Genomic DNA, 57,038 nt, shown 5'->3' with positions numbered 1-57,038 from the left:
TCCCATTTTTATTTCATTTAATATCCAAATGACCAAAATGCCCTTACTACTAAACTTTCCAAAAATTCCATCCATGTCCAATTTTTGTCCGTAGACTTAGAAATTGGTAAAATTTCTATTTAATACCTCCTCATTAATATTCTAAAGCAATTTCATACTAAAAACTTCTAGAATGCAAGTTTTGAGAATTATTCGATTTAGTCCCTAATCTCAACTTAAGCACTTTATGCATAGAATTTCATCACGAAATTTTCACACAATCATGCAATCATATCATAAACCTTAAAATAATTATAAAATAATTATTTCTATCTCGAATTTGTGGTTTCGCAACCACTGTTCCGTTTAGGTCCTATTTCGGGATGTTACAATGTTAAAATGTGTGTTAGTGGATGGTGTGATTGTATAGCCATTAGCTTAAGTAAATTAAGCTTTTTTTAATTAAATTAAGTTTAATTAACTTATTTAACAAATTAATCTCACAATATAAATCAAATTTTTGTGGAAAGAGACGGGGATTCATCTTCTCCAACTAAATTGAAGAAAATAAGAAAGGCTTAATGTTTTAAGGGTTTTTAAGCTTTTAGCTTCAATTTCAAGTAAGTCCTTAACCAGTTTTTTTTATAGATTTATGATCTTGAATGCTTGGTTAAGCTAACCCAAGGATTAATTTGATCAATTAGTGAAGTTCTGATGAGATTCCATTGTGAGATTTGAATGCTCTAGGTGTTAAATTGATAGAAATTAAGCTCAAATAAAGAAAAATACTAAATTGTAAAGCTTAATTTTTAGTTTTGTACATTAGTGACCAAATTGAATAAAATGTAAAATTGACATGAATAAGATGTCCTTAATGAATAATTGTGAAATCGAATTTCAATATGAAGCTTTGGACTGAACTATGCTTGGTTTTGTAATTGGTTCTGATTTGAATGAAATTTGATAATATTATATATTTTATGATTTTATTTATCTAACGTTGACACGGAACTGTTGAGAGGGAAACGGAAATTGAAAATTGCCGAGGAGTAGCTTAAAATTTTAGTTTGTATTTCTATAATTCAAGAACCATTTATTTTCTGCATGTTCATGTCATTTTGCATTATATGGCGTTGAGGTTAGATAATGATGGTTATTTGAGTTGAATTGATATGCTTAAGATTGAATATCTAGATTAATGATTGAATTGAATAGAATGGAAAATAGCATGATTTAATTGATATGTGTTTATTGGTATGAAATTGAGTTGAAGCATGTTGTGTTATATAATAAAATGATAATATGATGATAAATTGAGAATAGAAGAATGTGAATTGAACTATATTCAATGAATCAAAAATTGGTTACCCTATTAGTTGTTCGAACTGAGTCAGATATAGTTGACATTGTAACACCCCTTACCCGTATCTGACGCCGGAACAGGGTACGAGGTATTACCGGACTTAAGTACTTGTAATCATTTAAAACTAAGACATAAAATTTCATCAAATTTTAAACTTTTCAAACATATATAATTTGTCCCTTAAAAGGGCCTACGAGGCCCAAAACAATCATTGAAATTGGTTTGGAAACAAACCGAAATCTTTCAGACACTTAGTAACTTTTTTTTTACCAAAGCAGGGTCACACGCCGGTGTCTAGACCCCGTGTAAAAATTAGCTAGCTACTGACTTGTTCACACGGCTAGACCACACACCCGTGTGGTGGCCGTGTTCTTCACACGGCTGAGACACACGGCCGTGTCTCAAGCCCATGTGTATCATATGCTATTTTCCAAGCCCTTTTTCTGTTCTTAACTTAGCCACACCAAGATATTTATCTATGCATACATAAAATAGGTTTACATAACTTTAACCATTATGAGCCAAATCTTATGGCTATATACAATGAAGCAAAAATGAGCCTATACATTTGGCTAAATCATAATATTACCTAATATCAATAACTTATTATCTATACATGCCACTTATTTGACAATAAATAAGAATTACCATTATTCTAATTTGATAAACTAATAGTGTGATGATACTTCCGACGATCTCCAACCTCGAGCCAACCTGACAACACTAAGAGAAATGGGAAAATGGTGTAAGCTTAAAAGCTTAGTAAGTTGGAATATTAATAATAATAAGCAATTTAATTAACAATATTATCCCATTTCTCAATAAATATGCTCAATAAAATAGAATCATTAATCACATGATTTCATCTTTTTACACAAGATCAGCTAAGGCTGTTTTCCTGAATCATAGTTACTAAATTATTTATATCTGGAGCTACGAAACTCCGAATTAAGTTCCGTTAATTTTCCATGAAACTAGACTTATTTTTCTTTCTTCCATAAAATTTCCAGAATTTTTGGTTAATCCAAATAGTACAGTTTATTCCTCAAAGTTACCCCTGATTCATTGTTTGACAGTTCCGACCCTTCTGTACTAAAGTTCAATTATCTCATAGTACAAGACTCGAATAATGTTCTAGTCTATTTCTATTGAAACTAGACTCATATGTATACTTACTAATTTTTTTCTAGAATTTTTGGTTGGGCCAATTAGTACAGTTTATTAGTTAAAGTCTCCCCTGTTTCAGGGTATGACCACTCTGACCCTTGTGCACTACAAACCGAATTTCTTCCTGTACAGAATTCCAACGACCATGCCGTTTATTTCCCATAAAAATAGAGTCAATAAGGAATCCATGAATGTAAGGTATGACTCTTAATAATTTTTGTAAAATATTTGGTGAATTTCTAAAGTCAGAACAAGGGATCTCGAATTCATTCAGACCCTGTTTCACAAGAATTCAAATATCACACAATATGGAATTCTTTTTCTTCTTATGTTTCTTTCATGTGAATATAGACTAATTAAGCTTTAATCCGATATTTTATTCTGCCTCTAACTCATTTTCCACTATTTTTAGTGTATTTTCAAATTTACACTACTGTAGTAACTCAAATCTGTCAAGGCTAAATTACTCATTCATATTTTCGATATACCTGTTGAACTATTTGGAATAAAAATTGGATACTCGGGAATCTCGCACACTAAGTGCCAATATCATGGCCCGAAGCCAAATCAATGTAACTTTAATGACATGCCCTTTGTATCCTAATTTATTCCTAAGGTTCAATAGGAATTTCCAATGCCAAATTTTCATAAAATACTTCCGTACAATCATAATCATCAACAATTCAATTATACAACATTAAATCTCAATTATAATAATGCTTATTAACAAGCTCATACATACATGTACATACCTGTACCGATCCATAACAAAATCATACTTACACGAAATGTCGCTGCACAATCGATGTCTTGCACGCTAAGTGCTATACCTGATGTTTCGCACACTAAGTGCCATCCTCGATACTTCGCACACTAAGTGCCATTTTGGATGTTTCGCATACTAAGTGTCATCATCAATACTTCATACACTGTGTCATTTCGGATGTCTTGCACACTAAGTGCCATCCTCAATACTTCGCACACTAAGTGCCGTTCGTTTGGTCGATAAATCATTAATCATTAAAATACTCATAAATATTCCATTTATATGATTCCAACGCATTAAATGCTCAATATAATAATACTTAATACGTACAAACTTACTTGTTTATAACCTTGCCACATCCCAGTCACTTAATGAACACATCATTCACATAACCAAGTTCCTGCACTTATTCCTCACAAAACTCACAAAGTAGTACATAGTAAGTTTCCTGTTGAACACTTCGGATCAATACTCGATACTTGGTGGTTTCAGCACATAGCTCCACCCATCATATAGTTCGGCTCTCTTGTACACATGGTGAACACTTAGTACCACCCATGTGACCTAGCCAGTTTATCTCGTAGCTCTCTTGTCTACATGGTGTCCTTCACCTGGAACCACGCATGCGACCTAGCTACATATATCCCGTAGCTCTCTTGTCTACATGGTGTACACATAGTATCACCCATGCGACCTAGCTACATTATAATGTCTCGTAGCTTTCTTGTACACATGATGTGCACTCAGCACCATACATGTGACCTAGCTACGTACCATCTGTATCATTCAATCTTTCCGAAGGTTCAACCGGGATTTCTCTCTCTTTTCCAACAATTTCACCAATCAAGTAATTATCAACAAACATATTTCCAATATTATTATAAAATATCATAATACAAGTAAAATTGATGTATTACTTACATATAAACTTACATCTCATTTAATATCAAGGCAATAACATTATTGCAATATTATTATCATATCAACTTACCTAAAATGCCGAAACGGCTAACTTTCCTGACTTAGCACACCACTTTGTTCTTCCCTGATCTTAATCCAAAATTTCATGTTTTCTTGATCTATATAAGCCATAGAAGCTTGGCCGAATGGAGCTCATCCATGGCTGCCATTTTCGGTTCTTTCCCCACGGTTGAAGAAGAAAGAATGGAAAAAAAATGATAGCTTTTATCATTTTTGTCTTATTAGGTTATTTTAATTAATTTACAAAATTACCCTTATTATTTCAACCAAATTTCAAAAATACCAAACAAATATCCATTCACTAACTTATTAAAGGAATAATTATCAGATAAGGACTTTCAATTTAAAACTCATAACAATTAGGCACCTCATATATAAAGAACTCAACTTTTGCACTTTTTACAATTAGTCCTTTTGACTAAATTGAGTGCTCAAACGTCAAAATTTTCGAATGAATTTTTTACGAAATATTTTCATAAATTTATAGACTATAAAAATATAATAAAAATAAAAAATTTTCTCATCGGGTTTGTGGTCCCGAAACCACTGTTCTGACTAGACCCAATTTTGGGCTGTTACAGACATGCTATAGGGTCAAATTATTGATTGAAAACCATCATTTTTGGGCAACCCGAGGTGGTAGATTTTACATACTGATTCATCATTTCTGGGTGACCCTGGGTGATAAAATAATCGGATATAGTTGACTTTTGTACTTTTTATAATGTAGTCCTTTTTCTTTAATTAACTATCAAATTACTAAAATTTCCAGACCAAACTTCAATATACCTATATAGACACTCCGTAAATATTTAATAAAAATATTTACGGCCTCGGCTTATAGAAACGAGGTCTCGATACCTCATTTTCTAAAACCACTTGACTTTAGGGACAAACTACTTATTTTTGCTATTTGTTCAATAAGTTAAAATTTATCAGATCCAAAATTCTATATATTACCAAATTAGTCTCGAAATATTAAATAATAATATTTATGGACTCACTTGTCAGATTTGTGGTCCCAAAATCACTATTTTCGACACCACTAGAAAACGGATTGTTACAATGCCCTTGTTTCAAAACAATCGAGACAAAAGTCACTCTATCTTGAGACATATGTCCAATTGTCTCGAGACCATAACCAATACAATATCTCAAATGGTACTTTTTTATGATTAGGGTCTTGAGACATGTCTCGAGACTAAATGGTAAAATAACCTAAATTACTTATTTCATTGCTTTCTAACCTTAGCCAAAATGTGATTAAACTTAGCCAAACATTATACCAAATAAAAAAAAAAACATCAATATACCACATTTTATCACATTCACACACCATTTAAACCAAACATTCATTTCAACCCAATTTAATACAATCTAGTTTATAAATTTATCACATTTGATCACTCAAGTTAATGCTTATCACCTACTATGTCAAGCATCCAAAGTCCATCATTAAAACATTATAGGTTAAGTTATTAAAATGATCCCAAAGACATTAAGAATGAAAATAAACCACAACACCAAATCTAGGTACATGTCATTAACTAAGTATACGATTCGGAAGAAACCCATATTTAATCCGAACTGGGCTGAGTTATTGACCTTGGATGCGTTACAACTTTGACCTAACATAACTTGCCAGAGACTTGCATCTGCACATGGAAACAAACATAATTGTACGCTAAAGTATTGAATAATCAATAGTGCTAATATAATTCAAACTCAATATATAGTTAGACTAAACTAATAACAAATATACAAAAGTATAATGTTATATAACACTACTTCATTCTTTCCCTTTTCATAGTAGAATCAATGGTTAAAAATTAAATAAAATTATAATCTCATAATATGATTTCATACCAACTTTCCAAGGATCCATATCACCTTCAATATATTATGATCAATATTTTCCATTACTTTCACATGTATACATTGTATATTTGCATATTATTTATTCATATAGTCCTCAAATTCTCAATCTCTATAATTCACCATACAATGTTCATTTTGATAATTCATGATTTCATATAATAGTATATTCCATACTCCGTATGTCAATTCACTATAATTATTGATCACTTGCTCATTTTGGCCCTTATTAACTGACGATAGACATTAAAATGGATACTCGGATCTCTACATAACGAGTAAGTCCACGACCCTTTAGGAATTGAGACTCTTTTATTTTGCTATCCCAAGTTGCCTGGCAGCGATGGCAGCGATGTACTTTAAAGGGCAAGGACCAAATTGACAAAAAAATGTAAATGTTGAGAGCTAAAAAACTTATTTTACGTTTGACACCGTTAACTTTAACGGTAAAATTAGATGTAGGGACTAAGATTTTTAAATAAAAAAATACACGGACTTAATGTCTCAAAAAGTAAAGTATTAGGACTAAATTTTTAAATTTCAAAAGAGTATAGGGACCTTTGGCACATTTAAACCCTAACAGAATCAAACATGAATGCATTAAATTCAATTTGGTCCCTTAAAACTCTAATACCCGAAAACCCTGTATCTCTCAATTTTCCCTATCAAATCAAAATCTAACTTTGTAATTAATCATTAAGAACCTCAAGCTTTCAACCTATAACATAAATTTTTAACAGCTTTAATTTTATTCAATTTAATGCTAACAACATAACCATTAACTTTCAATTTAATTTCAAGCTACTTATTTCATCACCAACATATTTACTACAACATCAAGTTTATTCTACCATATGCTTCTTACTATCTTAGGGTTCATTAATGTCAACTAACTCAAATAATAATAATAATAATTATCTAATCTAACACTTGTGCTAGTATTAACTATCATCATTTAATAAACATCCATCAATAATTTAAAAGAAAAAAAAACATTTGTTACCCCTAGATTTTTGGTTTGAAAATGGGGAGAAAACTAAACAAAATTTTCTTCCTCCTTTAGCTTGGATGGTGAAATGAGATGAGAACGAAAGAGGAAAAACTAAGGGTAATGCCCTTTTTCTCTTTCCCACTAACTTATGTATATACATATATAATTAAACTAAATGGAATTTATTGTTGTAAATAAAATGGTATTAATTAATTAATGAATTTGATGGCAACACCAATAATTGTAGGAGGACGTAGGTTCGAATGCGTTAAAGTATAGTATCATTTTATATATAATTAAGTTGGGAAAAAACTATCCATAATTTTAGACAACGTGTCAAAAAAACTAAATATAATCAAAACCTATAATAAAAAAATAACAAATTTAATTTTTGTGTTTTAGGAAAAAAATTCAGTTAGGTCTTTGATTCCTTTTCTAAAACATTCAAAATTCAATGATGACAAGAAAGAGTTAGGTTACATCTTTGTTGAAATTTTCATTTCTAAGGGTTGAATACTTCAACCCCCCTCCTCCACTCCTCATGCAGATATTCTCTTGGAACCAATGAAGATCCCATTCTCCTTATATATACATATATATATTCTTATTAAGGATATTGTTTAGTATAAATATATTTAAATTTTCTTTTTTATTATTATAAAATATTCTAAAAAAATCCAAATAAAATGTTGTGTTAAAAACACATCCCAAAAGAAGACACTGTCCACATCAAACTACATATCTTCCTTTATATATGAAAAAGTTTCCAAAGGAAGTTCCCCACCAAGCTTTTGAGTAGATAAGTGTTGAAAGAGGTCCAACTCATCTCAATCCTAGATGTCTGATCTTATTCATCATTGCTATTCTAAGTTTCTTTTAAATATTTAATATTTTTATATATTTTTATTATATAAAAGTAGAGATAAAATTATACAGTTCGAATCGCGTCAAACGAGTATCTGATAAGAATTTTAACTACCACCTTATACAAATCTAAATAATATTTATATAATTTATAGAATCTAATTGAGTCTTAGTTTGATTAGCATCAATATTATTGTCAGTGCAAGAGGACGTGGATTTGTGCGTGATGAAATGTATTATCCTTCTATTTAAGGGTTGGAGAGTGACTATCATTATAAGAATTTATAATGATATTAATATTCAATATATATAATTTATAGAATTACATTATATCTAATATTATTAGATTTGATTATAATTGAAACTAGACCGAATCGTCTAGTCAAATTGATTGGATTGAAAATCAGTTGGTATATCAGTTCGAACATATCCTTTTACATTGACAAAAATACTCATATCAATCAAACCATGACTCAATCGACCACACATGATAACACTTAAATTAACACATAATTAAAGATAGCCCACATAAATTTATTTTTTTTAGAATTATTACTTAATTAAGTGAAAGTAAAATGGTCCATGACATGTCCAAAGCTTATCATTGATAACAACAATATCAACCACAAACCATAAAATTAAAAGCAAAAGTAAAGCTGTTTGATTATGGACCACCAAAATTCAAAAAGGAGGCCCTTAAAGAAGTTTAGGTCTTAAATAGGAAAACAAACATCCTTTTTCTCACAAAAAAGTAAACATTTTTCTTTCCTTTCACATATATAAATTTTGGGTAAATTATATTAATGGTCACTCAGTTATTATTAAATTTATTTTTAGTTATTTAATTTTATTTTTTTGATCACTTAGTTATTTTGATTTTTCGGATGTTTTGACAAAAATTAACAAAATTAAATAGTCAAATAATTATTTTGTGACTTTATTTTATAATTTCTCGTAATTAAATGACTAAAAAGAAATTTATTTTTTATAAATGATTAAATATTAAATCAATAGCATTGTCGTTTCCTTAAGGACAAAACAGTATTCATGCATTGAAATAATTGAACCATCCCCTCCCAAACCCAAAAAGCTACTTTAACTTTGACCCTTCCTTCTTTCTCTTCCTTTTCCATGGTAGACCCAGGCCAAGCCAAGCCAACCCCTCTCTTTCCTTCTTTTCTCCCTTTCCACATATTTTCATGGAAGTGGAAGAACCCATTAATTATTTCATATTTCAGTAGTTAGTAAGTGAATGAGAGAGAAAGTTGGCTTCTTTTTGCTCCATTGCTAAAGCAAAGGCCTTTCAAAGTTCTGATCTTCGAAAATACATATAAGGTACTTGTTTTTTTGTCCCCTTTGCTCTTTAGCTTTTAAATGGTTTTAGGGTTCCCTTGCTGGGTTTTTATTTTTAACTTTTTAACATACGGGTGTTGGTGGGATTTTGGATCCAAAGGTGGGTCTTTTCTGTTTTTCTGAAGAGAGATTTATGAATCTTCTTTACTTTGTTCTTACCTTCTATTTGATTGTTATTCTTCTCTGTACTTCTTTTAATTTTTTTTATGGAACTATGAATGTATTGTTGCTGTGATTTGATTGATTTCTTTAACTTCTTTTTTATTTCTTAACCTTTTTCAATCTTAGTGACTAAAAGTATTGCAGTTCTAGGTATTTAGCTGCTCTCCTTTTTAATACAATGAAATTATAATAAAAAAAAATGTGTTATCTTTTGGTGATAATCTCAATCTGGTTCTGTTTGCAAATATGTCTGTTTTAAACCACTTTTCATTGTTTTTTTCTTATAGGTTTTCTATTTATCCTGGTAAAGCTATACTTATTGTGGCTACCAATTTATGAATTTCACTTACTATTGAAAAGGGTGTTATCAGGATCTGGTTTTGATATTTGATTAGTTGCCACCTGAAGGACTACAGTGTCAAATTCTAGGTTCCCCTGTTCTTTTTTTATGTTATAAATCAAGCAGCTACTTGTGATTTGTAGATTTTCATTTAGTTAGTGATGCTTTAGCTCTTTGAATATTTCATAGTTGTCAAAATTTTGTTTGCAGGTGGTGACGTCCATGTTCTTTTAAGTTTTAGAAATCAGTTTGTTGTTGATGGAGTTGAAGATGAAGGTAACTTGGACCGCCAGTGAATCAAACCTTGTATCGATGGCTGGGAGTAAGTAATGGTTTGTGTAGTCAAATCTGTGTAAAAAAATTGCCTTGTTTTGATGGCCTCGAAATCCGGCACCAGACCTTCACAAACAGCCGAAGGTAACTCTCACAGGCCTTCTCCTATACAAATCCCAAAGACGAGCAAATCAGAGATACCATCGAAATCCCATAAATTAGAGTCCGTTGATTCCTTTACGGAGAAAGTAGATTCAGGTCTATCTTTGATTTCTCCGAAAGAGGTTCAAAATCATGTTGGTTCTGGATTAAGTCAGATTGGTGAACTAGAGAAGAAAGCATTGGAACATGGAAGTAATTCAGCTTTGGCTAAATCCAGTGATGGGGCCACTGGCGTTGTCAAGGTTAGTGGTGGTGCCAAAGTCGGTGATCGTCCAGATTATATTGAGAGTGGAAAGAGCAGTATGTGTAGAGGTAGTACAAGCAGTGATGTGAGCGATGAAAGTACGTGTAGCAGCTTAAGTAGCAGTATCAACAAACCTCATAAGGCAAATGATATAAGGTGGGAAGCCATACAGGCTGTCCGAGCAAAAGATGGTGTGTTGGGTTTGAACCATTTTAGATTACTGAAGAGATTAGGCTATGGAGATATCGGAAGTGTCTATCTTTCGGAATTAAGTGGAACAAAGTGTTATTTTGCAATGAAGGTGATGGATAAAGCATCTCTAGCAAGTCGTAAGAAACTTCTTCGAGCTCAAACAGAAAGAGAAATACTACAATCCTTGGACCATCCTTTCCTTCCAACATTGTATACGCATTTCGAGACTGAAAAATTTTCATGTTTAGTGATGGAGTTCTGCCCTGGAGGTGATTTGCATACACTACGACAAAGACAACCAGGAAAGCATTTTACCGAGCAAGCAGTAAAGTATGAGAATTCTTCCTATTTATAACATATCTTTTGAGTTAAATCCCGATCAATTTTCTAGAATATCTGATTATTTTTTTCTGATTTTTTTGGTATTGATAGTAGTGTTAGTATCATTGTGTTGCCATGCTTCCTTAGATATTTATCAATTCTATTGGATAAAATCAGCAGACTGCCTTATAAGTCAAGTTGAAATATAACAAAATAACTTTGCAAATCTTTTACACCATGATTTACGTAACACCGGTTGTTTCTTTAAACCAAATTACGATAGTCATTGCTATGTTTTTTTCCTTGAATATGCAGGTTCTATGTAGCAGAAGTTCTCCTTTCTTTGGAATATCTCCACATGCTTGGTATTGTTTATCGTGATCTCAAGCCGGAAAATGTTCTTGTTCGAGAAGATGGACATATAATGCTTTCGGATTTTGATCTTTCCCTTCGTTGTACTGTTAGTCCAACACTAATAAAGTCATCCACACTTGAGTCTGAACCCTTGCGAAAGAATTCGGGTTATTGTGTACAACCAGCTTGCATTGAGCCTTCCTGCATCCAGCCATCTTGTGTCGCCCCTACGACATGTTTTTCACCCCGTTTCTTTTCATCAAAATCCAAAAAAGATCGCAAACCCAAGAATGATATGGGGAACCAAGTCAGTCCATTGCCCGAGCTTATTGCCGAGCCAACAAATGCTTGCTCCATGTCATTCGTGGGAACCCATGAGTACTTGGCGCCTGAAATTATCAAAGGTGAGGGACATGGAAGTGCTGTTGATTGGTGGACATTCGGGATCTTCTTATACGAGCTATTGTTTGGTAAAACTCCTTTCAAAGGGTCTGGGAATCGAGCGACCCTCTTCAATGTCGTAGGGCAGCCCTTGAGGTTCCCGGAATCACCGGTAGTAAGTTTTTCAGCAAAAGATTTGATAAGGGGCTTGCTGGTCAAAGAGCCACAGCATAGGTTGGCGTACAAGCGAGGAGCAACGGAGATTAAGCAACATCCTTTCTTTGAAGGTGTAAACTGGGCTTTAATCCGTTGTGCAAGTCCACCGGAGATTCCAAAACCGGTTGAGATAGAACGGATTCGAACCCCTACCTCATCAGCTGGTGATAAACCTTCTGTTCCTGCTACTAAGGATCAGAGTAACTATCTCGAATTCGATTTCTTTTAATTATTATCTGAACCATTTTTCTTTTTCTTATTTCGAGGGAATGTAAGAGTTCATGATGATGTGCAAATTAGAGTTTCTAGAAATGATAATGATCATATATGCTTGATTGTCTTAATTTTCAAATTTGTATTTTGCATAAGTGAAAACATCATTTGATTTTGCATATTGAAAGGCTATGGGCTTGGTTTTCTCCATGATGTTACATAAACAGGTTCAATAGTAACAAAAAAGGTTGAAAATGTAGACAGGATTCGATGCAGAAACACCATTATTTAGGATCATGGAATCATCAAGGTAACTTGTCAGCTCATTGCTAGGGGGATTGGATCATTTGGAGGGACATTTGGTTGTGGTGGGGTTGACTTGGATTCTGCTTAAATTATCTTGTATGGTTCATTTGACATTTGACTTTAATATGCTTAAATAAAATCACTAATTCCCAATTTTCCAATTTAACTTTTAAAAAATATGGATAAATATCAAAATTATATATAAATTTTGTTTAATATGTAATTTGATATATGATATTTGATTTGGTGCGATTATATCTATAAAATTTTAGTTGTAATTAAAATTGTAAACTTTTATTTTAATTCAATTGTATATATTTAAAGAAATAAATATATCTATTCAGTTTTATATTGGATTAATATAATTGTTTGTGTATGTAATATATAATTGGAAAATGGTGTTGCATTGATAAAGATGCTAGTGGTTTGTAAAAATTAAATAGAAGTAAAATGTCATATATAAAAATTTAGGGATGGCAAAAGACCTTGAATTCGGCAAGTTCCGACCTGACTTGTTAGGGTCGGAATTTTACTTTTGGAAATTTGGGTTTGGGGTGGGGTAGGGCGAGATTAGGTTTAAGGTAAATTTACCCCGCCCTGCCTTGAGATATTTACAAAAATACCAATAACATATTCGGCTTTTGCTTTCAATAAATAAATTTATAAATAAAAAATAAATATATTAAAATTTAAGTCTATATTAAAAAAAATCAATCTTATTTGCTTCAGAATAAAAGAAATAAAATAATTAAAAATATAATATTATTTGCTTCAAAATAGAACAATTAAATTAAATTTAGGTCGGAACGTGGTAAGTCTTCTATTAAATTATGGATTCGAGTTCAATGTGGATTTTTTTTAAGAGTCGAGATTGGGGTGAATTAATCAAATTTTAGATCAGGGTCAAGTCAAGCAAAAATCTAAAATCAAAGATCAAATATAACATCATACATTTAAAATAAAGTTCATGCATACTTGTGACATTATTAAAAAAAAGTTTAACAACTAAGAATGACTTCTTAAAAGACGTTTGGTTTGCTAATTTAAGCTCCCACAAAATATCATATAAATTTAAGCTCCTACAAACATGTTGTGATAGTAATTTGTTATGATAGCATCTTTCGGATTTACTGTATCGTATTTTTTGCTTTCCTTCTATGTATGTCTAGTTATTGATATACACAAGTTATGTAACATAATGTATAGATGCAAGGAAGTATTTTCAAAATTCATTTCTCTCTATTTTCTTCTTCTTTCTTATGGTTGTTACAATAAAACAGTAAGTTGTAAACATCCTTTCTTTCTTTCTTTCTTCTTCTTCTTCTTCCTCCCTCTCTCTCTTTCACTCGATTTCACTTGGTATTAGAGCCAACCGAGTCTCACCACCTCTCAATTAAAAAGCCTAGCCTCCATCGACCCTTCGACCAAAAAACTACCACTAGAAGTTGCGCATGTGGCCCTATTTTTTCGACCCTACTCCCAAGCGCCAACACCTGAGAGTGCGTGGGTCACCCCTTCGGCCATCACTTTCCTTCGAAAATCTCTCCTCCGTCCATTCACCTACGACAGTGCTGTCCCCATACTAATTTAACCTCATTTTCTCTTCTTTTTTATAAAATTATTTTCTCTCTCCCTTGCTATGGATCCTCTAAGTTCTACCAAACTTGTGTTCTTGATGCTCTCCCGTTCTCCTACTATTATTATCAAACTCTAGGGAATTAGTAATTATGTATTTCGGGCCGCTTCAGTTGAATTGTGGTTTATAGAGCAAGATTATAAAAATTATCTCGAACAAAAGGTTACTACTGTTGATGAAAAAGGTAAATATTATTGGGCCAAACTTGATGTTCAATTAATTCCTTTAGCATTGTTGCCAATATAGAAAGACATAAATTCAAATACGCTGCAATACATAATTTATAAAAATTAAATCAAATCAAAATTTAATACTTAAAATCGAGCAACTATATTGGAATAGAGAAAGTGATGATTAAACAATAGTTGTTTTAGAAACATGGGAAGGATACTGGTGGAGAACATGGAACCCTAAATCTAAGACATGTGAAACAATCACATGAAGATGAGAAATTAGGTAAATAATGATGGACATACATTTCCAATAATGTATACATCACATGCCATACTCTCATATTTTATTTATTATGATTGGACCAAACATTCTTATTGATTTAATTAAAACATTTTCCAATCTTTTTATATTATAAAATAATTTTGTGAGTCCAAACAACAAGGCTCAGCATCTATTCCTCCTTCCCCATAATATTCCCACATGCCCATATCTCAAAATCGGAGATTCTCAATTTTGTTCGATTTAATTAAATAAATTATTAAAAATTTATAAAAAAAATTTAACCTATTTCAACTATTTGTATCGATTCGGAGCTTTGAGAGTCAACCGGTTTAGTTCCTTAATCCAAGCTTTGATCTCTTATAAATGATCATATTGTAAATTAATATAGAGAAAATTAAACTTTGACCTCCCAAAAATAAGAAAGAATTTTGTAAAATCATAAATTAATAGAGAATAAATAAGAATCTTGTAAAATCATAAATTAATAGAGAATAAATCTATATTCGGAATCTCAAAAAATTATAATTCAATTGTGATCCTTTAAAAAAATATCTGAATTCGCCTCTACATTTATCATCACTCCAAACTTGTGAAATTTTTAAACTTTACTAACAGTGTACCAAATATTTTCTCGAATTAACATTATATTAAATCAATTGATCCAATAAATTTAATCGAAAATCAAAGTTTAACCAATTCAACTTTCTATTCAATTATTTATAAAATCAACCAATTATTTATAAAATAAAAAGACCTTGAAAGAAACTTCCTTGGACAAAAGATGAAAAGCATTCAAACCTTCGTGTTCAATTCTTTACCATCTTTCATGCATTCAAAATTTTACTTTTGAGTCGATTGAGTCTTAATTTAATTAGTACGGATATTATTGTCAATGCTAGAAGACGTTGGTTCGAGTGTGTTGAAATGTTTTATCTTTTTATTTATAAATTAGAAAAGAGTTTTGAATAATTTTATATCATGTGTAAAATAATGAAAAAACTGTTTAAATCGGATTTTGAAACCTTCAAAAGCCATCAACTTAGACCATGTGTACTAGAATTGATTTGATGTTATAAGGATGTTGGTATTTAAAACTTTATCAATGGAAAATATTTCAAAGTTTGAGGGTGAAAGATAATGTTTTTTTTTTCATCTCTCGTCAAGGAAGTTTTGTTGGATACGAGGTTTGAATCAATGTGGTTTGTTTTGATTGTATTGATTGGAATGAGAGAGCAATTTTTGGTTTTTATCGAAAAAAATTAGTTGATTTGGTTTTTTCTATTTTAATTTAATTAGTTGGGGTGGATTGATGGGTTTTAATTTTGATTTAATCAGTTAATTCGATTAGTTTTTAGTTTTTTTAATTTTGGAATCGAACTGTCTGAAAAATCGATCTTTTAATATTAATTTTAAATCATTTAAAATATATTTATATTTTATAATATATATATTGATAAATAACTATATAAACCCAATTCAATAACTCAAGTTGACTAACCTGAAAAACCGATCGAACTAGTTAAATCAAAGTCGATTCAATTGAATAAATTTTTCATGTTAAAGTCGATTAGTTCGGTTTGAAAAACCAATCTAATTGATGGATCAAACTGATTGCTCTCCTAAATTCAATAATAAATTGAAATAATTATCTTTTTAAGTTAATGAAAAAAATTAAATTATAAATTTCTACCAATTTGTTACTCATTATTAATATTAAAATATATAAAAAATATTTTTTATCGTATATAGTAATAAATAATAAAAACTTAAGCTTTGCTTATTAAAATTTATCAACTTTAAACTTTAATCAATATAAAGTTACCGATTTTAAAAATTAAAGTAGAAATTTTAATAAATAATAAAAGAAGTAAAGAATTTATATAATAAACAAATAAAAGAAAAAAAGAGAATGGTAAATACTTAAAAGCTTCACGAATAGATTTTCATGTGTCACACCTTGAAAATGGGTTAGTAGAATCAGGTAGTTAGATTGTGGGCACGAGAGAAAAATTGGGTGTAGTGTCGTAGAAATTAAAATAAGATAAAATAAATAATTAGTTAGTAGTAATAAAATAAAAATTAAATAATCGGGTTATTAAGTAAAGGTTAGTAGGTACTAATTTGGAACAGTTGTTAAATTAGAGGCTAAATGTGTAAATTAAGACTATTAATTGAAAAGCGAGGTTAGGGAGTAAATAACCCAAATTTTAAATTTTGGTTGGCTATATAAGGCCACCCACTTCCCTCCACACTTTCAACCATTTGAACCATTTACTTTTCTTCAATTTTAAAATAAGTCCAATCTTTCTCTTTCAATTTTCTATTAACACTTAGCTTGTTTTTGCTCAAATTGATCAAATTTTACGGAGATCCTCAAATTAAAGGTATGATTTCATATGGTTTGAACATTTATTATGTGATTTCAATTAGAACTTTTATATATCTAATCAAGAAAACCTAAGAGCTATGGCTTTAAAGCTTGATTTTGATTAAAAATGATGGATCCCGTAGTAGTGAGCTAAGATATGGTTTTAAAATGATTTTAAACTTATTTTGAGGTAATTAAGAGGTTTACAAGCTTGATTTAACAAATTCTTAAAGAATTTTCATGAATCAGATGATTTTCTTCTTTGAGATTGAAGACAAACGTGATTTTTTGAAAAAGGTTGATTTGTGGAATTGAATGAAATTAATGGTCTAGATCTGCAATTAAACACTAGTTATGAGATTAGGAAGTAATAATAAGGGTTTAACTTTGTTAAACGAAGTAATTTTAGGATTAAAGTTAGGCGAGGCTAGGTTGTTAGGAGGTTATTTTGTTTGTGAATGTTAGTGACCTATGTGTCTCATGTTATATGTGAAGCCCCTCAACGCGAAAGTGCATCCATGAGTAAAGACAAGGGCAAGCAGAAGGTGGTGTAGCTTCGACAGTCAGCACGAATAGTAGGTGAGTGTTTTTGCATATCGCACTTAAACACTAGTTCGTGAGCTTAAGAAAGTCCCGATAAGACATTTGAATCCTATGCTATGCGAACCCTATGTGTTGTGCGAACCCATTTGTTATTGTGATCCTATGTGTATTGCGAGCCATATTGTAATGTGAGTGGTGAATATGTTAAAAATGATATGTTGGCATTGTAAACACTTGAAACCGTTGAATATCATTAGCATGTCATAGAATTTGTGAGTGTATTTGGAGAGTGTGAGCACTGGTGCTACACTTGCATGGAGATAGTGTACAACTCTTTCAGTTATTTGGAGTGTTTTGGAGATCCGTTTATCCAATGCATACAAATTATGATTACATTTCATATTCACAAATTTCCAATATATATTAATGATGTGTATGAATGTTGTATTTTATGTGAACGGTGATAGCATGTCTAAACTCTAGCATGGTTGATGTGTTCATATGTGTTATATGTTTGAGCACTCACTGAGCTTCAATAATCTCACACTCCTTATATATATATTACAGATAAGTAGCTCGCGAGACTAGTGGTGAAGTGAGGCAATCTAGTGATCCATTGCAAGGCATCTTCTTTTGAGTATATGACATGTTTTCAAACCCCAAAGTGGAAGGCAATGTGTGACTTTCCTAAGGGATTAGATATAGACCTAGATTTTTAAGTAAAATTTGACGTGTTGTAAAAGAACATTATAGACTATTTAATTTTGAATTTTGGGCTTTATAATTGCTTGATTGGTTGGATTTGATTACATGATGAATGTTGATAACTTGACGTACTAACATACTTATGCAAAACAAGGAGTTTGTCAGATTTCAAGGTACGCTCTTGTACCACTTGTTTGTTTGAGGTAAAATGATAACTTGAATGCATGATAGTATGATGAAACATGTTGAATAATTACCTGCAAGCTATCTAAGAGTAGTAAGAACTGGGGGGTCGTAAGTATAGGGTTTCTTCAGTTAAAGGGGGATTCGCCCAAGCTAGTGTTCGCCAAAACATATACTTCACCAATAAGGAGTTCACCATTAGGGATGTGTTCGCAATTTAGAGGGTTCGCCAAAATCAATATTCGCCAAGTAAGAGGTTCGCCAATGTAGGTTAATTCACCATAATATTTAGGTTTGCCAATGTGAGTGAGTACGCCTAAATAGATGAGTTGGCCAAGGTAGGTAGCTCGCCAAAGAAAAGGTGTTCGCTAGTGCACCTATCACAAAAGGGTCTGTAAATGTGAGGGAAATAGAGTGTCTGAGTTTTTTGGTTTTTGGTGTTTGTCAATCATTAGGGATTACAAAGTAGTAGCGAACCAGTAGTTCAGGGGGCCAAATATGAGCTGAGTGTTCGCAGGTAGGTCACGATTTAGTTCAACGATTAAACACTAGTTATGAGATTAGGAAGTAAGAATTAAGGGTTTAACTATGTTAAATAATGTAATTTTAGTATTAAAGTTAGGTGAAGTGAGCTCGCCAGTTTGTGAGAATGGCAAGCAGTTGCTAGGTTGTTAGGTGGTTATTTTGTTTGTGAATGTTAGTGACCTATGTGTTTTATGTTATATACGAAGCCTCTCAACGCGAAGGTGTATCCACGAGCAAGGACAAGGACAAGCAAAATGTGGTGTAGCTTCAACAGTTAACAATGAACAATAGGTAAGTGTTTTTGCATATCACACTTAAACACTAGTTTGCGTGCTTAAGAAAGTCCAGGTAAGGCATGCGAATCCTATGCTCTGCGAACCCATTTGTTATAGTGATCTTATGTGTATTGCGAGCCATATTGTAATGTGAGTGGTGAATATGTTAAAAATGATGTGTTGGCATTGTGAACACTTGAAATCGTTGGATACCATTGGCATGTCATAAGATTTGTGAGTACTCACCATTTTTACTATATGTTAGGGCATTGAGGCCTAGAGATAACGTTGGAGAGATAAGAGAATGCCAAGAATAACTCCATTCATTGTAGATAGCGTAGTGTGTTTGGGGAGTGTGAGCACTCGTGCTACACTTGCATTGAGATAGCGTACGACTCTTTGAGTCATTTGGAGTGTTTTGGAGATCCGTTTATCCAATGCATACAAATTATGATTACATTTCATATTCACAAATTACCAATATATATTAATGATGTGTATGAATGTTGTATTTTATGTGAACGGTGATAGCATGTCTAAACTCTAGCATGGTTGATGTGTTTATATGTGTTGTATGTTTGAGCACTCACTGAGCTTCAATAAGCTCACACTTGTTATATATATATTGCAGATAAGTGGGTCGCGAGACTAGTGGTGAAGTGAGGCAATCTGGTGATCCATTGCAAGGCATATTCCTTTGAGTATGTGATGTGTTTTCAAACCCCAAAGTGGAAGGCAATTGGGACTTTCCTAAGAGATTAGATATAGACCTAGATTTTTAAGTAAATTTTGATGGGTTGTAAACGAACATTACGAACTATTTAATTTTGGATTTTGGACTTTATAATTGCTTGATTGAATGCTTGATTGGTTGGACTTGATTTCATGATGAATGTTGATAACTTGATGTACTAACATACTTATGTAGAACAAGGAGTTTGTCGGATTTCAAGGTACGCTCTTGTACCACTTGTTGTTTGAGATAAAATGATAACTTTTTGCATGATAGTATGATGAAACATGTTGAATAATTACCTGTGAGCTATCCAAGAGTAGTGCGAACTGAGGGGTTGTAAGTATAGGGTCTCATCAGTTAAAGAGGGATTCGCTCAAGCTAGTGTTCACTAAAACATTTACTTCACCAATAGGGAGTTCACCGTTCGAGGTGTGTTCGCGATTTAAAGGGTTTACCAGAATTAGTATTCGCCAAGTAAGAGGTTTGCCAATGTAGGTCAGTTCGCCATGATATTTACATTTGCCAAGGTGAGTGACTACGCCAAAATAGATGAGCTCGCCAAGGTAGGTAGTTCGCCAAAGAAAGGGTGTTCGTTAGGGCACCTATCACAAAAAAGGTTTGTAGATGTGAGAGAAGTAGTATGTCTGGGTTCGTTGGTTTTGGGTGTTTGCCAATCATTAGGGATTGCAGAGTAGTAACGAACCAGTGGTTTAGAGGCCAGATGCGAGCTGAGTGTTCGTGAGTAGGTTGCGAGTTGGTGCTCGCTAGGTGACTGCGAGCTGCTAGGTTCTTGTATGGGGGTTTGTCGCGAGGTGGGTTCGCAGGTGGCTTAAAACTTGAATTTTTGTGCTAAATTGTAATGGTTGTTTTGGGAAAGGCATGCAATTAGGATTGCTTTCTAATATGATTTATGTGCAAATGTGTGGTCTGAATGGTTGGTTGGTGTGTTTCGTGGTGTTTTAATCGAGAGTCACTTTGGTGACTAATGTGATGTTCGAAATTCGGCTCGGATTGTCCCTGCTGGGTTTGGGGCGTCACATTATGTATATGCTTTTATGAAAATTTCATCTCATTATGAGATGATCTTGTTTTGGATACTTTTATTGTTCAACTTGTAGGATGTTTATTTTGAATTTGTTGAATGATGAATTTTTTTGTAAAATTTATTTATAAGTATTTTGAATTGATGAATATTTTTATTTGAAATTTATATAATCTCATTCATTTAATATTTTAAATTATATATATTAAATATTTATAAAAAATATCGATAAATAAAAACAAAACATTAAAATAGAATGATACTTATATATATAAATTCTAATAAAAAACGATTGCATCTACCAATATGGTAATGACAGTTATTGAAAATTGAAGCCTCTTTTTAAACTTTGTAATAAATAGGATAGAGTTAAATATTTAGGGATTTAATTTACTTTTTAGGGTTTAAATGATGTAATATTTGAATTTAGGTAATTTTGGGTTGTTTGTTCAGTCATCTAGGGTTTGGATTATTTTGAATTTATATTATTTCAAGTTAAGTAGTTTTATGTTCAAGTTTGTCGGACAAATTGAGATTATTAATTTTTTATGATCAAATTGAGTTGGATCAAGTTTAAATTGAATTACTTGGTTTGAAATTTTGTAATCAAATCAAAATTATAAAAAATTATATAAATATTAATATAATTTTACAATTATTTTAACAAATATTATTAAATAGTAATTTAAATCAAACCAAGACTATTAAAAATTAAAAACCTTTGCCACTCCGCTGAACAAATTGACCAATTGAATTTAGGTTAAGTTGGCATTGTTGCTATTGCAACAATAAAAAAGACGTAAGTTCAAATTTGCTTAAACATGTTTTCTCTCCAATTTAAGGGTTTGAGAGGGTTATGGGTAAAAGTAGGCATTATATAAAAAAATTATTTTGACAAGTCAAAAGAATCATGTTTAAAAGCACCGACGATATGGGTTCAAAAATTTTGTAACAAATATATTTATAAAAAAATTAAATAATAAATATTTATAAAAAAATATTTAAAAATTAAATGAAGTTAATTGAAATGGTAAAGAGATTGAAAATTGTGTTATTTTGGGTTCAAATCCTATCAAACGCATTTTTTTAGATTTCATATGATTTAACCCACAATAATATTCACTTATCTACAATATGTGTAAAAGTACGAGTTTGAAGAAACTTATGAATTGACAAGATATATATTTTTCTTTCTATCATATTACTAAAACCACTAGAGAGAGAAAAAGGGGAGAGGGACAATGGGGGAGGGGGAAAGGGATAGTGGACGGAGGGGGACGATGGGGAGAGGGAAAGAGACAAGGGAGGGAAGGGGACTGTGGGGAAGGTATTTTTTTTAATATTATGTCAGATTTGACGTATATGATCTACATGAATATTTATTTTAAAACTTAAATAGTTTTACACTTTTTCTCAATTTTTTATACAATTAATATTAATATTTTAACAATTCAACCATTGAATTTATCAAGATATTTGTACTTGTCATACATGTAAAATTTTGAATCAATCGACATTTCGTCATATCGATATAATATATTGTCCATATTAATATATATTTAACGGTTAAATTTTTTAAATAAAATGGATAGTTAGAATATTTTAATTTATACAAAACTGGACATACATGATCCACATAAATAGAAGCAGACGAAATATGATGGTTGGATTGTTAGACTATTAATTGTATAAAAGTTACGAAATATATATAATCACTTAAGTTTTACATGGGTATAAATAAATCTCTCCCCTAATATAAATATCAATATAGAATTATTTTAATTATATTTTAATGGGGCGGTGACGTGACACAATCCCATTGGCTGAAACTTTTTTTTAACAACTCTAATGGCAAGTGCTTACAAAATCATTAATTGAAGGGCCTCTTGATGAATTAAGCCAATATATTATTTGCTGTTTGGAAAAGAAGAAAAAAGTTAATTTGAAAGAAGGAAAATAAAAGAAGAAAAAAGTTAAAGTTGGCAAGTGATCCATCAATGTATGCTAACTGTCAAACATAGTTTATTAATGTGAATAGACATCAGGCTTAGATTTTTAATTATTAATAATAGTTTAAGATTAATAAAAATCAACCCAGAAAAAGAAAAATTAAAATTACAAATATTTTCAAAGAAATTTTTAAACTTTCATCCCCTAAGTGGACTTGTACAAGGGTCGGGTAGTTGGTTGGCTCCGCCCTTACTTGGTATTTATAGGTTTGAACATCAAAAGTTTTGTAAATTGAATATCGGTTCAATCCATAAATAGCTATAATCAAAGGAAAGTTAATACCATTAATGATTTATATAATTTTTAGTCACTAAACTCGATAATTAGATCTGGTTTAATATTTGTATTTTTTCTTACTTTTTTTTATATCTAAACTTAATAGTTAAGTTCTTTCTTGGTCCTTAAACTTGGAAAATGATGATAATGATTGATTTAAGACTTTTAAATTAAAAAAAAAAGTAATGAGATTTAATTTTTAACTTTTAAAGTCAAGGATTAAATCTCAAAATTTATCAAAGTAAAGGGATTAATAGCATATTTTAACCATTCAATTGTTTTTTTCTCGTCTCAAAAAGTCTATACTTTTCTTATTTTTCCTTCCTTTGAAGATTCTTGAGCTTAAAATTTCGAACTTTGAAGATACAAAGATAGAAAGAGGGAGAAAGTAGGTAGAACCAAAGCTCCCAAATTTAGTTAAAGTTTTAGTTTTTGATATCGGAATTTGTTCTTTATTTTTGGGTCATTTGTGAGAAAAGAAAATGAACAATGGTCATCATCAAGAAGCCATCAAGCAATTTCTGTCTTTAATGGAAAATGGTGAGATTTAAGTATTAAAAAAATATCATCTTGTTTATATTTTCTTTCTTGGGTTTCTTTTCTTTTAATCTACAAATCACTAACATATTTTATCTTGTTGGGAAACAGTTGACGAGAAGATGAAGAACACGTTTCAGGTCAGCTCTTTTCTTTTAAGTTTCATGGATTTTCTTTTTGGAATTTGTACTTGGATACTAAGATAAAGAGCTGTAATTTGTGCTGTGAACTTGATCTGACTGCTTTGGGGTTTGCTTTTTCATGTTTAACAGTTACTTTTCTTTGTTGATTTTGATCTATCTGATTCATATCAGCTTCTTGGTTATGTGAAGTTGTAGTTGATTCAGTTTGTAACTTTATTTTTCTCACAGTTTTGCTAGTTTCCGGGATGATTAAATACTCACTTGTAGCAACATAACTAAAGAAATGAGGTAGCAATGAACCTCTAAGAGTTGGACTGAATTTTGAAATCTGAAAAGTAGAGGGCTTAAATTCTTAGAAATAAAAGTTCATGGATTAAATTTCAAATTTACAAAAGGTATAAGGATATATAACATATTTTAACCAAAATAAAATATCGATTTTATATATGATGTTGTAAAATAACAAGGATAAGAAAGTAATTTTTGCCAAAAAGCACTTTTGCAAAGGAAAAAAGTTAAAAATTTTGGATTTTTTGGCTTGGGGTTAAAATTATATATATGGGTAGGGTCTTCACCGCCCCAAGTGTGACCTGTGTTTAATACTATGCTACTCGGGTATGTGTATACTTAATTTTGTTCATATATTTTGAGGAGTATACTCCTATATCTATGTTTGAATATGTGGCAGACATGGATACTATAGGAAAAATGAAGAGTCGGAGTAACATAAGATTGATCTTTTGTGATTCGTTAGTGATCATTCAACAATGATGTGTGCAATGGCGTTGTAATGATCGCCTTAAACAATTTGTGTAGATCTGATATTTAACCATTCGAGAGTTAATATCACAAAGTATCGTCCATAGTGGGGTAAAAGTGCCATGAAGGCCTTTGTATAAAAAAGGCAAATTTCCCTCCTCGACAGAGGTGTTCCGTTTCCTCGATTTATGTCTACATGGTTTTACATACATGTTTTGTACTATGATTTGCCTGTATGTGATTTAAAAGTTGAAATACTTTGGTGTGCAGAATATGCATCATGGATATCCAACTGAAACATTAGTCCGGTTTCTCAAGGCGAGAGATTGGAATGTTCAGAAAGCTCATAAAATGGTGAGATTCAATATAGTGCACTAAGTTATATTAAATGTTGACCATCAAAGATCTCTCTTTTCATTTTTGTTTATTGATTCGTAATTTGTTTCCTGCACCAGTTAATTGATTGCTTACAATGGCGACTACAGAATGAGATTGACAACATATTATCGGTGAATTTCTCTGTTCATACACTAGCTGATACCAAATATTTTGCAAAACCGTGCTTTTTCTTAGTATTCTTTCGAGAACTCATTTACTTTTCCTCGATTATGTAGAAACCAATTATCCCCGTCGACTTATATAGAGCGGTGCGAGATTCTCAACTAGTAGGAGTGTCAGGTTACTCAAAGGAGGTAATTACTTATTTCGTTAGGATTTATCTTGATACTTGTTTTGCCATGAATATATGTCTACTAAGAATAATTTTTTAGAAAGGAACTCTTTGGTGATTAATTGCTTCATGCCTTTTGACATTTTCAGGGTCATCCTATCATTGCCATTGGTATTGGGCTTAGCACATACGATAAAGCTTCCGTAAGGACACGATATTCTTTTCTTCAAACTCGTGTTTAGTATTGATGTTAGAAAGAAATTATGCATAGACACGGTATTGAGTTTTTAAGTATCAATTCCTTTTTTATGGTTTTAGGTGAATTATTATGTACAATCACACATTCAAATGAATGAATATAGAGATCGTGTAGTATTGGTGAGTATGGCTCTGCCAATGTGATGTTTCTCGTTTATATCCCCGCTTACAAAACTCATATAAACATAATATCTCGCTCTTGTTATAGCCTATGGCCACAGAAAAGTATGGACGACATATTAGCACTTGTTTGAAAATCTTGGATATGACTGGCTTGAAACTTTCGGCGTTGAACCAAATAAAGGTACACTTTATAGCATGATTCAGTATACGAATGCCATCGGAGTTTAAGCCACCACTTTCTAATTCTGATCAGTCTCTTATCCTCTTTGCCAATGCAGCTATTGAGTACTATAGCTACCATTGACGATTTGAATTATCCCGAGAAGACAGGGACGTATTATATTGTCAATGCGCCATACATATTTTCGGCATGTTGGAAGGTTTTTATTTTTGATAATACCCTCATTCTCTCAACTAAACATACAAATCGTAACCATCATGCTTTAATGCAAATGTTGGCAGGCTGTAAAACCTCTTTTGCAAGAAAGGACGAAGCGGAAAATTCAAGTGCTTCAAGGTTGTGGAAGGGATGAGTTACTCAAAGTAAGAAAAAAAAATTTCATATTTTATCATATATTAACTTAAAATTTGCGTGATTCTCATTTTTTCGATGAATGCTTCCGTTTTTTTATAAACCTATTTATACTTACAACCGACCCGAACCAAAATGCTTCTGTAGTTTGTTTTAATCTGATCTATGGAAAAATAGCTTCATTGCTCTTGCTATCCTTTATATATATATACAAATTTTGACATGTTGATTCATACAATGCCAGATAATGGATTATTCATCTCTCCCACATTTTTGTCGGAAAGAAGGATCAGGATCGGGGTCGGGGTCGGGGTCATCACGTAACAGCAGCAATGGAACAGTAGATAATTGTTTCTCATTAGACCATACCTTCCATCAACAACTTTACAATTACATAAAGCAGCAATCAACACTTATAGAGGCTAGATTGCCGATCAAACAGGGATCGGTTCATGTAAAGTTTCCGAAGCCGGGGCTAGAAGATACTGAAATCGTGAAAACCATTCAATCCGAGCTTGATAGGTTTGCAGATCAGAATGCTGTATGCAACTCTATGAATGCGGTTAAGGTAAATGGTGATTAAATTCTTTTTGTACCAAATATGTCAAAATGGTTCATCAATAACTACTTTAGAATGAGATGACGCCTTCTATTTCAGTTATCAAATGTATTGCCACAGCTTTCTTGCATCAGCTCGATGCAGATTCCGTACCCAACTGAACCGATATGGCACCTTAAGCTCTATAATAATAATAATAATAATAATTTTTTGTCATAATTTATTTGACTCTCCAACTTTACAAGAAAAATCATTTTAGCTATTCATTTTTTGTCATTTTTAGTTTTTAAATTTGGATTATTTATCAAATTACCTCAGAATGGATGTAAATATTAACACTTACTAATTTTGCTAATGTGACATACATGTGAATGTTACGATTAATTATTTTTTCAAAATTTTAAAAATAAAATTATTAATTTTTTAATTTTAAAAATTAATTAATTGTTAATGTGATATACATGTATATGACATGTCAAGAAAGTTAACAGATGTTAATTTTTTCATCCATTTAAGGGTGATTTGACAAATAATGTAGGTCTAAGGATTAAAAGAAACAGAAAATTAAATGAAAGGCTAAAATGATTTTTTCTTTGTAAATTTAAAGGGTTGAAGAAGTCATTATGTCTATTTTTTTTTGTTGTTGAAATTTTGTGAGAAACATAGAAGTACATGTTCATATTGTTTTCATGTTGCACCCTTTATACCTATCAGTTAATAGCCGGTAAATGGAGAATTGTGGAGATTAATTGATTAAATAAGGTTCATTTGAATGACTTGAACTGATCCACTTTGTGGAACACATGGAGAAACTGATCTACTTAAAGTCTTAGTGATCTAGTGAAACACTGCAGTTAGACTAGAATTATCATGGTGAATATTGTAAATTCTAAAATATAAATGTGTATAGAGTTTAAATCCCTTAAGACTATCATCTTATCGATAGACACTAATCTCAGTAATTGATGTAATTCAACCTGTATTGTTGGATTTATAGGAGCTTAACTATAAATAGAGGCCTCCCTTCATTTGTAATCATCCTTGTACTTCATTCTTAAGTTAAACAATATATCTGAGAGCATTTACTGTAACACCCTAAACCCAGCATAAACGTTATTATCAAATTTGGAAATGTTACGTATTCATTTGAAATTCAAAAACCATCTTGGAATAGTAAGGAAAAAAGAGTTGCCTTGCAACGTAAGAAATTCCCGTTTGTTTGAGGAAACACTTTCTCTTAAATGTTTCATTAATTTTGCGGATGAACTTTTATAAAATTACTTAATTTTGCAGCGAACTTTCTTAATTAAATAAAATTTTGAAAAAACGTGATTTGATTTTGAAATCCAACATGTTGCAGAGAGAATTGGTATAATCCAAAATGTTAAAACAATTTAAACCGAGTAAAGTTAAGGGAAATTCAAAGTAAACATAAATAATCGAGCTCCCGTCATACTGATTCGATCTATGTCTGAGGATCACTTGAAAACAAACAGATAGAAAGTGAGCTTACGAGCTCAGTTTGTAACTTAGTTTAGACAATAAATCAGATACACATGTTTTAATAGATTAGGAAGCAGGTACAGACGCAAATGCATAACAAATACAGATTCAGATCCTACTTTCATTCGCTACACACCATCTCCAACTATCTCTACACACCAATTAGGGTATTAAATACCCATCCAACCCCACACACCGTTAAGTGATCATATGTCACTTTACAGAATATATGCAGACTAGCTATCAGATCGAAATGCGGTAACCCGCCAGAAACAGATATACGAGGCTAACCAAATAAGGCAGATTAATTATATTGCCATCACTTCCTCCATAATCAAAATCCCATCCCAATGTACATACAAAACTAAACAGAAATCGAATGCGTGTATGACATACATGCTATACATGTTAGATTCAGATAAGATTAGCATATTAGACATCATGCTTTTACTTAGAATATATAACTCATGTGTTCATAATTCACATTTAACAGCAACAAAGTATCAAAAATCATAAATCATAAATTATAGGCAAAATTATACCATACGGACCCTTCGGAGGGCCTAAATTCGATTCTCACAACAAATACGGTCCTAGGGTAAAATTTCAGAATTTTGGCCCACATGGTTTGTCACATGGAACCAATAGACTCATTCTTGTCAATAGATGAGAAAAGTTAATAAATAAACTAGATATTCAAAGTGAGGGGTTAGAATAAAAAAAAAATTTAAGGGATTTAAAATAAAACCTCAAGCACAAAATCAGAACTATTAACCATTAAACCAAATTAATCACTTTACACAGTTTCTACAACGTTTAATTAAAAACATAGCGCGACCACTCTCTTGTTTCCTTAACCTAATTTCTACTAACTTAATTTTTGTTAAGTGACATATTTCATTTTTATTAACCATACGTGGTTTATGTTTAGTTATTTGTTGTTTTTAAAAAAGTAATCGTTTGATACTTGAAAGCATATTATGAGCAATGCCAGAAGCAATGCTAAGACCAGTTCTAACTACTCGTGAATCAAAACTAAGATTTCGCCTTTGACTAGGTTGTCATAGTCTTGATTTCACAATTTTTATTTGCAATCTTTCTTTTACTAATTTTAATTTTAATTTCAAAACCCTCGTTATTTTTATTTTAATTTATCTTAAATCAATATTAAATAGTCTATGTTTCGTTTGGAATGGATTAATACAAAATTTGTTATGCATATTGGGTTTTACTATTAAGAGTTCGTTAATTCCAATTACGAAATTCGAAAAAAATTAATGAATAAATTTTTTAAAAATAAATATTTGTTAGATGTCTAATCATATAGCTAATTATATTATTGCATAATATAAAAATTTGTGAAATTCATGTATCATAAAATAATATAAATATCACAATAAATAATTACAATAACAAGTTTTATTATTGTGATGAATGATGGATTCAACGTGAATCATGATCAAGTGCTCGATTCATTCCATCGCCTTCCATCACTAATCCTCAATGCATCCAATTAATTACGAAATTTGTGAAAATATCTAAAGCTTGCGATGGTCGAGAAGATGTAACATGATGATTACCTCCTTTCACTGTTAAGAATGTTAGTAAGTCTTCAAAGTCATACTTCAACCCTCCTTCCTGTTAAATATTTGACATTAATTTTGTTAAATTACGAAATAAATTGTGTTAAATATAAAATTGAAAGGATATATAGATATAAAACCTGGTTTCTAAAACTCCAGGTCTCCTCTTTTGTTAACTTGATGTTTAACTCCTCAGCTAACTTCTTCAAATGTTGCAAGGTACCTACTGTTGGTATTATAGCATCTTGATCTCCACTAAATCATTATAATCAAATACAATAACAAATAAATTAAATAAAAAATAATCAATCAAATTGTATGAGAATTTCTTTTAAAATCGTTTAATTTTATTTTTATACATATTTAATTCTTTTTAGGAAAGTATCAGAAAAATATTGGCATATAAATACAATACCAACCTGAATATTATAATGGGAACAGATTGTTGAAGAAGCTTTTTAAGTCGGGAAGCATGTCGAGTTCCATATCAGCTTTGTTGTATTTAAAATTATCTCTAAATAAAAAGAAGTGAAATATAATGAAAAATTTAGGGTTAAAAATAGTTACACAACATTCAACTCAATAAACAAATAATTTATTTATTTCTCCTAAAAAGTGTTCACAATCTAGAGAAAAAAATTGAAACTTGAATTTAAAATCATTTCTAAAAAGTAATTTTACGAATATACCAAAAAAAAGAGTTCAATTTATTCAAATTGTTGAGAAACCTTACGTGAAACAACCCTTCCATTTATATGATAATTTGGTTCGGTTCCCGTGGAAAGCCCTTTGTACTTTTGGAAGATTAAAATAACATTGCGCCCTGAATGGACTACACATGTCTACTTCTGTGATAAGTTTAACAGCCTAGACAAAATATAAAGTTTTATGCTTTTGGTATAACCAATAAAAGAAAATTAACAAAAAATTAATTTTACTCAAACGATTAATTTATTCGATTCTATACAAATTTTTGTTATCTCTAGTTTCGAATGTACGTAAAGTAAAAGGGATATGAAGAAATAAATGAAAACCTGTTTGTCTACGTTCAAATCTTGTTCATTTTCAGCACAAGGATCGCGAAAGATATCAAATAGCTTCAGTGGGAAGTAATTATTAGCATCAGTCTTGAAAGCAGTCAAAATGCCTTGTTCCATAAGGTTTTCACATGTTGCACTCCAAATAGCTTTGAGGTTAAAAAAGTAATTATCTTCATCAATGACATTGCATTCTTTTTTGATTTGGTTATATAATGAGCTATTTATCATCTTCTGAGAGAAAAATAAATCAAATTTTGCCAAATCGTCTAACTTGCTGCGAAGCATTGGGTTTCCCAACTGTTCAAAATAGTTCTAATTAAAAAAAATACATCACAATCAAATCTTTAAAATAACATTTAATTTAACCATCAACATGTTTAACTAGTCCTTTTATGTGTATATATATGTATATATATTCACAATGGTAATTAAATATTATTCATTGGATACAATATTACTTACAACCAATCCTTTGAGATTAAATTTGGACTGTTTGGACTGCTTGTTATCGTCAAGCAAAGCATCAGCAAGATTTGGTACGAAGTGTCCTGAAAATAGAAATTCACAAATTTAAATAAAGTAATAAACATGTTATATTATTTGTACAGTTCTGTATAGACTTATTCATAATTGGTATTAAGTTAAGATCATTTGATTGTTATATTTTTATTCAATAATTAATTTACATATGTTATAAAAAATTTTATGTAAATAATTATATATTTGAATAATTTTTTTAAAACTATTAATTTAATAAGAAATTTCATTTATTGATTAAGTTTGAACAAAAAAAATATGAAGTTGAAAGCTTGATATGTAAATAATTAGACCAAAAATTTTATGCTAGAGATCACATTATATTTTATTTAGTTATTGATTAAGTATATTTTAATGTATTAAAATATGATTGTTACCTGCATAACTTGATCCAGCTAAATATAGAGCTTTTGACTTGAAGACGGGATATTTTTCATACCATTTTGCATGAATGTAAGTAATATTATATCTGTACGAAACAAACAATTTAAAAATCTCAATATATATAATATTCAAATAAATTTAATTAATTATAGAGAATATATATTTTGATCTTACTAGTGGCATCATCTCCGTTATTATAATCGCTACTTGTGTTTGAATATGACCATCCAGATCCAATAGGGGAGTCGATGAACAACAGATTTGACACTAAAACAAATATCAGACAAAATTTTATATATATATATATATATAAATACAAAAACAATATAAGAAACCTGATGAAATGCATTTAAACACAATGAAAACTAGACATACTGGATCATTTTATGGATATGACAAAAATTACTATGAAACATGATATATGTGTACACAAAAATTATCAATAAAAAATATGCACGGGAAATTAGATAACCTTTGTTCCAAGAAAATAAATTTTTCTGGAGGCCATGAGCATCTTTCGTAACAACGAAAGGACCAACACTTGAAAAGCCATCTCCAACTGAAGAGCACCCTGGCCCTGAATAACACAAAAGATTTTATTATACATTAATAGTCAAATAGACTTGTGGGCTAGGCTTAAGAAATAAAGATTGAATTGTATTATTACTTTTTAAGAGGGGAAAATAAAAATGTTTCCATTTAATAAAAGGGCTAAATGGGATTAAATTCAATTATATTTTTTTGAGAGGGATTAAAAATGCAATTGTACTATTTAATGAATAGGGCAAAGCCCTAGCTTCCTTTGGCTTTAGCTTGCTTTTAGTAAATTTTATTGACCTTATTTGTATTGGACATCTACCAAAAAACCCAAATAACATAAGAAACTATAATAATAATAATAATAACAACAAAGAAGTTAACCTCCAGTTAACCAAACAGTGAGGGGTTGAGTCATGGGATCTTTTTCAGCTTCAACAAAATAGTAAAAAAGACTTCGACCATTAATATTTTCATCCACATCAATATATCCAGCAAATTGCCTGAAATTAGCATCTGGTTGTCCTGGCAATTTGTTTATCAAATCATTCATTGGAAACTCATTAGATTCAACTACAAGTACAAGAGAAAAAAGACTAATAAAGATTACTCCATGAAATTCCATTTGAAATCTTATATCAAAGAAATAAGGGTAACGAATGTTTATTGAATTCTTTACTTTCTGATGCTTAAAAAGTAATGGAACGAGCTACCTTATATATAATGTTTATTTTTTCTAAACTGAATATATTGTTTTAATAGCTAACACTTAAAAATCGTAACATGTCGATTTCAAGTTGTCATTGTATTTTAGGCATTATTTTGTTTTGTTTGTTTGCCCATTAATTTTTTATTAGACGTAATTTTCCATGTAAAATTTATGCTAGTTTTCTGTTGGGCTTTCCCTTTAAAAAAAGATCAAGTTAGAATTTGAATAGTTATTGTAGTTTTGCTATTGTGTATGCGAAAGGGAAGTTGAGAGTTAGTTTTGTTAAGGTATGATGTGAAGATTGAGGCTGAGTGGCACTCGGTAGTGCTAACTGCAAACTACCATTGAGGTAGTTTAATTATTTGTCTTCTTTATATTGACAATTTAATGTAAAAAATCTTTAGAATTATTTATGTGTTGTTATTCTGAAGATACTATGACTCACTATGAAACCAATCCTTAGAATTTGAAGATTGGATTGGATTCGAGTGAATCAAACCAACCCATAGAATATGGAATTATGTGTGGTGCCTATAAGTGTACAGGTCAAATTATAGTTAATTTTACAACGAACCACTTTGGAAGTATCCTGAGGAACGTACCCAAGGGAGGTCTATTTAAACTAAATTAATAATAAATCCTAACATGCTAAACTAGCTCTAAATAGCTACTAATCAATTTGTCATATTACGACTAACACTAAAATTAAGAGTTTGAAGGAATAAAAACTAAATTGCATAAATAACAGAAATTCCAAATTAATAATCAAATTTAACAAGCAGAAGGATGATTAACGCCCATGGTTGTAATTAACCTAAAGTCGGGAATTTTACCGATTAATTAAGAACTAACCTAGTTAAACCTTTCGGCCCATAACAAAATTAATTAATTGACTTAGTCCAATTATCTTTTGACCCGATGGAACTAAATTGGGCTAAGCTAAACTGGTTCTAAGTAGAATACTCTTTCGGTCTCCTCTACCTAAATTACTTATTAGAGTTGTCTATTCTATGGTTTAAGCATATTCAACCTAATCCAATTAATTGGGTTATGAACCCTAACTCTAAGCATGGACTATGAAGGTTTTAAATTGTGAGTTGGTATTGATAGCTAAAGGGTTTAAGATAGGTTTTAGTATATATAATTGGATTTGATCATTCTTTTGCCAAGATAGTTGAATTAGTTTGCCTTAATGATTGTATACCTTCATATATAATTGATTATATACTTATGTTACAATATATAATATGACTTAGTAGGCATTGAGATTATAAGTATCAGACCACGTTATAAATGTTACTTTATTCTATATTATCTTGAACTACGAAAGTACCACTGAGCTTTATTGCTCAGCGTATGGTTGTTTATTCTGTGCGCAGGTGCAGGTATTTCTCGAAGCCTCGAGAAGTGAAATTAGCATCCAGATCTTACCTTCGACTAAATAAAGTTTGTGTAGTTCATTTCATTTTGGTCTTATGGCATGTACCTAGGGCCTTTTAGTTAAATGTTTTAAATGGTTAAGTTGTAAATGACCTAATCTTACGCAAATGTTTAGAAATTATGTTTGGATATGTTCATATAGTTGGTTTTGGGTTTTAAGGTTAAGGATTATTGATCGCACTTTGGCGTGCATGCGTCGGGTCTTAGAAATATGCAAATTAAATATATGAATTAAATGTGGTATCTGCAAGTGTACAAGTTAAATTTTGATATGATAAAGTGTACAACAAAACACTAGGAAGTATTCTGAGGATTGTACCCAAGAGAGGCTTATTTAAACCAAATTTCCAGTTTACACACTACTTTGGTCTATCTAGTTACTCACCTACTAACCATATTACGACAAAACAAATAAAGTGATAATTTGCAAAATAAAATAAAATCTAAATCTAATTCTAAATACCAAATTATTAATCAATAAAAGCAGACATAGGGGTAACTCGTATTCGTGTTCATGATTAACTTTAGATTTAGGGTTTTTACTAATTAGGTAACAATTAACCTAACTAATACCTTTCGGCTTATAACTAGATTAATTGATCAACTTAATTTGCTTATCTTTCAACTTGATAAATTAAACCGGGTTAGATTAAATTGGTGCTAAGAAGATTATCCTTTCGGATTAAATTGGTGCTAAGAAGATTATCCTTACGGCTTCATCTACTTAAGTTACTTCCTAGAGTCGTCAATTCTATGGTTTATTTCACTAAACTTATTCCAACTAACTAGATGTGAAACCCAAACCGAAGTCAATCATTCTCACTTCCGCTTGTCAACCTTCCCAGGGTTTTAGTTTTTGAACATTCTAGATGCAATCTCTCCTATCCAAATACCCAATATTCAATAGAACATAAAAATAAAAGAGAAGGGAGAAGATGTTGGATCCGGTGCCCTAAGTGTTGTATTTTCGTCTAAGTACACTTGTAATTTTTTTGAATAGATTGGTTAATAAAATTACTCATGAATTACATTAATACTTTGTATATTGTCCTCACATGGTTTTTACATCCAAAGCAAAATGGAAGCAAATGTTTCTCATTGGTTGTTTAATGTTTAAATTAATACTAAGCGGTATTACGTGGTTGGATCGTAATACGGAATGACAGCTTGTATTAGCAAATGAACCTAAACATGTCATTAGTCTAATAAAAAATGAGCAAACCGATTGAAAGACGAATATGTCGTCTATCAAGTCCAATTGGGGATATGCCTTTTCTTGGGCACCGAAGCGGATGTCTCCCAGAAGATAAAGTCATAGATGTGACTGATTGGAATGACAGTACATAGGACTGGGTACAAGCAGAATAGATCCTGAATCCGTTTATGGATTTATTCACTTGTGACGTTCATAGTATGGCATACCTAAATCCTGATTGGATGACAGACTATGTATGTGTGACTCGTATACTTTGGTGTAAGTAAAATATGTGTTCAAATAGATAAGGAACTGAAAGCTAATGGATTGGGTGTACAACTTCTGTAATTCATAGCATCATTCACAAATGTAAAATTGCTATGGAAAGAAATGGGTAAAGAAAACGAGTTTTAAAGAGAAGAGAGGAAATTTTTTATTTTGGATTGAAGAGGAAATAAAAATCCATGTGAAATTAGGAAGAGATATTAAATACCTAGGGTTCAGAAATTTGAGGGAGCTGAATGATAAAATACCCTTTTTGCCGAAAAATTAAAAAAGAAAAATTGGAAATGAGGGATGTGTTTAGCATGACTTAAACCTTTGGAAGCAAGGAACTGGCGACTCTTAGTATGTTTTTACACTATTTAATGTATATCTTGGTTTAGTTTTGATCATAGGTTGTTGAAAAAAAAAGAGATAATGTGATTTGAACTTAGGATTTTCTGGGCATTTCTAATAATATCAAGTGCTATTCCTATTTTGGCATTTCTAATTTCTGGAGTTTTAGGCCCGATTAGAAAGGGTCCAGAAAAACTTTCTAGTTATGAATCAGGTATAGAACCAATGGGCGATGCTTGGTTACAATTTCGAATCCGTTATTATATGTTTGCTCTAGTTTTGTTGTTTTTGATGTTGAAGCAGTTTTTCTTTATCCATGGGCAATGAGTTTCGATGTATTGAGGGTACCCGTATTCATAGAAGCTTTCATTTTCGTGCTTATCCTAATTGTTGGTTCAGTTTATGCATGGTGAAAAGCTAAAGAGTATCTTTAGCACTTAACTATCAAGACCAAGTTATTTCTTAATTAATTATTACTTCTACCCCTTTATATTTTGAGGTGTTACATTGTTAGAAAATTTTTTTCAGCTGATTCAATCGGACACTTATCATTTTACTCATCTCTATCGGTTTAGCTATTCCATCTTCTACCTTTACTTTCATTTTCTTTATTTATCTTGCTATTTAGTTTCATTTTAATCATTATATTTGTTATTTTCGTGTTCTTGAGCATTTTCGAAAGTTGGTTTCGTTCCTTGAAGGCTTTAATCATTCCATCATTCTTCATGCCTCAAAATAGATTCTATTCTTTCTTTTTGTTCACTTTTCTTAGCCTTTTCTTTGCTTCGATTATTGATTTTAATTCTCTTTTTTTCTTCTTATTTTAGGCTTAAAACACCCTTGTAGCTCAAATCATTGAAATTTATTTAGAGTCTCTCTAGTCAAAAACGAGTTTTTTAAAGTTTGAAACAACTACGAATCACCTTAAAGACTTTTGGGACTTCGTGGATGTATTAATATGTAGGTTTGTTGATTATAGATGTCATATTTGATAACTTAAAATTTTTAAAATATCAATTAAAAATTTTAAATTTATAATCATTTATCTTTTCTAATACTTGTGACGAATAGCATAAATGAATATAAATTATGCATGCAATTCATGTTTTGTAAGTATGTAATATTGTCTAACTAAACCCACTTACGTATATTTGTTGATTATAATTGAAATGCACTTCTTTTAGGGTTATTTGTTAATAAAGGAAATAATTTCGACAATCAAAGAGCTTCATCATTAACTAATTTATTAAAGAATAATATTGAATATATCTTTGCATCAATGACAAAATTCATGAATCAATAATCTATGTTTTGTTTGGATCTATTTTGACTTATACTGGCACATATAAGTGGCCACTAATTTCTGACACTTTAAATCAATTTTACTCTTTTATAATTATATTTAAAAATAAAATATAATCATTCAATCATGTTATTCAACACAATCAATTATTTAAAATATATATTTTTCGAATAAATATTTCGTATTTATATATTTAAGGTATGCTAAGACTTAGACTATATATATAAAACAGCAATAAACCTGACCGAAATCTAAAAATCAGATTGTTACTCGATATCCTTCTATCCAAATAATCATATTATATATATATATATGTGTGAGAAAAACAGATTTTGCATGGCTACATGGTACATAAATTTCAACAGCTTACCAGTAATCCTGGCAAGAGCAAGCACCATCTTTGAAACAATGGAACCGGTTCCGGTCACGAACAACAATTTCCCTATTAACAATTGCTGATATCAATTTGAAAGCTGCATGGCAGTCTTCACAAACACGGAGGTTCTTCATTATCCTAACCACCGAGCCAGGAGGCGTGTTTATTAGTCCAAAACAGAGTGCTAATTTCTCACTATGGCCATATAGAAACTTCTCCTTCTCTTTCTCTTCTACGTCTAATAGGACAACCGATGTGTCCGGTCTATATCCTCTTAACTTCATGTAATCCAGAAGTTTTTCCCACATATCAGATATTTCATTAGCTTGAGAATGCGAATCATCCCCAGCAACAAATTCATGAATGACCCCATCGACCATGATAGAACTACACCCTGGTTTCTTCTTCACACCTCGGTTTTTCATTAGCTTCCTTACTCTTGATGCATCCTCCCATCTTTCGGCTTCAGCATAGATATTAGATAAAACAATGTAGTATCCATCGTTAAGAGGATCGAGTTGAGCAAGATGTCTAGTAGCTTCCTCAGCTAGTTCAATGTTTTTATGAACCTTGCATCCACCAAGAAGAGCTCCCCATACAACTCCATTTGGTTTTATAGGCATGTTCATTATGAACTCACGGGCTTCTTGAAGGAGCCCTGCTCGGCTATAAAGATCAACCATGCAACCATAATGCTCAATCTCAGGAATAATTTCGTAGTCTCTTGTCATGCAGGAAAAGAACCGACGACCTTCGTCAACCAACCCCATGTGACTACACGCATGCAAGAGTCCAATAAAGGTTACCCCATTAGGCATCACCCCCACCTCAATCATCATTGAGAAAACCCTTAAAGCTTCCTGAGCATGTCCATGGATTGCAAGCCCTTGTATCATAGCTGACCATGACACGATCGTTCGTTCCTCCATCTCCTCGAAAACCCTCCTAGCTTCCTCCAAGCAACCACATTTCACATACATATCAATCAAAGTATTCAAAACTCTTACATTCCCTCCAAATCCACTTCTTTTGGAGTATTCATGGATTCTCATCCCCAACTCAAGTGCACCCAAATCAGCACAAGCTGAAAGAACAGCCACTACAGTGACTTCATTAACCTGCACCCCAATCTTCTCCATCTCCATAAACAATTCAACCCCTTCCTTGGGCTTCCCGCAGTGAACACACGCAGAAATCATCATAGTCCACGACCTCACATTTCTCTCAGGCATACGCGAAAAGAACCCATAAGCACCCTCGAAATCTCCACTTTTCACCAAATGGGTAATCATAACGTTCCAACTGACAACATCTCGTTGGGGCATTTTATCGAATATCAACCGAGCCGTACTCATTTCTCCACACAATCCATAAAAATTCAAAATCATATTCTGCAAAACCATGTTCCACTGAAACCCAAATTTCTCAACAACCGCATGAATAATCTTACCATTTTTATCATCCAACAAAGCGGTGCAAGCTTTGAGAACGAAAGCACAGGTGAAACTATCGGGAACAACATCGAATTCACGTAGACGACGAAACAAAAGGATGGCATCAAAAGGGGAGTCACTTTCAGCTAAAGTTTTCAAGCAAGAGTTCCATACGACGATTTGGGGTTGATGGAAATGGGCGAGAAGTCGGTGGGCGTAAGAGAAATCGAGGTGAGACAAAGCACAAACGGAAGCGATTCGAGAGGGAGGGATGAGAGAGAGTGGAGTGTTGGTTTTGATGAGATGGGCATGAGCTTGTTTCAGCTCTAATGGAGAATTGAAGTTGGAGACAAGGGGTTGTGCTGGCCAAGGAAGTGAGTGAAGTGAAGAAGACATGGTTACTTGCATTCTCTCTGGTTTCACTTCAGTTGGGTTGAAGCCATCGATTTGATTAGATTTAGCCACTCAAATTCGTTGTTTTAGAACGATTGGTTAAAATTTTAGCTTCCTTTAATCCAAAAAAATAGATGGCCTTGTCAAAATAAAAGAATGGAGATTAACAATGGCTTAACATGGATTTCTTTGGTCTAATTTTGATTTTAGTCCTTCTACTATGATAAAAATTTAAATTCTCCACTTTAATTTAACTTGATACTCTATTATTAGTATTGTGTTAATCTATATAGATATACATAAACTTGGCAACTTATATATACTGAGTGCCTAGCACATCGTTAAAATATGCTGATGCAACACTGACGACTAATTTAAGGCTCGATTCTCAACTCAAGCTCAATCGAATGTAAATTTTAAGGCTCAAACTCGACTCAAGGCATAATCAAGTTTGATTAAATTCATTATCAATTTTCATACTCAAGCTCAATTAAACTCATTTGTATACAAATTCAAACTCATTCATAATATAAACATATATTCAAATGAAAATTTAGATTATACTTGGAAGTCAATCGAATCAAACACTACAATGTTCAAATTCGACTCAATCGATAACTCGAGCTATTCGAACTCAATTTGATAATTGCCGAATCAAGTTCAAATGTTTTTGAAATCGAATTCGAATAATTTGCAAACACAAATATCTCACTTGCACCACTAAGCAACCTCACCCATAAGCTCGAAAACACATTCAAATCCTCGAAAATGTGCTAGTTGAGAGAGCTCTACTCCTTGAATGCTCCTGAAATAAATATTTACTTTTTTAAAATTAAAAATCAAAACCATTAAGTTAAAAAGACAAAATTACATTATTTTGATAAATATTTAAAGTTAAAAATACAAAATCATTATATTATTTATATAGTCAAATAATCTTGTACTTGTCTACTAATTAAATAATCAATCCATGTAAACACAACATTAAATACAAATAATAATATTCGTTAACTAGACTCGACTTGACTTAAAATTTTTCGACTCTATTCGATTCGAAAAAAATTTAAATTGAATTCAATTACTAAAATAGAATTCATCAACTCAACTAATTTAAAATTTTTTTACTCTGATTCGACTCAATCGAATGCTCACCCTATAAAAAAAACCCTTGTTTGGTTGCCATGAAAAGGCTCATCCATGGCTGCTTGAAATTGACATTTTAAGCCTTCCTAAAATGAAAGGGTCAATGATTTCATCATACATTAATATCCTCAATCGCTGGATTCAAAAGGACTTGCAGTAAATTAAAAACATAGAATGGCTTTGCATTCCACTAACAAGTTCTAAAACAATTGTCTTAAAATGCTCGTGTTTTGCTTAAGAAACATCGACGGCATCTTCTCGAGCTTTATAACCGATAATCACAACAAAATCTCCAATGGTTTGTCGAATTCATTGTCTGCTTCAAGCTACCAATCAAAGGATCTTATTTGAAGAGTTCCGGGTTAAGCCAGTCCCTGCAATCAGAAAGATGAAATGTAAAATCGAGCTCTATTATAAGGTAAGAGGAGAAGACCATAGAAACTACTTCTTAATGTCGTCAAGGTGGTCATCGAAATCTACAACATCCTGCCATTTCTCGGATGAAATGTAATCCGATAAAACAGCATTAGCCGCTGGCTCCTTAATTACCAATCGGCTGCCTCCATCCGGTCCAGCCAGTTTCCAATTCTTGGATGCATCCCTTATGTAAAGCTAATGTATGACAAGACAAATATTCTCATTAGTAAAAGTTATCGGCCCATGAATACATCAGCGATCCGAAGAAAAACACCTCAAAATGCCCAGAGAGTTGCATCGGAAGTAAATTTCTAAAGATATAGCCAGATTAAAAAGGTAGCTATTGGAAGCCATATGCTATAACTAATGGTAAAAGTACCATGAAGGCCCTATATTAGGAGTTGGATTGCATTTTGCCCCTCCACTTAAAAAATGGAAAAATTAATCATTGTACATTATATCAAAGGGCAAATGGACATTTCAGTTAAAATTTTCATCCATTTATACCGTTAAAAACTGGCGTGGATAACAGAATTACAAGACAGTAACATGTAGGATGCCATGTGTACCTCATGCTGATGTACAAGGACTAATTTTTAACAATAGAAATGGATGAAATTTTTAACAGAAGGGCCAATTTGATCTTTGATCTAATGTACAGAGACTATTTTGCAATAGAGGGGGTAAAATGCAATCTGACTCTTGATACAAGAGCCCCTATGATACTTTTACCTGTAACTAATGCACAAAATCTGATAGTCGCTACAAATATTCAATGCAAAATAAAACAGTTTCATTGATAAGCAATGGGAATACTTCACGAATACCATTTACGTACAAAGCATCTTAGGGGCTAAATGAAGTTCAAAGCATCAAAAGCAAGAAACTGAGGAACGGAGGAGGGGGATCACATATGAAACAAATAAATCAGATTCCCTGATTCTAATTCAGAGAGGTGTGAAACTTCCATACCTAGGAATTTGGAATAGCAACAGGGTTCGTAGCCTATACAGTCGATATAACTACATGTCTATGAGACAGAAACGATCACTGATGCACAGAAACCAAATATACAAAACCACAAGATTATCGATGCACTTTGAGTAAGATTTAGACCACTCAAAGCATTGGAAAGCAAGCTGGAAAAAAACTTTATATGCATATACGAAGCAAAAAAACTTTATCCATACTCAAGCCACTGATTTTAACTCCTAAAACAGTAAGTTCTAAGATAGAACTAATGGCACCCAGATATAGCATTTTAACTCCTAAATGTCTCTCCCTACTATTCACTCGGGGAGTGAAACCCTTTGTTGCTTCAACTTCTAATTTTTCTTAAAATACCTGTGTGACTCTTATTCAAACATGGACACGAAGACACAGGTCATAACCCTCCAAGGACCCTTCAAATACACAGAAAAACTTAAATGAGGCTAACCATACAGCGAGTAACATAGGTGGAATTTACCCCCATCACTTCCACCGAAATCAATCAAAACCAAGAAAGCAAGATAAAATTAAAACTTTAAAGATAACAAGTAAACACACACCTGCATCACAGGGCTTTGGTCTTTCCCCATGGGCAAAGCTTCAAGCTTTTTGTTATCCAACTACAAATGAGAAAAATCACAAACAAATCACAGACTTGAGACGTAACCAATAGGAAAAACCATGTATATACATATATTAGAGAAGGTATTACCAGAACAATCAAAATACATACCAAGAAAATGGCAGCTTGAGGGAAGTACCGGCAAATATGGTCACCTATATTCTTTGCAACAATGCCCAGCTCTGCATCATCAAATCTCTCATTTGCATGGAAATAACCCACAATTCCCAAGCCCTTAGATCCATAATGCTCCTCTATCTGATAAAAACCAACCCATTAGAAAACTTACATATATATAATATATATATATATATATATATATATATATATATATCAATTTCATATTTCAAAGCCAATTCAAAGGGTCTTTGATCAAAACCCAACTGAATCTTTACCAAAATATTTAACAGTTTTTAACAACCCAATTGAATCTTAGATCAGAACTCAAGTATTAAGCGTCCATAAACCTATGAGTATTCAAAACTAAGTGTTCCAAGGGAGAATTTGTTAAAAGAATAAGATAAATACATAAATATAATTAACCCTAAGAAGAGAACATTGGTACCATGATGAGGGCGATCTCAAGGGAAGGCAACAAGGCAAGATTAGAGTGAAATAGAGGGACTGAGTCAGCGATCTCAACAACGCTATCATTTTGTGGGTTGACTCGGCCGAGTAAGATGCCGTTGACCGCCGTGGTCTTGTGCTTCAGAGCATGTAGAACCAATTTTATGTAAGCGTTCTGTGAGATCTCGTACTTCAACTCGGCCACCATTTTTGGTTTTTTTATGATTGCTTAACTCACTGAGTCTCTGAGCTAAATGGACAGCCGGCAATTGAACAAGAAGATGGGACGGTAAGGAGCTTGAAGGCAACAGCTAAACTCAGTGGTTTAACTTTCTTTAAATCCTTTTAGGGTCGATGTTTTAAAGATCCCATGGAGCTGAAAGGATTAACCATACGGCGTCGTATTTACAGTTTATCTTTACACTTTATTTGATTTTTTTAAATTTAATATAAAATTGTTTTAAATTTTCTTAAATTTATTTTAGAATAAATTTAAAAATATATATTTGAAATTATGTTTTGTTTTAGTTAAAGGCTAACTCGTATAAATATAAAAAATAACAGTTGATTCTACGTCTTGCTTTAAGCAAAATTACAAATAATTAAATTATAAACAATCTAACTCAAATGAGGTTAAAATTTTGTTCAAACTTAATTCAAATAAAAATGCTAAACTCGAGTTTGACTTGGTTTACTCAAATTAAAATTTTTATATAAAAATAAATTTTAAAAATATAATACATTAAATACACTAAAAACATTAAAATAAATATTTCCCAATAAATTACAAATACATCAAGATAATTACAACTTAGCAAGCAAACGCCTCTAGAATAGTAACAAAATTAACAATAAATCAAGAGTTATACAATATCCAAACAATAATAACAAAATAACAGTAAAATAACAACAAACAACAATAAAAAAAGTTTAAGCTGATTCAAGTTGTGCCTAGCCCGGGCCACGGTGCCTAACCCATTTAAAAAACGAGTCTTATTTTTTTGTCCAAACTCATTTTCCTCATGATTAGGTTTAGTTCAATCCTTAGATATATTAAATTTACTTTTTTAATTAAAGATTAAGTGAGTATTTGGTACAGTAGATAATTTTCTTTATAAATTATATAGATATATAAAAATACAAAAGCACAAGTATATACTAATATTATTTATTATTTAAAATAAAAATAAATTTTTTCCAATTAAGTTCATAATTCATATCACTCGTGATATTAACTCAATTAAATTTTTATAATAAATAAAAATAAAGATGAAAAAATTACTTAAAACCACATTATAAATTAAGTACAATATGATTTTAAAAAATAAAATTACTTTTTTATAATATCGATAAAAATATAAAGGAATTGTTTATACAATTATTTATTTTAATTGATTAAATTTTAATTTAATCGGTATTGATATTATTACCAATGTAAAAAAATTGAGTTTAAAAAACTAAAACAGTTCTAGATATTATGTGAAGAAAAATGGAAGCTTAATCACAAATTGTTGGCTAAATGGGGTGTGAATTAATTGCCTACTAGACCTTTTTTTTTGAGTTCCTATATATATAAACCATTCTCTCTTTCGACATTAATAAACAAATAAAATATCACTATTATTGTTCTTCATCTCTACTATGATTTATGCCCTAGTCTAGTTATATTTATAAAATATAAATACATTAAGACATTCAATCCTTTTTTGCTTTTTGGGTTGTTTTCGTTTTGCTTCGTTCTTCCCTTTTTTGTCCTTCTTTCCTCTCTTTTTTTTTGTTGTTTTTCTTTGCTACCATGAGCAGCCAAGGTGGCCTCGGCGGCGGTGGCGGCGGTGGGTCTAGAGTTTCGATCCCAGAAAATGCAAAGAGAATGATCCAAAGCATAAGGGAGATCACAGGGAAGCAACACAGCGATGAAGAAATCTTTGCAGTCCTCCAGGAGTGCTTTATGGATCCTAATGAAACTGCCCAAAAGCTTCTTTATCTGGGTAAAAGAAATGAATATTTGAAATTTTCTTATTGGACTGTTTTTTGTGAGGTTTTTATCTGTATTTTTTTTTTGTTGTTGAGAAAGTGAAGAAAGTTGGGATTTTTGTGCCTTCTTATGCTTTTGCTAATGGAAAGTGGATTTTTTATTTGTGTGTTTTTATGGAAAAGTAAGTGTGGACTGTTTGATTTATTGGTTTTGTTTTTCTTAGGGTAAATGTTGTTTGGTTGATGGGGAAAATGGTAGTAGATTAAAGAAATTTAATATGGTTAATAACATGTATGCTTTGTTTTGATGATTTATCAGCTATAGTTGTCTGTCAATTTCCTTGTTTTCATTTTCAATCTTTATCTGATTGATTGTAGGTCTTAAATAATTAACTTTTACCATCATAATTTGATATCAGTATTCCATAAGTTGAAATTCTATTCTTTTCATCCTTGCTTTGCTGATTTGTTTTAGATATTGTCAAAAACTACTGCATTTTTATGACTGCTGATGATTTGCATGCAAATGTGTAAAGGCCATTGCTGGTCAGTAGCTTTTCTTTTTGGTCCTAGAAGAATGGCTTTTTCATGGGGGATTTTCGAATGGCATTAAGTGCTTACTTTGTCTGTGCTTAATGTATCTTATGGTTTACCTTTTTTTTTTTTTTTATGAAAGAATGTATGAAGATTGCATTGTTTGATTGGCAGATACATTTCATGAGGTGAAACGAAAACGCGACAAGAAAAAGGAGGCAAGTGGTCTTTTTCCTTCTAACATATTTCAATTATCATTGAATCTATAGGTTATATAGGACTGTGCTTTATTACATGCTTGCTTGGTAACAATGATGGCAAAATTGCTGTAATGCGATTGTCTTACTTAATAAAATTTGGTTTAGTAGGGATTTTGCTTTGGTTTGCTCAGTTAAATTTAATCACTACTCGCTTCTTGTTTTACACAGACAGCTGGGGTACAAGGACGAGTAGGTCGAGGCAGTCGAGCGAACTATTACACATCATCTAGTAAAGGTATTAGTTTTTCTTTTCTTCTCCTACTTATGCATCGATATATGAACTTTACTTGTTTTCTTATGTGTAAGTTGCTAATGTAATGGGTTTTGTTCTTTTAAGATGCTGGAGTTGCAAGGAATACATCTGCTCGAAGGGATAACTGGGTTAATCATACCTCAGATAGAGGTTCTGCGCCTTTGCCAGTATATCAGAAAGTGGAAAATAATGCAGCTTCTCGCACAAAAAAGTAAAAATGCATGATGATATTATTAGTGTATTTAAATGACTTTTATACACTTATTAATCGGCTCTATTCTAGAGAATTATGTTATGAATTACCTAAATATTTTGTTCTATTCTTTAACAGAACAACCACCTCTTTACCAAATGGCACTACAACTTTACCCAATGGGAGCTCCAGTTATGGATCCCAATTGTCTGGCAATGACGTTAATGGTGAAGCTAAAGATGGCTTACCTGCGAACAAGCCAACAACTATTTCAGTGCAACCAGATGTTGCTGAGCCTCCTGCCTCCATTCCTGCTCCATCATTTGTCTCTTTGATCCGAGGTCAAGAGAAGTCTGCGTCAAATTCTAATGGCTCATCACCTTCTTCCAGTTCTGGAACCGTCTCTGGTGTCTATCCATCTGCTGCTGATCCTGTGTTTGTGCCAACCGTGTCGCAGTATGCTGGTGCGGCGGGTACAATAAAATGTGAAATTGGATGCCAACATGAAGCTACTGAAATAAACAATATTCAAGGAAACAAACATGTTCCTGATGATATTGATGTATCTAAGACTGAGAAAACAGCATTTGAGGTTCCAGTCTCAATACATGGAAATAAGTCCCCCAGTAAATCGAAAGCTGCTGAACAGGTTAAGGAATCAAATCCTATGGAGTCCACCTCACTCCAAGGTATTACATCTTTTGTTTGCTTATTTATTATTTATTTATTTATTTTTGATTGGAGATTTCACTTGGTTCTTGCTTGTGAAACAGTGGTCACATCTGAGGTTGCATCTCTCACTGTTAAAGACATTTCTCAATATATTGCCGATTCAAAGGTTCCAGATGGTCAACATGTTACTTTTCCCACCCACTTCCAAGTCTCTGAAAATGGCTTAACTTTTGGAAGCTTTGATACTAGTTTTGGACTGGGAACAGAAAATAATATCAGTACTGTGGAGATTAACTCTGCATGCCCTGCTGAAACTTCTCCAAGTAATGATGAACTTGCTGGAGAGCCATCTTCTAGGTTTGTGGATATTAGTTTCTGAACTTATTTGAATCTATATTTTGTTTGATTAATGTTTTCCTTCTGGTAGAAAGCATCCAATGTTCAAACACGTTTCATTCATCTCAGCAATTAGTTTTTTAGGTGTCGGTGGTATGTTAGTTCTAGTTTCATCTCTGGTTGATATGGAGCCCTGATGTTTTGCTCTTTAACTGTTTAAAAGAGTTGTAAGAATAGTTTTCTGTCGTATCTTCTGGTGGGCTTAGGGGTGTAAATGAGACATTTGTGCTCACAAGTTACTCAAGTTCAACTAAAAATAAATTCGATCTTGATAGCCAAATTCAAGTTTAGTAATACTTGACTCGAATGGTTCACGAGCCTGATCGAGCTTAAATTACGTTATTTTCCTTAATATATGTTATTTACCCTAAGCTTAATTATTGAGTCGAGCTCAAATTCGAGCTTTAGTACAAAAATTGGTAAACGAGCTTAATCGAGCTTCAGTAGCTCGATTATATATCGAGCCGAGATCGAGCTTAAAAATAGATGTTCGGTTGAGCTATAGCTCAAGCTTGGCAGTATTTGGGCTCGGCTCGGCTCAGCTCAATTACACTCTTAGGTAGGCTTAAACATGTTGGATGAATAAATACTGTAGTTTATAAATGTGCCTAATTTGCCAATGGTATTTAAAGCTAGAGGTTTGGAACCTCTAAACAGTATTCCTAGGTATACTTTTTTGTTCTTTAATATTTTAGATCTTATTGAGCCTTTTATGATTATCTCAGAAGCCAAGGTATATTATCAGCTGCAGAAGGGGACAATGCTGATCAACTGCGATCTCCTCCTGAGTTAGAGGAAGTATCCAAACCAGAAGGCAACGTTCCCTCTGATGCTGAGTTGAATGATCAGTCAACTCAAGAAGTGCATTTGCACCCTGAAGGTAATCCGCCTGTCATTCCAAATGCCCCCAGCTATGGGTTCGGTTTAACGCCAGCATCTGCAGGCCACTTATCACAGTTTGATGGACCTGAGGCTTGGGTGCATGATGTTTCTCGCGTTGCAAACTTTGCTGTAAGCACTTCTTCCTATCTACTGTCTTATTTTCTGATTTCACAGTATAAATTACTAAATTTTGGTTCCAAGCATCTACTTAGTTGGCTTAGAACTATGTTACTTGAACTCCTCATTCTTCTCGAAATACTTGTGTCCGACACATGGATATGGGGATACGACCTCTAAGGATCCTCCAAATATATGTAAAGACTTAGGAAACCATATGGACACTCACACTTGAGTCCGAATATCATAGGGTTATAGTGTGCTTTAAAAAATGTTTTGGTACTTGGTATTTGCATCCTTTCTTTTTTCTTCAGTGTATGGAGTCCGACAAGAAAAGTTATCACACAACTCGTGGATTTCATAGACCTAACTTGTACTGTTAGTTTCCCTTTTAACAGTGCAATTAAATGTTAGTCTATTGCTTATACTATTGTTCATGCTTTTTACTGTCGATTTGTCAAACTTTTAGGGTGGGAATACTCCAGTTCCATCTGATACTTCAACACCACCTCTTCAGAGCTCCGTTGGTGCAGCCCCGCAAGCAGTTCACCTCTTCCGACAGCCATTTCCGCCTAATTACTTCCCTTATCCCCACTATCTTCCCCCTTTTTATATGCACGCAATGCATCAATATTTAACCCTTGCCGGTCTCCCCCAGCAACCATCAACTGGCAATCTGTACATGCCTCCTGGAGCAGCTGCACCTGGGGTCAAGTTCCCTGTTCCACAGTTCAAACCTGGAACTAATGCTGGAAACCCAGCTCACTTTGCAATTCCTTCTGGTTATGGTCCATTGACCCCTCCACCTGTTGGTTTCAATTTATCTGTTCCATCAGTGACCTCTGGAAGTTCTAGCAGCAAGGAGGATCTTGCAGCTTCGCAATTGAAGGAAAACCATATATACACAACTGGACCATTGGTTCGTTTTGCTTTCCCTTTCCTTCTATATAGACCCGTCAATTAGGAGAGTCGAATTATATTTCGATACATTATATTTTCGTAGTGTTCTTTATTAGCTTTTACAAGAATTTAACACAATGCTTTGGTATATCTGTTTTTTGCAGAATGAAGGTTCCGCTATCTGGATGACTGCTTCACCAGCGCAAGATTTATCCAGCTTGCTGTATAATCCATTGTACCCCCTTCACGGCCCCCAGCTTCCTTTCTCTCCTGCACAGGCCACTCACGGTGCCATTGCTGGACTCTATCAGCCATCACAAACAATAGCTCCTCCTTCCAACACCAATAACCTCCTTCAACAGTCTCAAGCCACGGAAACTGCAATTCCTGCATCCGGTGCTTATCAGCAGCCTCAACTTGCACAATTAAACTGGAACACTAATTACTGAACCATTAAAATCTTACAACAACAACGACCCAACGTAGAAACACATGGAGGAACTCTCAGTAATGGGTGAAACTCTAAACTGTTCTTTCTTTTCTGGGGATGTAAATATATTAGGGTTTATGTATGGTGGGGAAATATCCCTTTGCCATATTTTTTCCCACCATGTCTCTTAATGTTGTTTCTTTTGGAACTTTTATTCACATAAGATGCTGAATAGGAGGAATTTGAAGAGATGGATAGAGATACTTAGATTAGGTGAGATTTCACCAATTTTTCCTTTTATTTTTCCATTATCTCACCTGTATATTAAATTTTGAATAGGGAGGAAAGAATGATACAAGCTATGATTGGTATATGGCAAGTTTCTTCTAGTTTTCTTTTAATTGATTGTTGCTCTATTATTATTATTTATATCTTTTGGTATCTTTCAGATCGTGTTCAGGGTTCATGTTCAGAGTTCGTAACTGTTTTTTTTAGCAATATCATCTTCAAAATTTGAATTTGTGTTTTCTCCTTATATTATAATGTGTCTTATCACTGTACATAGCGGTGCTCTCTTAATGAAAAGTTGCTCGTTTACTTCAATTTAAATTGGGCCGATCAGATTGGAAACCGGTTTCTTTTATTTGAACCTGACGCTCGAGCGTTAGTTTTGCGGACTGAAAATGAGTTTGGATTTTTCATTTTCTATCTAAACTCGAAAATGGTTCAGAACTTGACAAACTGCATTCACCTAGATATGGATTGATTCGGCCTTAATTGATAGGTCTATATGTGTCAATTGTGTCTCAAACTGACTCGATGAAGTTTGAACTCAATTCGATTATGAAAGTCAATAATTGATTATAAAATTCAATAATCTAAATTTATCTAATTTAAAATCAAATTGATCTGAATGCAAAATTAACCTAATTTAGACTTAACAAGTTACCCAAAATAAATCTTAATTAAAACCTAAAATAGTTTAAACTTAAAATAACTCGAGAAATTTAAGTTATATGAACTCAAAATTATCTAAAACTAAAATGATCTGAACTCGAATGAACTCAACTAACTTAAAATCTAATTCAAATTTATCTAAAATATTTTGTAAAATAAATTATAGGTTTTTGTATGCAAATTTCTTTATAAAAAAGTTATAAAATATTTATCTAAACTAATTAAATTGTCCCCAAAAAAGCTATAAAAATCATCTTTATAAAGTTATAAAATTATGTTATAAGTACAAATATATATGAGTGTTTGGGGCAATTAAGGTAAAAATTTCTTATATTATAAACCCAAAAATATATTTTATAAATTTTTTTGTATTTTATAAGTTATAATTAAAAATATTATTTAATTTCTAAAAAATTCTAAAATTATGACAAAAATAGTATTATTTATAGAAATGTTATGAAAGTTATTGGATAATTTATAAAATATTGTTTATAAAGATTATAGATTACAAATTTTATATTATTTTTACTTAATTTACATAATAGAAAAAGGGATATAGTCTTGCATAATATTTTTCCAAATTAAGTCAATATAAGTTTTTATAATTAAACTACGGACTATTTGGACTATGAACCCAAATATTGTAAGGTTGATGCTAATGGTGTAAATATAAATTTTTTGTTTGCACCATATCGTGGGGTATGATACTATTAGAGAAAATGATGCCAGGCACAAGCACTATAGCTAGCTCGTGAACTCTTTAGTTTAAGACATTTAATACTTCGAAATGTGATTGAAGACAATTGTTGTTCTAAAACAATATTTCTCATATTAACATCATCGTAATATAAGATAAAAAGAATAAGATTAAGTCGTACTAGCATGTTGCATATTTCATAACACTTCAATTATAGGTGGAATTAAAATGATTCATACTTCGAAGACTACTTGAAAAGATGATGATAACCGAGCATATGTTAAATATTAAAAAGCGAATAACCCAACAAATATGTGTTAGAACAATTAGATAAAACTCCATACGTATATTTTTCTTGTTATTTTTATTAGTAATCACAATATCAACTACTCTTGTAGACTAACATTATAAATACGATAATTTGATTTTAATTTTTATTACTTCTTTAGAAAATATTCTTATCATACTAATAATTTTTTTATAGTAATTGATACGTTAAATCGTGTAATTACAATTACGATGTAATTGCACTCTAACAGCCAAACAAGTGTAAGAAATTAATTTTTTTTGTAATTACAAAAGAGTGTAATTACTACCCGAGTAATTACACTGTACTGTTTAAACAAACCCGAAAATTTTTTTCAAATGCTCTTTAGCTCTTTGTTTTCATTGTCTATACAATCTCTTTTTTGGTTTCTGTATTTTTCTTTTTTACACATCGTTTGTGGTCTTCATTACCGTAGAGTCTTCACTGCCGTTTTCACTGGTTTTTGTTTTGGATACAGGAGTTTGTACTGGAATCTGCTTATTTGAGCCGTCTTTTGATTCTTTCAAGTTCAGTGACGTGTAAACCGACATGCCAGCGAGTGCAAAGACGGCACCGGAAAGACTCACCAGCCCCGGATCGGAATCCAGAAGAATGTATCCTCCAACAAGTATGACACAAGTTTTGAATTGTCCTAAAACAACATGTGATGTTGCAGAAGTTGCCCTACAAAAGGGGAAAAAAAAGTATATTAAATTACTTTAAACCCAAGTTACAACAAACAGACAGAGACTGCTACCTGAAAATTAGGTTGTCTAACACTGTACTTTTCAGTTTCGCAGTGGGGTTAGTTTGAATCGGATTAATTTAGATAGGACCGATATGGGTTTTAAATTTTAAGTTATTTCTATTACGAGTTCGGCTCATTTTAGTTTTGGGTTATTCAGATATGGGTCATTCGGATTATTTTAGGTTTTGATTACTTTGTGTTTGGATCATTTCGGTTCTTGTCACTTGAGATTCAGATAATTTTGGGTTCATTTTGAGTTCAGGTTGTTCAAGTTTTCAAGCTCGGGTTTTAAGGAAAGGTCATCATAGGTTTGAATAATTTTAGATTTTAACCATTGAGTTCAAATTATTTTAGGTTTTAATAACATTAGATTTGAATAATTTTGATTTATGTGTTGAGTAATTTTAGGTTATTTTAGATTTAGGTTGTTTCGGGCTTGGGTGGATCAAGGTTTGTGTTGGATTCAATCAAATCGAGTCAGTTTCGGGTTCAAATCAAGTTGAGTTAGGGCTCTTTTGGGTTCAAGTAGTTACAAGTTCTAGTTATTCGGGCTTTTGGGTCAGGTCATTATGGGTTTGGGTACTTTGGGTTTAGATCGGTTTAGGCTTTGGTAACTTTAGATTCGGATCATTCCGATTTACTTGTTCAATCATGGAAGGTCATTTTGAGTTCAGGCTATTTTGAGCTCGGGTCAATTTAGGTTTAGATTGGACAGATTCAAGTTGTTGGTTTCGGACTAATTGGACTGATATTCCAAACTCAGATAAAAATTGAGAGGTGTATCTGAAACTTACCCTAAAGCCAGTGCACCAGACCATTGTAGAAGAAAACCAAGCAAAGCTGAACTGAGAATTGCACAAGAGTTGTTTATATCCCATTTGAACAACAAAACTCCAGGTGGATCCAACCATGGCATTAATGCTAACAAGAAGAAGATTGTAATTGGGGTTGTCTTCCACATCAACCTACATTTCAGACATCATCATTTTTCCGACACAAACTAAAACAACCATAACAATCAATGTTACATTACTTGTCACTTACGCAAGTGCTGTCCAGTTCGCTTGTTGCTGTAAACTAGACCACAAAATCTTGTTTATGGCACTTGGGACTATCCATGCAAGGGCGATACATGCTCCAAAGGCATTGAACTGTAAATCTGTTACCGTGGCCACCGCGACACCGGCGGAAACAGCCCCTAGAGCCAATACCTGCAAAGAACAAACAGAGTATTAGACCGGATAATCGGAGAGAGCCGAAGGGTGTTTGTCGATGCACCTTTTTGAATGATATGGTTTTCCGGAAGAGAACGAATTCCGCAAGAACGATGGTCGGAGTGACCGCGATCTTAGCCATTTGGTAGAAACCAACACTGCAAAATGAGGTCAAAATGGTGAGGAAAATCGGATTAATGAGCGAATTCGGTGTTTGGACACCGGGAATTCTCGGACCTGTTATACTTTAAGCTGGTATTAGCAAGACCGGACGCGAAAGCCATTATAGCTCCCAACAGGAAAATAGATGAGGAAGGAGTCGTTTTCGCCGGAGGGGAAACCGGAAGCCATGAAAGTGTCCTGAAAATTGCTAGTAAAAGCCATGATACGGCGTAATGTAGTAAGGTTAAGAAGATTGGGAAATTGAATCCAACTCTCCCCATCACCTGAAAAAAGTAAAATCTAATAAATCGTAACTCATCATGAAACAGAGAGATGACAAACATCTTAAGCAAACAGAGTTCGAAGGAACTTACTAGTTTGTTGGTTAGAATAATCCCGACAGCCACGAAGAAATTGAACGTCATCGCCACCACCGGTCCACAAAATCGTTGCTGTTGCCGCTTGGCTCCTTCTGATGTTCTAAGCTCATTGTATAGGGAACCCCTCAGCTCCTCCAATGCTTTACCTAAAAACAAGAACATCAAAACATTTCTTGTAAGGTACAGATCAATCATGCAAGAAAATCCCATTTTGTTTTTCATTACAACTCTGGCATGCTGGCCATTTTTTTTCCATAAATAGCTCATTAATGGCCAAAAAGAAAATGAAACAAAACATAAACCATAATGTTATAAAACAAAACATGAATCTGAGAAATTTTGAAGGAATTTTAAGACAAACCTGCTTCACCTGCATCACTGTCTTTCCTTTTGAAGGATTTTCTTCCTTCAGCACCTAAAAGAGAATCAAGCAACCCCATTCCACCAACACTTGAAATCTGCATCTATTTTTCAGGATCCTTCTTCTCTCTACAAATAACAATATTTATCAAAATGAACCAATAACAACAACAGCAATGACCGAAATATTTAAAAACCCCATTTCTCAAAATTTCAGAAAAAAGTTACAAATTTTTCAAAAATGGGGTCTTTACAATAAATCACCAAATGAAAAAAAAAACAAAAAAAACCCAAAGAAAAAGATAAAATGAAAGATTTTAAATTTACACCCAAAACAACAAACAAAACAAAAGTTTGAAATTTGGCATTGACAAGTGTCTTGCTAAAGTTAGTTTCTAATTATTGAAATTTGAAAAAAAAATAGAAAAAAAAAAGCTTATGAGATTAGATTGTTAGCTGTGAGGGCCGCACCAAACTCCATAAATTGCTATGATAATATGATGCCACGTGGCACCATTTCTTAGCACCAAGATCTCAACGGCTGGTTATTGTGGGATTTGTCTTTTTTTTTTGGTTGGGTTTTCAATGATCAGATATGGGTTTACGGAGAAGTTAAGGAAACATTATTATAATTTGTTAATTTTGGAGTGATGATGCAAAGAAATAGTCAAATTAATGGTGGTTTAAGTTAGTATAGGGAATCGAGCCATTAACGAGATGAGAAAAAATTGAATGAAACTGAAATATTGTGTCATTTATATCTATTTTTTTTAAAAGCATGTCAGTTCAGTATTTAGGATGAAAATGCTGAAGTAGTTTACTATTATTAGAAAAGAATCAATTGACATAGTATCTTAGTTTCAGATAATTTTTTCTCCGACGAGAATTTCTATCTTATTGTAGAAGTTCATGATATGATGTCAAGTCTATTGTTTTATTTATTTATTTTAATTATTTTATGAAATTTAATTAAGTTAAATTTGAATTATTATTATTAATGTATTATTCTAGTAATAGGGTTCATTTTATTTGATTAATTTAAATTTAAAATAGATTTGAAAGTAATCTGGATAAAAAAATATTCGTACTTAAAATAATTCAAACTTTAAATTATTTAAATTAGTTTTGCTTCATGCTCGTTCAATTTTAGTGTCGATTTTTTATTGGACTCGTCGATTTGCAAACAAAGGCACTCACTCGTTAGCTTGAGTAGTCTTGGTACATGCAAATCATATGAAAGGGGATGATTTTCTTGTACCCTCTTTTTTGGAGAATACTTTTTCTGAACGAGAGGATGTCAAATAGTAGGATCTGATGTATGAGATAAGCCGTTTGACTTTGTTTTAGCGGTTTGATTCTTTGTTATATTTTTTTGTTTGCTTTCCCTATTTAATGAATTGAATTTTTTTTTAAAAAAAAGAATGATTTCAACTTGAAATAATTGGAACTTGAATATCAAATCTTGAAAATTTTGACTTGCAAACTTGAACGATCCAAATCAAAATTAACTTAAATTCAAAATTGATTCAAACCTAGATGATCCAAATTCGAAAAGATTCGAATTTGATTGTGAGACCAAGTTATTCTAATCCAAATTAACCCAAACCTGAACCAAAATAATTTGAACTTAAAATGACTAAAACTGAAGTGCTAAACTTGAATTGTTTTTTTAAAACGACTTGAACTCAGGTGTCAATCCCAAATGAAAAAAAAAATGAAATGATTTAGACTTTCAAAATTTCAACTAATAAACTCAAATGTCCCATATCGAAAATAACCCAAACTTAATCAAAACCTAAAATAATCCAAACTCAAATATCAAACTTAGAATGACGAAATAAACACAAAAAACTTAATTGAAAAACCTAAATTATCGAAATTAAAAATAACTTAAACCTAAAATAAATAAAAAAAACTGGTGATGGTAATCTTCTTGCAATTCAAATAATCGTAAAATTAACCAACAAGACTTT

The 57,038-nt window shown here is 32.0% G+C and overlaps 6 protein-coding genes across 8 annotated transcripts; 3 read left to right on the top strand and 3 right to left on the bottom strand.

Annotated features, from left to right (window-relative positions):
- Positions 1-9,010: 9,010 nt before the first annotated feature.
- LOC108489374 (serine/threonine-protein kinase D6PK-like) lies at positions 9,011-12,421 on the top strand. Of its 3 annotated transcripts, none has more exons than XM_017793891.2 (3): positions 9,011-9,321; positions 10,052-11,042; positions 11,349-12,421. In XM_017793891.2, the coding sequence occupies exons 2-3, from the start codon at positions 10,216-10,218 to the stop codon at positions 12,211-12,213; spliced, it is 1,692 nt and encodes a 563-aa protein (XP_017649380.1). In that variant the 5' UTR covers positions 9,011-9,321; positions 10,052-10,215; the 3' UTR covers positions 12,214-12,421. The 3 variants fall into 3 exon arrangements, with proteins under 3 accessions (XP_017649380.1, XP_052884124.1, XP_017649381.1); XM_053028164.1 differs by having other exon boundaries at positions 9,029-9,321; positions 9,789-11,042; XM_017793892.2 differs by having other exon boundaries at positions 9,307-9,439.
- Positions 12,422-23,535: 11,114 nt separating this feature from the next.
- LOC108488377 (SEC14 cytosolic factor-like) lies at positions 23,536-27,058 on the top strand. The gene is made up of 11 exons (XM_017792658.2): positions 23,536-23,798; positions 23,907-23,935; positions 24,968-25,051; positions 25,153-25,206; positions 25,312-25,389; positions 25,517-25,570; positions 25,686-25,745; positions 25,834-25,929; positions 26,027-26,128; positions 26,211-26,291; positions 26,525-27,058. The coding sequence occupies exons 1-11, from the start codon at positions 23,741-23,743 to the stop codon at positions 26,861-26,863; spliced, it is 1,035 nt and encodes a 344-aa protein (XP_017648147.1). The 5' UTR covers positions 23,536-23,740; the 3' UTR covers positions 26,864-27,058.
- A 10,909-nt stretch (positions 27,059-37,967) lies between these two features.
- LOC108487616 (pentatricopeptide repeat-containing protein At5g48910-like) lies at positions 37,968-40,030 on the bottom strand. The gene has a single exon (XM_017792001.2). It carries the CDS (start codon positions 39,903-39,905, stop codon positions 38,055-38,057), a length of 1,851 nt encoding a protein of 616 aa, XP_017647490.1. The 5' UTR covers positions 39,906-40,030; the 3' UTR covers positions 37,968-38,054.
- A 1,028-nt stretch (positions 40,031-41,058) lies between these two features.
- Positions 41,059-43,996, bottom strand: LOC108487096 (ER membrane protein complex subunit 8/9 homolog). Its single transcript, XM_017791328.2, has 5 exons — positions 43,628-43,996; positions 43,174-43,320; positions 43,001-43,060; positions 41,479-41,645; positions 41,059-41,407 (listed from the first exon to the last, which is right to left on the bottom strand). Exons 1-5 carry the CDS (start codon positions 43,835-43,837, stop codon positions 41,377-41,379), a joined length of 615 nt encoding a protein of 204 aa, XP_017646817.1. The 5' UTR covers positions 43,838-43,996; the 3' UTR covers positions 41,059-41,376.
- Positions 43,997-45,095: 1,099 nt separating this feature from the next.
- Positions 45,096-50,641, top strand: LOC108489721 (GBF-interacting protein 1-like). Its single transcript, XM_017794431.2, has 9 exons — positions 45,096-45,617; positions 46,312-46,355; positions 46,566-46,632; positions 46,735-46,861; positions 46,982-47,532; positions 47,617-47,872; positions 48,637-48,922; positions 49,380-49,829; positions 49,975-50,641. Exons 1-9 carry the CDS (start codon positions 45,425-45,427, stop codon positions 50,257-50,259), a joined length of 2,259 nt encoding a protein of 752 aa, XP_017649920.1. The 5' UTR covers positions 45,096-45,424; the 3' UTR covers positions 50,260-50,641.
- Positions 50,642-52,442: 1,801 nt separating this feature from the next.
- Positions 52,443-55,529, bottom strand: LOC108487372 (nucleotide-sugar uncharacterized transporter 2-like). Its single transcript, XM_017791693.2, has 7 exons — positions 55,067-55,529; positions 54,700-54,851; positions 54,401-54,609; positions 54,228-54,321; positions 53,994-54,160; positions 53,744-53,914; positions 52,443-52,885 (listed from the first exon to the last, which is right to left on the bottom strand). The coding sequence occupies exons 1-7, from the start codon at positions 55,167-55,169 to the stop codon at positions 52,606-52,608; spliced, it is 1,176 nt and encodes a 391-aa protein (XP_017647182.1). The 5' UTR covers positions 55,170-55,529; the 3' UTR covers positions 52,443-52,605.
- Between the last annotated feature and the right edge of the window lie 1,509 nt (positions 55,530-57,038).

This window comes from Gossypium arboreum, chromosome 5, assembly GCF_025698485.1.
Source record: "Gossypium arboreum isolate Shixiya-1 chromosome 5, ASM2569848v2, whole genome shotgun sequence".
In the NCBI taxonomy this organism is placed as follows: Eukaryota; Viridiplantae; Streptophyta; class Magnoliopsida; order Malvales; family Malvaceae; genus Gossypium; species Gossypium arboreum.
Note: the sequence above shows the minus strand (reverse complement) of the source record. Positions and strands in the feature narration are given on the sequence as shown.

Bases quoted from the DNA above. Each gene is read 5' to 3' on its own strand.
- LOC108489374 (XM_017793891.2), top strand. From the start codon at position 10,216: ATGGCCTCGAAATCCGGCACCAGACCTTCACAAACAGCCGAAGGTAAC. The intron at 11,043-11,348 runs GTATGAGAATTC...TTGAATATGCAG, and splicing joins TTTACCGAGCAAGCAGTAAA to GTTCTATGTAGCAGAAGTTC.
- LOC108488377 (XM_017792658.2), top strand. From the start codon at position 23,741: ATGAACAATGGTCATCATCAAGAAGCCATCAAGCAATTTCTGTCTTTA. The intron at 25,571-25,685 runs GTAAGGACACGA...TTATGGTTTTAG, and splicing joins GCACATACGATAAAGCTTCC to GTGAATTATTATGTACAATC. The intron at 25,930-26,026 runs GTACACTTTATA...TTGCCAATGCAG, and splicing joins CGGCGTTGAACCAAATAAAG to CTATTGAGTACTATAGCTAC.
- LOC108487616 (XM_017792001.2), bottom strand. From the start codon at position 39,905: ATGCAAGTAACCATGTCTTCTTCACTTCACTCACTTCCTTGGCCAGCA.
- LOC108487096 (XM_017791328.2), bottom strand. From the start codon at position 43,837: ATGGTGGCCGAGTTGAAGTACGAGATCTCACAGAACGCTTACATAAAA. The intron at 43,061-43,173 runs GTATGTATTTTG...TCTCATTTGTAG, and splicing joins CTCAAGCTGCCATTTTCTTG to TTGGATAACAAAAAGCTTGA. The intron at 41,646-43,000 runs GTGTGTGTTTAC...GTCATACATTAG, and splicing joins ACCAAAGCCCTGTGATGCAG to CTTTACATAAGGGATGCATC.
- LOC108489721 (XM_017794431.2), top strand. From the start codon at position 45,425: ATGAGCAGCCAAGGTGGCCTCGGCGGCGGTGGCGGCGGTGGGTCTAGA. The intron at 47,533-47,616 runs GTATTACATCTT...CTTGTGAAACAG, and splicing joins GGAGTCCACCTCACTCCAAG to TGGTCACATCTGAGGTTGCA. The intron at 48,923-49,379 runs GTAAGCACTTCT...TCAAACTTTTAG, and splicing joins CTCGCGTTGCAAACTTTGCT to GGTGGGAATACTCCAGTTCC.
- LOC108487372 (XM_017791693.2), bottom strand. From the start codon at position 55,169: ATGCAGATTTCAAGTGTTGGTGGAATGGGGTTGCTTGATTCTCTTTTA. The intron at 54,852-55,066 runs GTTTGTCTTAAA...TCTTGTTTTTAG, and splicing joins CAGTGATGCAGGTGAAGCAG to GTAAAGCATTGGAGGAGCTG. The intron at 54,610-54,699 runs GTAAGTTCCTTC...TACTTTTTTCAG, and splicing joins TTATTCTAACCAACAAACTA to GTGATGGGGAGAGTTGGATT.